Source organism: Rousettus aegyptiacus, unplaced genomic scaffold, assembly GCF_014176215.1.
Source record: "Rousettus aegyptiacus isolate mRouAeg1 unplaced genomic scaffold, mRouAeg1.p scaffold_m13_p_19, whole genome shotgun sequence".
Classification (NCBI taxonomy): domain Eukaryota; kingdom Metazoa; phylum Chordata; class Mammalia; order Chiroptera; family Pteropodidae; genus Rousettus; species Rousettus aegyptiacus.
In genome coordinates, this window is record NW_023416294.1 from 4461079 (window position 1) to 4530970 (window position 69892).

Genomic DNA, 69892 nt, shown 5'->3' on the forward strand with positions numbered 1-69892 from the left:
GTCCCCGCTCGTGCCCTGCGGCTCGGCCCCAGCTCAACGGCGAAGGGACGGAGCCCGCAGAAGCGTCTGTCGCGCGTGCATCTGACTGCGCATCTCACGGCCTTTCTGCTCAGGCCAGACACACGGACTGGGCAGCGTGAGGTCTACGTTAAAATAAACTCTGCGTCCCAGCCGCCTCCAAACACATTAAAAACAAACAAACAAAAAAAGTGCGCCCGGCGGAACTTCTGAGACATAAATGTGAACTTGCGTAAACGCCCGGACACCTTATCTCAAAATGTGCGGAACAAACCCACCCACGGTGGCGTAGTTCATTTCTAAACATTACGTCACAACCGTAGGCGGAGACATTCCCTCTGTAGCGTTAAAATTCTGCCGAATGTCGTCATGATCATCCCAGTTAATCTGGAGTAAAGATGTGCGCCGTCTGATAAACAGTCACACACACGCACACACACACACGGTCCTGAGGCCCCGTGCGTCAGCTCCATACCTCACAACCGTGATACAGAGGTACGGCCTGCCGGGGAGGGGCGGGGAGGGCGGGAGGCTCGGGCGTGAGTCACGGGGCCTTGCCGGGCCGGGCCGGTCGTCTGGGACCCGGCCGTGCTGGGCAGACAGCTGCGGCCCAGGCCTTCCAGGGCGGTGAGGTCACGGGTCTGGACGCCCACGCCTCCGCGTGGGATGCAAACCTGCCCCGTCTGCAGACTGCTGGGCGGCGAGCCCAGACCCAGACCGTCCCCCCGGCGTTATCTACCTCCGTCCTTCCCCAGAGCCGCTCCGGGGGCGGCCGCGTCGAACCTCCACACGCCGCCGCCCAGAGGGAGGGGAAAACGCAGCCTCGTGAAAAATGTCTTTGCTTTTTCTGAGCCGACCTCCCGCGGCCACGGACTTTCATCGGGACTCCAGATTGATGCTTCTCTAGAAAGAAAAAAAAAACACCGTGGAAAAGATAAGAAGGAGCTTGGCTCACGTGCCCCGCGTGACCCTGGGAGAGTCCGGCGCGGGGGGCCGAGGGCGGGGCCAGCAGGGTGGCCGTGAGGACATCTGCGTCCCAGCGACTTCCTGCAAGGGGAGGGCGTGTCACCGACTCCCGGCGGGGACGGTCCCCTGGAGAAGCCGTCCAGCCGAATTCATCGCATTCGCCCGAACTGGGGCGTCTCGCACCCTCCTGGGCAACGCCGCGTTCTTGGCAGGGACAAGCAACGCAGGTAAAGGCGACTTGGAAGTGGCCTCGGACTGAGCTGTCGGGGTGCTGGGGCCCCCCGAGGAATTCCTGGGGTGACCCAAGTGCAATCACATGTTGCGTTTTCCACTCCGGAGCACATCAACTTGCCTAGAAAAACGCTTTGCAACGTTACAGGAATTTTGTGGCTCTGGCCCCTAAAAGCGCAGATTGGACGGCATCCCACCCAAAAACTTCCGTGCAGCCAAAGACACTCTCGAGAGAGGGAAAAGACGCCCCACGGGGGGGGAGCCACGGTTTGCCGGGGTACGTCTCGTCGGAGATCGATAGCCGGACTATATAACGACCCCCTACGACTCAACCGCGAAGACAACAAAAGCCATTTAAGAAATGGGCAAAGGACCTGGATGGACGTTTCTCCAAAGACGACGTACACACGGCCGATACGCACGTGATAAAATGCTCAACATCCGTACTCGTTAGGCAAATGAGAATCAAAACTTTACCAAAAAAAAAAAAAAAAAAAATCCGGAGGAGAACAATGCGGGTTGGCGAGGATGTGGAGAGCTTGGGCCCTCGTGCTCTGCTGGCGAGGATGTGAAATGGGGTGGTTGTCGTGGAAACAGTTCGGTGCTTCCCCCAAAAGCGAAGCTGCCCATACGACCCGGCAAGTCCACCCGCAGGTGGCTAGCCAGAAAAACGTAAAGCCGAGACCGAGAGAGATATCTGCACACCCATGTTCACAGCAGCACGATGCGAAATCTCCGACAGGTAGAAGCGACTCGCACGTCCATCCACAGGCAGGCGGATGAACAGCAGGTGGTCTGTGAACACAGCGGAATATTACGCAGCCGTGAAGAGGAACAAAGCGCCGACTCGGGCTGCGCTGTGCACGGTCCCCCAAACACGACGCTCCGTGACGTACGCCAGACACCGTAGGCCACGTACTCTGCGGTTCTTTTTACAGGAAATATTCAGGTGTGATCGATCCTGGGAGACACAAAGCGACTCCTGGGTACCGGAGGCTCATGGTGCAGCCCAGGGAACGGCGACTCCTGAGGACAGGGTCTCCTTTTGGGGCGACGAGAATGCTCCGGAAACAGACAGGATTGCTGGTCGCACCGTTGCGTGAAGGCATCCAATGTCCCAGCACCGGACCCTTCCGGATGGTTAACTCACGTGAATTCCACCTCATTAAAAAACAGACACAAACCAAAAACACAGCACTCACCTGAACGGTCCCTCGCAGAAACTCAGCCAGCTCCGGCTCCCGCCCACCCGCAGACGACAGCAGCAAAGCTCGGTGTCAGAGGAACCCCCGGACTCGACTCCTCACCTAGAAATAAATACCTACATCTCTCCTCTCGGTGTACCTGAGGAACCCAACTGGGGCGTCGCTCGAGGTTACGTAGGGAAAACGCTGTGACTCTGGTTCTCAGTCTCGTCAAAGCCTTGGTCAGCGTGGATCACGCTCTGACACTCCACGAGGCCTTTGCCCTTGACGGCAGATTAGAGGGCCCCGCTGACGGACGCCCCCATGTTTCGGGGGGTGTCGTTTTGTTGGGGTGGCGTTTCCCGCCCCGGTTCGACGGGCGCGCAGATGAGATCGGGGAGCAGACGGAGCGTCCGGGGGGAGCGGCCTCGAGCCCCTCTGTGGGGCGGGCCTCCCGTGAGGCCTCCCCGAGCACCCCGAAGCCCTCGCGAGGGGGGTGCGTGTGTGTCCGCTGGCGAAGTTCCTGCCGTCACAGACATTCAGCTGGCTTCTGGGTACCAGCCGGAGACGGGTCCCGTGGTCAAACTCCTAATAACCTAATAACCGTTCGTCCAGATGACGTCACTTGGCCCCCAGAGCTCTGTTATCGGAACCGCATGGTCCACTTCCAAGCAAGGAAGAACTAAACATGCCTGCCGTTCCCGTACCCCTGTTTCTCATTCCTCCCGGATGAAAAAAAGACTCCCGAAGATCGCGTCTCTCTCAGAGCTGGGCAGGTCGGAATGCATGTGCCTTCGCTTATGGGCCGCGCAGTCCAAAGACTACATTTTCTTCATTCCCTCCCAGTTTCTTTTTTTTCTTTTTTTTTTTCCTCCAGCTTTTGGCTTGAGTTCCCCATTTTTCCCCTTTCTCCGTTAGTTCTGAAGGTCCCTCCAAAAAGCACACGCGGAAAAGAGCTTAACGCGCTTTCTCCGGCTGGAGCGTTTTCGTAAGCCACAGTGTCGCTGACAGAGTTCAGAATTGATGTATTTTCACACACAAAAAAAACAGACCCTTCTACAGGTGCATGAAGACGTCTGCTCCCACTCGGGGGGTCGCGCAAAGCCGCTCCAGATTCCGCAGGGGGGAGGAAGATACGGATTCCGCCCTCCCCGGTGCCTCGGAAACGCGCCCGGCTGTTTTTACAGCTCCCCCGAGCCCACGGAACATGACGCCTCGCGAGTGGTATTCAGGTTGGGCCATGAGAACTCTGTTGGTTTTTTTTTATTTTTAGCTCGTAAAGCTCATGTGTCGTGCGGCCACGTTGCCCCGGACCTGGTGAGCCCCGCCTGCCGTCCCCGCCCTCTCTGTCACCTCCGCGTGGTGCAGGTCACACCGCAGGACGCCCCGTTTTCTCGAAACACGCCATCTCAGCTCCTTTGATCCATGACTGACCTTCAACGCCGTGATCCGGGGGCGGGCGGGGACCGTCCTGACCCTCATCCTAGCAGGATGCCGAGAGTCCTCACGGGGACCGAAGCCTAGATCCCCCTTTGCCACTGTCCCCTGGTCTCCGTCTGCGTGACCGCAGCCTCAGCAGCCCCCCGAGACGATGCCCCCTTCCCACGCAGACGCCGAAACCGTCAGCCCTCGTGGGACCGGAAGGCCAGACGCGCCTCGGAGCCGAGGGGCTGGGAAGACCCCCTCTCGAGGTCCGCGGGTCGCTGCTGGACACCCCTATGAGTTTGACCTTTTATTTTCCCCTTTTTTTTTAAGATTCGACATCGGAGTGTCACCGTGCGATACTCGTCTTCCTCTGCCCGCCTTATTTCGCCGAGCGTAATTCCCGCTAGGTCCGTCCATGTCGTCACAGGCGGTAAGACTTCACCCTTTTACACGCCCAAGTAATATTCCACCGCGTGCAGGTACCGCTGCATCCTCCGATCGTCTACCGACGGGCGCTCGGTTTCCCTTCGTACCCGGGCTATCGTACACAACGCCGTGGTAAACACCGGGGGCATTTATTTGTTTCGATTTAGCGTTTTGGATTTCTTCAGAGAAACACCCGGACGTGTGATTGCTGGGTCCGAAGGTGGTTCTATTTTTAATTTTTTGGGGCACCCCCAGACCGATTGCCACAGTGGCTGCACCGACTTGCAATCCCGCCCACGGCGCCCGGGGCCCTTTCCTCCCCGTCCTCCCCAACACTCGTTTTTTTAATTTATTTATCGACGACGTCATTCTGACGGCAGTGAGGAGACACATCCCTGTGGTTCTAATTTGCTTTCCTCTAATGACAAGTGACGTTGGCCACCTGCCTCTCCTCTTCGGAGAAATGTGGGTTCAGGTGGTCCGTCCAGTTTCCAATCGAATCGTTTCCTTTGGCTATCAAGTTGCGTGAGTTCGTATCCTCTTCCTTGATACCGTCAGTTTTTAAAAACAAACAAACAAACAAAAATGCAACCGTTTGCCAATGACCTTTTATTGGGCGATTGGCAGGACGGAGCGTGAATGCAGATCGGAGTCCAGGGCTGCGTGCGGCTAAGCGTCCTAACAAAACACATCCGGGAATCCCCGAAGAGAGTCAGGATAGTCCTGGAGAACGTGCCCCGGTAGAGCGACAGGTCCCACATTAAACGCTCAGTTTGGTCCTGAGCAGCTGGTTTTCATCGCCTGGCCACCGAGATGCCATATTTTTATCGCCCTACCGAAAACGGAATTGCCAAGGGGATGTGCTTAAAACATATATATATTTTATATATATATATATATATATTTTTTTTACTTGAAAATTGAATTGGTGTCAAACATGTGACTTAAATTTTTTTTTTTTTTTAAATGGACAGTCTTCTGAAATGTGAATGCAGGCAGCGCCACAAATGCCCGGCTCCGGGCGAACGCCCCCCACAGGAATCCGTTGAATAACCACAGAATTCGTTTTCCAGATTTCTCGACCCACTGCGCAGAACTCCAAGAAACAGCGAGAGTCCATGTGCGTTTCCATTCTTACGGAGGGTTATCCTTTCGGCAAGAATGATCCCAAATCGGAGGAAGCAGACTTAGTCTCTTCTGGGAAACAGGTGTATCTAATATTATACATATATATATATTTTTTTCCATTAACTATCTATTGGTTTTAGCTGTTCATATTTTTCCCAGAATTTATGGAGAGATGAAATGACTTTTACTTCGTGGTCACCAAAATATAGGGCGAAATATGTGGCCTCTACCAGGGCGCAAGCATTTGCACACGTGTGCAGTGGAGAACGGGCTCCTTGGCGGGTGTTAATTTCTCGCCGACCGTCTGAAGTGAAAATATCCTTGAGGGGCCGGGCAGCCCCCCGCGAAGAAAGCAGGTGGACTCTCGCAGCATTTGAAGAGCATCACTGAGTTGGATAGCCCCATTAGTGTGTGTGTGTGTGCACACGTGTGTGTGTGTGTGTGTGCATCTGAGTTCCAGGTCAGGGAAATGTATGGAGCAAAGACAGCAGCGTGTATGGGTAAGAAGCTCATTATGGCTGAATCGCGTCTCCTCCAAATTAACATGCTGGAGTCCTCACCCCCCAGGACCTCGTAACGGGACTGTATGTGGAGATGGGTCTTTTCAAAGGGGATTAGGGTACGACGAGGTCCCCAGAGTGGGCCTGATCCCGTAGGACTCTGTCCTTATAAGGAGAGGTGAGGATATAAACCCACGCAGAGGGACCGTGTGAGCTCATGGGAAGGGGACAGTGTCCACACTCCAAGGGGAGGCTCAGGAGGGATCACCCTGCCCACGCCTGGGTCTCAGACACCCGGCCTCCCGGACGGGGAGGCGTCCATGTCTGTCGCTTAAACCCCCAGGGTGGGGTCCTTTGTCAAGGCAGCCCCAGCAAGGCAATGATACAAAGCTCTAAACCGCTTGTTACGATACGAGATAATCTAGAGGACGAGTTCCATAAACACTGTAGAATGTTTCAGATTCTCGATATGATCGGCACGTGGACTTACGCAACACCTATTTTCCTGAGCCTGCGACTCTGCACTGTCTAGGAGGCATGATTAAATTGGTGTTTACTGCAGCATAACACAACAGCCGAGGTACAAAGGTGACCCAAGCGCCCAACGACACACTACTCGGCAAAGAAGGGGCGGTACAGACATGCCACGGAATATTACTCGGCCATGAAAAAGGGATGGACTCTTACTGCTCGTGACGACGTGGATGGACCTGGAGGGAATTATACACTCAGTGAAATAAGTCCTACAGAGAAACACAAATACCAACGATCTCGCTTATATGTGGAATCTAAAGAATAAAATAAACAAAAATAGAATCGGAAACAGACTCATAGATACAGAGAACGATGATGGTCACCTGACGGAATGGGGCGGGGCGGTGGGTGGCAAAGGAGGAGGGATTAAGAAGCACGAATCGGCAGTTACAAAATAGTGACAGAGATGTAAGGTAGAGAGTAGAGAATACAGTCAATAATATTGTAATAACTGCTCATGGTGCCAGGTGGATACACGACTCCAAGGGGCGAAGACTTTGTAACTATGTAAATGCCTAACCACTATGCCGTATGCCTGAAGCTAATACAATATAGAACATCAACTCTAACTGAAAACATAATTTTGAAACTTATATTAAAAAAAAAAAATTAGCCATTGAGGGTTTTCATTACTATATTATTTAGATGGATTGTAGAAAAACAAGAACATGTTTTTGAAGATGAAATGTCTGTCTGCGCACCACGCATTTAAAAAATGTGGGGTGTTGAGATAAAATACCAGCCTCCGTTCACGCGTCGGGACCTTTTATTTATGGAACTTAATGACATTAAGACACTTTTAAAGCCTTACACAGAAGATACCTCTGGTGGTGACGAAATTTTCCCCACAAATCCTTTCAGGTTGGCACAAATGTCTGTGTGGTCGTTGAAACCTTATGAAAGAAAATATTGGTAAACACCGATTTTGGGGGGATTAATATGCTCATCTCTTTACATTTACTGAAATGACTTATTAATTTATTTATGGGCATCAGGTGCTAATTTTCTACTTCACTTTTTGGCCTCTCAAAAAAGTTCACTACTGTCTCTGGCCCGGCCACCCTGAACACGCCTGATCCTGACGGAGCTCCGAAGCTAAGCAGGGTCAGGCCAGGTTAGTACTTGGATGGGAGACCACCTAGGAAGACCAGGTGCTATAGGTGTAAGAAATAAAAATTAAAAAAGAAAAAATAAGAGATTCTAAACTGACAAGGTCCTTGCAAGCTGTGAGGCAACCAACGTTTGCCTCGGCTGGAAAAAAAATTTAAATAGAAAGTAAAAAAACTATGTAAAAAAAGGTCACTGCTTAGTGGTTAGACAGCTTTACGATTTGTGAAGCAATCCCCCCGATTAGAAAAAAATGAACATAAAAAATAAAAAGCCAAGGAGAAATTAGTAAAAAAATAAATAAAATAACACGAAAGAAAGGTTGACCAAGTACAGCAGTGAACATTGAACTCACGAACAGACCGTGTCTCGCTCTCCGAGCCGGGCGAGCGTTCCAGGATGGCCGACGACGTTCGTGGTTTAATATCTGGGCGGGGGAAGAAAAAAAAGCCGCCTCCGACAAAGACCGAACGCCTCGGCTCCCTCCCCCGTGGCCCGCGCGGGCCGGGAGGGGTCCCCCGACGCGCGCGGGCTTGCCGCGGCCCGCGCCCCGGCTCGCAGGACTTCGGGCCAAGCAGCGATTCCGGGATGCTGCACAGGCCGCTCATTTTCTGGGTGCACAAACCCGACGTTTTCTTGTAACGTGAGAAACGGAGCGGCCGCACACACACACACGCGCACACACGCGCACACGCGCACACGCGAACACACGCACACGCAGAAAACGATGTGCGTTCTACACACACGTGTGTGCCCGCACACGCATGTCCTGCAGACCTCTCCACGGCTCCAATGTTTGTTTAGACGGTTGTCACATCGGCCTGTGCACAGCGACCAGCTTGGGTCGTGTGGGTTTTTAGGGTGAAAGACGACAAAAACTGTGGCGTTTTAGCAACTCTCTGCTCTGCTCCTTCTAAGGAAGCGACGTTTGGTTCATTTGAATCTCAAGTTAGTGACAGATCTGAGCTGACTTGGAGGCAATTAGGAGTCTAGCGCCAACCTCAGGGCACACGGCCGGCCCCATGTGTCCTCTGACCTCTGCCCTGACCTCTGCCCTAGCCTACCCAACCAGCCCGGGGGCTCCCAACTGTCCAACAGCTCACTCTTTCACCTTATTTACTCTACCTGCTTACGAGGACCCAAAGGGCTCTGCGTTTGTAACTGCCTGGGGACCTTTCTCCAATCCGACTCAACACGTGACGGTATCAGCCAGGAACCAAACTGAGAATGTAAAGCCTTGGCAGGTGTCCGCGGGGTGAGTGGGCGCTCGGCGCAGCTGACCGCGGGCCATCGGCGACCTTCCCGCGGCCCCCAGGTCCCTGAGCCCCGTGCACACAGAGCTCCCAACTAGAGGGCCCCACGCTTGTCTGCATGGCTCACATCCCTGAGACCTTCCCGAAGTCCTGACGCCCGCCCAGCCCATGACCCAGATCGGCGAGGGGTGCCGCCTCGGTCCTGGCCCCGGGCACCTCGAATTCTGTCCTGAGGACCCCCGCATTCGCTACGCCCGGGAGCCCGCACGTCGGGTCCGAAGCCGTGGATGGATCCAGCAGTCGAAGGCCTGTTGCTGCCTGCGCGGCTGTGTCGGGGTGTCTGCGGTGACTCCGGAGGCCGTCGACCCGGGGTCCTCGCGCAGCACGTGGCCGTGGCGTCGAGGCTGTGACTCGGGGCAGCGACACCTCGTACAGAGCCACCCGTGTGTCAAGGGCCCGCACTAAAGGCGGCGTTTCCGGATCAGCTCATAGACGACCTCGTTGGAAATTTTTAAAATATGCTTATGTTTTTAACGAGAAAGCGAATGCGAGTTGGACACTCGCCATTACACATTTGTCTAAACCCGTAGAATGGACGATGTCAAGAGTGAACCTTAATGTAAGTTACGAACTCTGGGAGCTGACGGCGTGTTCCACTCTGGCGGGGGGCGGGGGTCAGTAACTGGGGAGGGCGTGGGCGGGGGCCACGGGACGTCTCCGTGCCGTCCTCTCCATCCTACGGTGAGCCTAGAGCTGCTCTTCCAAGACCAACGTGAAGAAAAGCTCATTCGCTCTGTGCCAATCTCTCTTATTCTTCGTAATAGTAGCGGGAGGAAGCATCGAGTTTTGCGGTTACTCTTTCTTTAGAGCTCGGGCCTTTCAAGCTCGCTGAGTTCCGTCACGGGTGCTGGGCTGCTGACCCGCCCCGTGTCGAAACGGGTCCCCATCCCGGGCCTGCTCACCCGGAGGCGACTGGAGGCTGTGGGCAGGGCCGCCAACGCCGGCAGATGCGGCAGGAGCTCGCAGCCTGGCGGGCTTCCGTCCTCGAGCAGTTGCGTAGATATGTGTTTTGAAGCATCTTTGAAGCTCGTTGGGCTTTGGACAGGATTCAGTAAGATGCTGTAAGCCAAGGACTCGGCCCGAGGTCTGCACGCAAATCGTGGCTGCGTTTTGTAGGATTTGAGATGGTGCCTGGTGCTGGACGAAGAGGCTCTATTCTCACCTTGGGAAGTTACGTCCAAATCGAATCCAGATGCAGATTTCCCCCAATGTGGTCGGGTTTCCATCAGCGGGGAGACGCCACCTCGTTCTTCCGTCCTCTGTCCCTAAAATCGTGCCATGACCCCGCAGCAACTGGAGAAACAGAGGAGTCGGAATGCACGGCTTGGGGACATGAGGTGAAGGCCGTGGGGTTGATCGAAGCCTTCTCGAAGGCATCGGTTCAGCCGCGGGGGCAGAGCATGCCGTTTGCAGTTCATCGGCAGCGGCATGAAGCGAGCCCGGCGTTCGGTCGTCAGGACTGAGGGGGCGTGAGACCAGACGTGCAGCAGGAGGCCCCCCCGTGCTCAGAGCCCCGGCGCCGCAGAGGCCACGCGGCCGGGCATCGTTGGCTGCATTGCGTCCCCTCGAGCCGAGGAGGGAACGTTCGCAGCCTTCTGCACGGACCGCGCCGCGTGACCCCCTCCAGGGCAGACTGTGCTTTCTTCAGAAGCGGCGGCCACCGCCAGACGCAGGGCTCCCGGGGGGATGGAGTTTCCTGTTTCAGTTTCTCGTCCAAGATGGGCCTCGCCGGGGGCTCAGTGTTCACGGCGCTCGGCCGGGCCCTTCCCGGCCCTGCTCGTCGGAGGGCTGCACCCGGTGCCAAGCGCAGGCTGGGGTATGGGGATCGGGGAGCGAACCCCGCCACGGGAGCATGCCCGTGCGGCTCAGCCATAATTAAAAAAACTCTCAGACTAGGCATCGTGTCATTCCGGCTGTGGTTACAGGTGTCGCGGTGGCCGTAAGTGTCAGGCGAGGCGAATGGCCAGCAGCGGGGAGCAGCCTGTTCTTGGGGGCCGTGTGGGGAGCACCGTTCCTCGTCCGAGCGGCCGGAGGCGCTCGACGGGCGAAGGAGGCGGAGCTTCCTCCAGTAGCGGGGGAAGTCGGGGACGGTCGCGTGCATACGAGGCAGGGACTGCGGATCCGAGGGGCCTACGGCGTGGCCTCCTCGAAGCAGCGTGTCCGGGTGAGAGGCGGTGACGGTGACGGAGACGGGGAGCCACCCGAGGGGGTCGGCGAGGGACCGCGGGGCCGGGGGACGGAGGCGTCCAGGTTCCTGCCTCGTGGAGCCGGACGCGCAAAGCCGGAGCACGGGGCGGATGTTTGCCGTCGAGGAAGAGGATGAGCTTTGCGATGTCGGGGTCTGAACGTGGGAGGTAACGTGCGACAGACAAGTGTGGCACACGCCCGGGTTCGCCCCCACGGGTGCAGAGGTGAATCCCGGGGCACCCAACGGGACAACGTGGGAACGGGGCGTCGGATACGAGGAAGTCGCTTACGAGGGAGCTCGGAGTGTCCGGCGAAGTGTCCGGCGAAGGTCGAATGCCCACTCCGGGCTGACCGACATTCGCGAGGCATCGTGAGCCCGGAGCACCGGGGGACCGAGGTCTCACGGTCCATTCCACGTCCCGTCTGAGGATGACTCGGGTGGAAAACGGGACTTTGGGCGCCCACCACTCGGAGGCCGCGATTCGCCGTCCTCACTCGGCCGTGCGTCTACTTCGCGGTGAATCGTGTGCGTACGGCACGCGGTTCCCTCTCACGTCGTTAGAAAGGGACCGCATTCTTCCCGTGAGTTCTCCGAAGTCCCCGAAGTCCCGGGCCGGGCTTGGCTGCCCTCGGGATCTGTCCTGTGGGACGCGTCTGTCCCCCTGGACGGAACTGCCCACGTCAGCAAGTCCGAGCCGCGAACAGGACGTGCGTCTGGGCCGAGGGCTGGGCCGTGTGGAAGGCCTTGTCGTCCAGATGCTGCGAGCTCCCCCCGGCCCCGAGTGTCCCGTGTGGCCGGCCGCCAGCCCTCCTGGACGGGAAGCAGACGGGCGGCCTCGTCCAGGGAGGCCAGGGCGAGCGGCGGGCGTCCGCGTCCAGCCAAGAAGGAGGTGACATGTTCTTCTTCTTCCTCGAAAGAGCCCAGCGAGGACGAGACTTTCGCGGACACTCTCTCGGCCCCTCCGAGGCCGCCGGAAGCGTCGCGGCCGGGGCTCTGGCTGCCGACGACGACGGAGGGGACGCTGGCCTCCCACGCGGAGGACTCGGCGGCGGCCCAACGAGAAAGTCAGACGCCCCGGGGACGGGCCGCGGGGGCCGGGAGGCGCGCGGGGCGGGGACGGGCAGTTCCAGTCGCGGTCAGACTCCGCGCTGCCCCTCGTCCCGCTCACGCCCCGGCCGGCCGGGAGCCTCCGTCCCCGGCCTGATCCCGTCCCCCACGCGCCCCCCAACACGCCCCGCCGGCCGCCCTCCCTCACCCCGCACTCTGCACCCTCGGCGGAGGCTTCGCGGGTGCCCGACTGACCACGGGTCGCGTTGCCCCCTCTGTCTCTCTGGGACACGTTTCTCGGCCCACGCAGGACCTAACTCCGCCCGGTGCACACAGGGCTCTTCCCTGTGACCCTGCACGTCATGGCAGTTGGGTGCAGAGGGTGTGCGGAGGTGGAGGACGCTTTTATCGAGCCAGGAAGGGCGACCCCCGCGCCCCCGGACCCAGGGCTGGCTCCGTGCGACGCTAACTCACGTAGGACGCTTTTTCTGAGATGTCTGCATGTGCTTCCGCAGGCCAGGGACGGGTCCCGGGGGCTCGTCGATCCATCCTCACTCGGCCACGCGCACTGCTTGTAGCCACTCGGGTCGACGCTCTGACCCATGAGCTCGAGCTCTGGCCTGCGCAGAGGCACGAGCCTCCCCGGCCTGGGGGCTGGGTGTCCGAGGCCATGCCGTGGGCAGCGCGGCTCTGACCCCGGGCCCCTCCCCTCGGCGTGTGGAGCCCGAGGGGAAAACAGGAAGAACGGAACACGAAGAGGGGGTGCGGAGACCGCCGGCTCCAGGCCCCGGCCCTGCGCACGCTCTGGAAAATACGCTCTGCCCCCAGCACGCGGCGCGCCGGTCGTGACAGGCAGACGGCGGAACAGGCGATTGCGACCACACACACGCACACGCACGCACGCACATGCACGTGCCCACACACACAGGCCCGCACGTGCACACACACGCAAACACACGCATGCATTCACACACATACACACACGCACACACATAAACATGCCCCCACACACATGCACACACGCACACGCGCACACGCGCACACCCATACACGCACACATACAGGCCCGCGCCTGCACATGTATGAGCACACAGGCCCGCACGCACGCAAATGCACCCACTCACATGCGCACACACCCCACACGCACACATCCATGCACACACATACACGCGCACGCACACACATACATGCACACACGCACACACGCGCACACACAGGCACACACATGCACACACATGCACATGCACACACAGACACATACGCGCACACGCACACACATACACACATGCACACGAACACGCGCACATGAGCATGCATGCACACACAGATACACACGCCCACACACATGCGCACACACACGTGCACTCACACACACACACACACACACACACCCAGGGCGCACGGAGCCACGCCGTTTTACATGGCAGATGAACTTCACGGGGACGGAATAACGTCCTCTGCCTCAGAGCAAGTCCCCCGAGTGCGGGCGTGGAGCGGGCACGGGGCGGGCGCCCTCCGGCCCCTCACAGCAGCCGCCGGCCGCCCCACAGAGGCCCCACGCTGCGGCCCTATCTGCACCTTATCTGCGCGTCTAGACAGTGGCTTGCGCCTGGCCAGGGCTCAGCTCCGCTCGGGCAGACGGGCCGGCGGGGACCTGTGCCAAGCGCAGCGCCGTTCGCAGCCAGAGCCACCTCCGTGCGTCCCCGGGGGCTGTTTTCCTTTCCAGCGCGTCCGCTGCAGATCCCGAGCGGGGGCCCCCCACGCGCTTCGCACCGAAAGCGTGGCTTGCCGGGACCATGGTTGGCCAAAGCCGCGCATTACAGCGACTCAGGTTTTTTCCTGCTCTTGATATTGGTGGTAAATGTTTTTTTGGTCGGGGTCGGGAGGGCGTGTGTTCGTCTTCGACTCCCCAAGGGACATTTTTCTTTTTGTTTACGTCGCGCTGGCGCCTACCTCCTTCCGCACGCAGATCCGACATGGCCTGACGGCTGCAGCACCTCGCGGTAGGTCACACGCCGACAGCCATGAGCAGCAGCGAGTCGCCCGTGGGAGGCAGACAGAGATACGGCGGCGCGCGGACTTCCGCGTGCGAAAGGTCGGCGGGTCCGTGAGAGCCGCACGGTGCCTGCGTCCTGCGCGGTGGGCGCCCGCCTCCCCGGCAGCATCCTTCCGGAAGCCTCCGGGCAGGGCTCGGCCAACGGGCCCGCCGGGGCCTCCCGTCCGCACTCGGCTTTGTTTCCGTCTCTGACTTTGTAACCGCCAGTCTACACGACACGGCGTGTTCGGGCCGAGCCCGGTCATCATATGCGGTTTCAATTTTTTTCCTTCTTCTTTTCACATCGGGATCTTGGCGTCCTTTCGAAATATAAATAAATGAGGGATTTTCTCTGTGTGTGTGTGTGTGAAACAGAAACTTTGTGCTGGAAATTATTATTTTTTCCCCTTTTTCCTGCCTCGTGTGCATCCAGGCAGCCGAACAGGAGTGGCAGGCTGTCCCCACTCACGCGGGGACGGCTCGCACAGGTGCAGACGCGCCGAGGCCCTCGCGGCTTCGTCCCCTCGCGAGCCGCCGGCCACCATCGCCGGAGCCGGCTCCGAGGCCCCCGCTCAGCGCTGGCTCGACGGCGCCTCTCCGGGGCTATCTCGCCGGTGGCCAAAGGACGCTTCTCGGTGTGACATTTCTCAACAAGAGAAGCCGTGTCACCAGACCTTTGCCGTCTCCACGTGTCGGTCACCTTACCCCGCTGTCCACGCTCCCCGGGGCCTCCCCGTGCCGTCGAAGAGGAAGAACGACCTCCCCGCGTCGGCCGAGCCACGTCGGCACCCGCCGAGGCTCGGAGACGGCGCGCGTGACTCAGTTTCCCCCGCTCCTGTCTTCGCGGCCCTTCTGCCCTTAGTTTCCTGTTTTATTTTTTATTTTTTTTTTAAGTAAAGTTCCTGAGATCACAGCTGTCAGTCATGGCCCCGCCCTGGGAGTCGGGGCTGCAGGGTCCCCAGTCCCTGTCCAAGGGGACATGGGCAGAATGAGGGGCATCTCGGGGGGACCTCCGTTCAGGCTCCTCTTCCCTGAACCCAGGAGTTGGTACTTTTCAATTTTTTTTTTCTTTTTTGAAATCTGTGTTGTTCTTTTTCCAGCTCTGGCTGCATGTTACGTTTACCTGGGGGAGGTTCAGGGCGAATCCGGTGCCAGGTTCTGCTCCCGGGTCTTCCGGCTTAATGAGTCTGCCGCTCAGAGGGTGGTCCGCGGAGCCCCGCCGGCGGCGTCACCTGGACTGTGGACCTCCCACGAGGCCCGCGGAACCAGGTGCGGCCCACACCCTCGTTACACCTCAGAAACCCTTGTGGAGCGGGGTGCCTCATGTCCTTATTTCCATATTGTAAGCTTAACGCGTATCGCCGTAGATGCTAAAATTAGAAAGTACCAATTTTCCATCAAGAAGGCCTTACCAGGCAGTCCGCGCACAGAATGCGTCCGCCCCAGAACCCCCGTCACGGGTCTAGATGCTCTATCTACACTTCTAATTTTTTTTTTTTAGATTTCTTTAATAGATACTTGCTCTCACAACCCTTTAATTTAACGCAGGAGAAATTATGAGCCAAGAAGGAACCTTAAACGTCTTTCAAAGTAAACAGTATTGAGAAAGGCTCTTTTCACGGTTCCTCAAAAAAAAAAAAAAAAAAAAATTTTTTTTTCCTAAACCAAAGCTCAACCCCAAAAGAACGTCTGCTTCAATTTCAGGGCACCACGTGGAATCTAAGAAACAAATTATACGTTCACAATTTGCAACCACAGATTTCCCCGATGATCAGTAACCGAGAGAGTCGGCACGATGTACAAAGGGTAAAGAAAAAAAAAAAAACCGCAACCCTGAAGACATTCCTCCTGCGAAGGCTTTATTTTTTAATCTGGAAATTGGCTTCCTTTTCCCGTTTTTCTTCCAACAAGCGAAGCGACCTCATGAATGGCCACTCGCCATGTGCTTCGTCCAATTTAAAACGGCTCCGATCGCCCGACTCGTTAAACCGGACCCGTCTCCAACTTCCCTTTACTCGACCTGCTCGGCGACCATGAAAATGAGCGTTTGCTCTCCATGGCTGCAATGCCCAAGGTCTCTGCCTAAACTGTGTACGTCAACGCAGTTGCTTCTCTCCGTGAAGGGTTTTAAATCTTTTCCTTAGGCATTGATACCCTGTAGGTCATGCTGTATCCTTCTTTCTGAAATCTCTCTTCTGTTTGTAATGAGTATTCACCATTTGCATGATTCAGTAAACGTGTGTTATGGTTTGCATTCACAGTATATCCCATTATAGTAAACCTGTTGCAGATTGTGGTCTTCCCTGGGCAGCTCAAACGAAAATGTCTAAAAACACCAATTGTTTTTGCTTTTGGACGCGGCTGGGTTCTTTAATCCGCAGGGTTTCCATACCATCAAAGGTTGCTTCTGACTCCAGCGCCAAGACGAACGGGTACGAGACTTTTCAACTGACGTCACTTTGATTTTTCCGAATGCTAGTCATATAATGGTTTGCAAATGCCAAGAACATATTTCAAAAACGCCCGGAAGGCACGAGGCTGAAAATGATCAAAGAAGGATGAGATGAATATTTTAGTATCGCATATGGAGACGTATTTTAAAAATACATTTGGTCCGCATTTTTACTTTCAAAGAAAATCCTCTGTTTCCTGTGGGTTCAATGGTTCATCTTTGCCTGTGAGCATCCCGGCATGCAGGAGGGAGAGGGAAGGGTTGTGAGCAAGATAAAGTAATGAGGCTTCATCGTTGGTGGGTATTAGAGGCAAACGGAGAAAGTCTCCCCTTAAAAAAAAAACCTGATCACTATCACCATCACCATCATCACAAACATCACCATCATCACCACCATCACCATCATCACCATCACCATCATCACCACCATCACCATCATCATCATCATCATCACCGTAATCACCACCATCACCATCATCATCATCATCACCATCATCACCATCATCACCACCATCATCATCATCACCAACATCACCACCATCACCATCACCGCCGTCATCACAAGCATCATCCTTAGCATCATCTGATGCTAAAGAGTCATATGTTCGGTCTAATATCAATCACTTCTCTTTCACGTCTCAAAATACAAATTGCCAGTGGTAGAGTGGCCAGATTTAGCAAATAAGAATACGGGATATGCCGAGGAAGGAGAGAGAGTTTCCGATTAATAAAGATTATGATTATTTTTTTTTACTCTAAATAAGACCCAAGAAACATGTAGAGTACAGTGAAACTAAAGAAAGAAGAAAAAAAAAGTTTATCAGAGAATCGGATGGAACGGAAGTCTGCCTTTAATCTGGCAAGCCTACCGCGCACGGGGAATGTGGCGTCTTCGATGCCTCAGAAACCGGGGAGTACGGAACGGCACTTCCGGAGAGGAGCAGCCGGCCGGACACCGTGGCTCCACACAGCAGGGGTCGCCCGTGGGGTCGATTCCCACGCAGGAGGAGCAGGGCCCCTGGCTAACTGCCCCATCCTTCGCTTGGCCCTGAGCAAACCTTGCCATTGGAGCCATCTCGACTCACCGGATTACCTCATCCCCTCGCTAAAGAAATACCGGCCGTAGAGAAAATTAGTTAAGACGGGTTAATAACCGGTGGCTCCTAAGAAGACACGCAAACCAGCGAGCCTATTCCTGAACGTCCCGTAACCGCCTCCTTTCCTCTACGCGCCTTGCACGCGCATCGTCCCGAGAGCAGGGAGCAGGTCATATTTCCCTTCCGCCCTCTGACCTGGCCTCGCCGACTTGTGTTCTTCACGCTCTTGCCCGTTTAGTGGGAACGAACTAACGAACGCACAGCAGCAGCAGCGACAAACCGCCTTCCGCCCTTGCGAACGCTCCTTGTGAGTTTCCTCCGGCTTCTCTTTGATTCTGCCTTTGATTCTGTCCCGCACAAACGGAGCCCTACCAAGGTCAGGCCGACCCTCGCTGGCTCTGCGTGAAGATTCGGACAAATCAGTGCATGAGGATTTCGTGTCAAATCGAGTCGCCCCTTCTGCAGTGTGAGGAATCCCTAATGGAGCCCGGAAGTCTAATGGGGAGAAGCCTTTCTTTCCCTCACTGCGCGGAGTGGCGCGCTTGGCTGGTACACAGGATCGCATGGCGCTTTAATGGGCATCTATCTATCTATCATCTATCATCTATCTATCTATCTATCTATCTATCATCTATCATCTATCATCTATCTATCTATCATCTATCTATCATCTATCATCTATCTATCTATCATCTATCTATCTACCATCTATCTATCTATCATCTATCTATCTATCATCTATCATCTATCTATCTATCTATCATCTATCTATCTATCATCTATCTATCTATCTATCTATCTATCTATCTATCATCTATCTATCATCTATCTATCATCTATCTATCTATCATCTATCTATCTATCATCTATCATCTATCTATCTATCTTTTTTCTATCAGCACTTTTTCAGCTCTGTATCTATGGCAGAGGGACCTGTAAAGTGGACACGGCCTTGTCCAAGATTTCAGCAGTCGGCTCATCCCTTGGGGATCCCCGTTACTTTCTAGGGGCGTTCTGGAAACGTGAGGGCAGGAATTCCGTGGCATAGAGCTGCACAGAAAAATGTTCGCCATTGTCTTTGGGGGCTAATAGGCTAATACCGCCTCCCCGCTGACTTCTCCCGTCCTTAAATTTAATTATTTAATTTCCACTGGTGACACCCACCATGGACCATTAAAATCTGGCCACTCTCTCTTAAGTCTAAAAGCATAGCTGAAAACACTGGGTTGCCTCCAAATAAAAAAGAAATTATATATATACATATATTTTTTTTTCCTGTAGGGCACTGTGTATGTATATATTTTTTATTTTAGAAATATAAATTGATAGGATGACAACTCCTAAACCATTCAGGGGATTAATAACCAGGTTCTCAAACACACACACACACACACACACACTCCATATTAATATCACTACTTAGGTCCCCATGCATGGAAAGTATATAACTTGGAACAGGATTCCTTCAAAAAGAAAAAAATATATATATAAACTTCCAGGTGTTTAATAGGTGTTTTGGCCCCGGGGTTGAAGTTGCTGTATGAACATGTTACTTGCTTTTTACTTACTTCACAGTCCCGAAATGTTGATTCTCTCTTGGAGACTCGTTACATAACATCACCGCATGGCATGTCGCTTAAGGATACAGAGTATTTGGTTAAGTAAACACTCGGCTCCTCTTAGATATCCACGCAGGTCAGCTGGGGAGACTGTCTGCCCTGCCGGTGATTCACTTAAAGCGAGAGTCTCATATTTTAAGATTCTAATTCAAGTGCATTTACCAGTCTTATTTTCTGAAACAGGCGGAAGCCGGGGCTCGGATTATGTCGTCAAGTGATTTTTTAAAAATTCAGTCACACGATCTAATTCGCAGTCAGTCTCCTACGAAGGACCTTGAAAGAAAGGGATTTGGAACGTAAAGCCTCTAACTGCGAGAATGAGAGTTATCAGCGCCACGCCGTAACCAACCGAGCTAAGTGGCCCCTGGAGAATTAGGTTTATGCTGTCCCCTTGGCAGAGGGGCCCTTGGATTAGAAGCACAAATGCCATCACCAGGGCCGGCGGTTGGGGCAAGACTAGGTGAGGAGGGCAAAATACAGGACGAAAATTGGCAATGCGTTCTTCGATATGACCCCGGACGCAGAAGCGACGAAAGGAAAACATCGACCAAGTGGACCTCTTGAAAACTAAGAGACTCTGAGCGTCAAAAAGACACTATCTACAGCGTAAAAATGCAACCCTCGGACTGGCGGAAAATATTTGCAAATCGTCGATCTGGGAAGGGACTAATAGCCATAGTATCTAAACACGCATACAACTCAACAACAACAACAAAAACCCAATGCACAAATGGGCAAAGGGATTGAACAGACACGTCTCCGAAGACGACAAAGGAATGGTGAATGAGGGACATGCAAAGATGCTCAATGCGGATAATCAGTAGGGAAATTCTCATCAGCAGCACAGGGAGAAATGACCTCACACCCAGCAGGTGGCTGCTATACTGAGGAAGGAAGGAAGGAAGGAAGGGAGGAAGGAAGGAAGGAAGGAAGGAAGGAAGGGAGGAAGGAAGGAAGGAAGGGAGGGAGGGAGGGAGGGAAGGAGGGAGGGAGGGAGGGAGGGAGGGAGGGAAGGAGGGAGGGAGGAAGACAGAGAGAGAGAGAGAGAGAGAGAGAGAGAGAGAGAGAGAGAGAGAGCGAGCGTAATGAGTGCTGCTGAGGACGTAGAGAAACTGAAACCCTTATGTCCCACAACAGAGTGGAAGTTACTCAAAAATATTTTTTTAAAAAAGAGAAGACCATATGTTTTAGCAACTCCGCCTCTGGGTATGTATCCCGAAGGGTTAAAATCAGGGTCTCTCTCTCTCTCTTTTTTTTTTTCCAAACATAGAAATATATTTTATTTCAAGAGACATCGTCAGACTCAAACTCAAAATTTCATAGGAACCATTGGATAAGGCTGTTTTGTTTTTTTTTTAATAAACCGAATTGATAGAAATGGGTTGCATTTATTTATCTTAAGTATAGGTGGATAGATAGAAGATGGATAATAGGTAAATAGTTAGATGATAGATTAGATAGGTAGATAGAAAGATAGGTTGATAGATTATCTTACTCCATCTAGAAAAAAAAGATACTACATCGAGTGGTAATAACAGACAAAACCTCACAACAGCCATCCTTGCTGGGACAACAGTTTCTGCATGAGGCTTTCGTCGTAACTTGCATCCACGCACAGCCCAGCTCCGTCGGGCTCACGGCCAGCCTCGCGGTGATCGCAAACAAACATTTCCTGGAGTTTCCCCGAGTTTTCGAAACGTCAGCATTTTACGCCTCAAGAGAGCACAGAACACAGCGGCATTTGTCACGTGTCTCCTGAGACGGGCAGGGGTTTCTGAGCTCCAACGTCCTCCGAAGGGTCCAGAACCAAGCGTCAGGGCCGTGAGGGGCCTCGAGGTCATCCGAGGCGCACTCAGCTCAGGATTTGCGTATCAGTGGACTCAGAACTTAGACCCCGCAAGGAGACACGGGCTCGTTGGTGTGAACCTGTCCTTTAACAAATTGTGAAATCCTAGCAGGAAAAGGACGTGTTTTGAGTCTCAGCTCTCCGATTTGGAAACCGCGGGCCGTACGCCTGAAGCTAATGCACCATATACAGTGAACGTTGGCCGTGATTGGAAAATAAAGTAAATTAAAGGGGGAAAAAAAGAGAAAGCTCTCTGGAGAAAAATTCTAACAATAAATTTCAAACACTTCTTTTTTTTTTTAACTCAGTTAATACTTTATTACTGTAAGACATGTCTTTAAAATATATACGTGTGTGTGTGTGTGTGTGTGTGTGTGTGTATAATCTGCATCCATGTTAGATTTTTTGGTCTAAGAGAAAGGGGGGTCTCTAGCTGAAGGCTCCTTCAAAGAACTGATCGGTGCTGCCCTAAGTTCGGGGACCCTGGACACGTACCAGCAACACACGCCGGGTTGCGTTCGGTAACAGAATGGTGAGTGTTTGCCCTGCGGACCGTGTAAGGCTGAGTTCCTCGGGGGGCCCTGCTGTCAAGGGCACAGTGGGACAGCCAGCGGCCCCCAGCCGAGAGCGCAGATGGGGACAAGGGGGGGAGGGGCGGGTGTTGCCCGGCGACGGAAGGCGTGTGGGTGACCGGCACCCACTCAAGACACGCACCACGGCCTCCCGGGACGCGGCGGCCGCCTCACCGCGGGTCCGAGTGTGCGGGAGGGCACAGACGCGTCCCCCGCGGGCGGCGGTTCGAGCGCCGATGCCCACGGCGGACACGACGTCCCCTCGGGGCTGCGCCGAGCCCGCGCTGCTGCTGTGACCGGCAGGAAGGCTTGACGGTCGCCGGGCAGAAAGATTTACTACCTTCAATTTATCTTCGCAGGTCGCCTTTTGTCCATGCATGAGGCCACTCATTCCAAGTCACGAGACCTGTCACCGCAGAGTAAGAGACCCTACCGAGGTCGAGTGACTCGCAGGCAGAGAGCGAGGTCACTGGTCACCTCCATCACAGACGCACGGAAGGACACTATGTTCAAACGACATGCCACGGGGGTCCCGACGCCCCACAGAACCCCAACCAGTCGCCGATTACCGGCGTCGTTCTGAAAGGGAGACCTCACGCTGACGTACAGCTTGTACGTCGGGAACAGAGACGGACCTCGGTGTGTGCGATCCCTCTCGTTCTAGATGCTTCCGGCTCGCAGAAGCGGACGTGGTGGATGGGTAGCTTCCACGTGGCCCGGGAGCCCCTCTCGGTCGGTTCCCCGCGACGGGTCAGACCGCGACCCCGTGCGTAGGTCGCCGACACACAGGCCCGGCCACGTCTCCTGTAGCCGCTCTGCAGATACGATCACCCCCCCCCCCCCCCCGCACTCGGGAGAGTTACACTGTTTCCGACCTGTTTCTCTTTCTTTTTCTTTGCTTTTTTCTTCCCCCACACGGTTCCATTTTAAAACCCTGCATTATGGAAATCCGGAAGCATTTTAGGACATGCCCCTGAGCAGGAGACGGCTACGGCCCGCGGTGTGTCCAGACGAAGCAAATCGAGAATTCCCCCGCGTTTCCAGCCGCAGGGCCGGTAGCCGGTGTCAACACCGAGGGTTCACCCGAGACAGCCCGGGCTTCCGTGTCCCGGGGAACATTCCGAAACGTCTGTTTCTGCTCAAACGAGGATCCGCCCCCACCGGTAAGCCGCCCTCCCTCGGGATTTCCCAGCTATGCGAGTAGACATTTCCTGCACAGACTTTTTTATTTACGCATTTCACTCTCTCCAGTCAGGCCAGCAGCCGTGGGGGCAGCTGTCCGGCCGATGACGTGGGACGGGCAGCAGCGGGGCCGCCGTGCGGCCACGTGAGTCGGAAGCAACAGCCACAGCCCCCGCGTCCGTGAGCAAAGAGCCACGCCAGCCTCCCCCAAATGTGACGGGCCCTCGGCACACTCGGAAGGCCCGAGAATGTCGGCCGAGGGGAGAAAGAGCCGGCACGGCGCCGGAGGTCCTGCGCCGGGGTGAAACGGAGTGAGCGGATGGAGGTCGGAAGCACCCAGGAAAACGAAAGGCCCTCGCCGGGGTCCGCGGATCTGCCGGACAGTGCAGAGTGTCTTTCTCGCCGCCGGCCAGGACACGGCAGGCTTCAGGAAGGGGCCAGCTGATCCCACGTCCCTGACTCGATGGCCCACTGCTCTGCAGCTGGGTTGGGGGGGCCACACCCTCCTCCAAAGAAGAGTGCGCCGGGGGCTTTCCGGCGACGCGGACGGAAGGGGCAGGATGTGGACGGGGGCCCCACGGTGGGGGGCGGCGGGGGCATCTGAGCGTCAGGCCTGAGCCTCGCCGCCCGCGCCCGTAGGGACGGGGTCCCGGGCAGGAGCGGGACGTGGGGAGCTGACCGCGCGGGGTCTCCCTGCCCAGCGCACGCCGCACAGACGGCGGCATCTCGGAGTGGACGAGGCCCTGCCCACGCGGCCCCGGCAGGAGGCGCCCGCGCTCAGCCTGCCGCCGGGGCTCCTCGGAGCACAGGAGTCGAGCGACAGCCCCCTTCCTGCATCCAGACGGTGGCTTCCTGCTGGCCCCCCCCCGCAAGGCCGAGGGGGGCAGCTCCGGCGTGTCTTCTCCTCCTCCTTCCAGGGACGCTAATTGCACTCCCGAACGCTGCGACTCGCGACTCCTCTATCGGCGACCGCTGCCCCCAGGTCCCGCCGCTTGGCACCATCGCCGTGCGGGTCCGGGTGCTTTCGGGGGCACGTGGTGAAGTCCACAGCAGGCGTGCAAACCCCGCTCCCGGAACACGGATGCTGAAAACGGGGGGCACGGACAGGCCAGGGCCGGTGAAGTCACGGGGCGTGCCAGGGGGCGCCCTGTGGCCTGTCACGGAGCACGGCGTGTGGCTACTTCCTTCTCGCTGGAATTTGGTGCACACTCTTCCGCTGCTCCGGGCACAGGGGGCGGTCACTACGAGTCGTCCTCCCTCCCTTGCCGGCCCGTCCTTCATCCTCCCGACCTGCCTCGACTCCCGCCTCGCGGAACCGTGCGCGAACAGCTAAATGTAGCTCCCCCAACGCGCACTTACAACCTTTGGCTTTCGGGGCACCTCGTTGGCACCCGGGGCATCCGACCATCGGCGGACGACGACGGCTCCTGCCCCTGGAGCTCAGCGCCTAGGAAGTGCCCAACGCTTCTAGGATGCACGTCGAGACCCGAGGACCGACTCTACCACGGTGTTCATTTTTTTGTTAAGTTATTCCGTCGTCGAGAATCCACACTGCTACCGTCATGATGTGCCACATAAGTTCTGCACTGGGACCTTTCTCCCCTCCACGTTCCTTAGGAGACGTGAACCCCCTTCATTTATCCGTCCATTCATTCATTCATTCATTCATTCATTCGTGCGACTGAGAACGCTCTGCATGTGAAGCTCTCGGTTCGAGTTTAGCTTTCGAAAAAGTTCTCGTGGCTGGAAAAGGATAAGTAACCAGCCACAACGCACGGGGCCACGTGGGTGAGCCGGGATGTGAGGTGCGAGGTGCAGATCGAGGGGGTGATTACCAGCATCGGTGGGGGAGGGGCGAAGAACGGACCAGAGCAGGTGCCTCGAGATGCGAACGCGCCCGGACCTTAGAAGAAATGACACCGTTCCTTCACAGCTGGCTATGTCGGCAGACGCACTGCCCCTGGGACAGGCCAGGAGGGCCCCGCGATGTCACGTGCCACCCACAAGCACCTTCCGCCCCTGTTTGGAGAGTGATGGCAGCCTCCAAGCTTTGGCGGCTCGCTACGGGTTCAGTAAAGCCGTGGGGTCTCCCGACTCTTAGGAATCAGAATTCAATCAGCCGGTCGGTCACCTGTCGGCTTCAGAGTCCTGAGGGACAGGCACAAGGGGGCAACCACTTGAACCCCCAGTCGGCGATGAGCTGGCCATGAAGGAGGACCAGTTAGGTGGTTTCGGAAGTTTTTAAAACACGGAGTTGATGGTTTTGGGGTGTTCCCAGAAAGAGGATACCCCAAACTAGCTCCAGGAAATGCATCAACCCGTAACTGAGAAGTAAAGCTACCGCAGAGGTGAATGACCCACTTGTGACCCCACCGCACTGAGAACGTGCCTTGCGGACAGTACCCTAAATGAGGGTCAGTGAGGAATTCTGGGACACTTTCTAGGAGAAACTGAGGCCGCGCAGCCGCCGGGCATCAGGAGGAAGCAGCTCCAAGCTCGCTGGTTTGCGGCTCCCGCTGGCGGCCCTGGCCGAATGCTGGACATTGCGCAGGCTCCGTCAACCCGGCGCCGTGGACACTTGGACACCCCTGTTTGTACTCGGGAGAGCGGCTCCGGGCGCCCTTCATTGCCACGTGGGCTCTGCCCCTGACCCTCCCCACCTGACCCCTGCGCACCCTGCTCGGGTCTGATTCCTCCTTCTCTCCCCGCCCCCTCTGGGTGAGGGCCGCGCCGAGCTCTCCATGCAGCCCGCCTCTGGCCTCCTCCAAGCCGCCCCCACTTCCCCGGCCGGGACCTGGGGTTGCCGCCTTCCCTGCGCGGCCCCCGCGGGCCGTCCAAGCGCGAGGAGCGCGGTCCCACCTTCCTGGCACCGGGACGCGCCCGCGGGAGCGGCGGGAGGGCGTGGCCGCCCAGCTCACGTTGCAGCGGGGCCTGCAGCGCGCGGAGCCGACGCGCGGCCAGACGGCGCTGCGCCCCGCGCCTTCCCCCGTCCGGAGCACCGAAGGCGTCTGTGTGCACGGCCGCTCCGCGCGCGGACCCTGCGGCTCGCCGCGCTCCTGCGCCCCCCCTCGCGCCCCCAGCTCGGCGCCCACACTTTGGCTGGGACCAGCAGGACGCGGTGCGCGCGCGGCGCCCGCCCTGCGTGCGGAGGGGGAGGCGAGGCGAGCCCGCCCGGGCCAAGGCGCGATGCAGACGCGGGAGGAGGGCTGAGCGCGCCGCGCCGCGCCGCGGCCAGGGTCCCTTGGCGCGGGCCCGCGCGCGTCTCCCGGGGTGGGGCAGGGTGGGGGTGGGCCGAGGCGTGGACTCTGCGAGCCGCTCGGCGGCGGGAATAAAAGGGCGCCGGGAAGCCGCGTCGCCTCGCCCCCGGCTCCGGGAAGGGCATGGCCCCGGCGGACCCCCGGCGGTGACTCGCGCGCCCCGGCCCCGTGGACGCCCCGGACGCAGCGGCCCCGCGTGTCTCGGCTTCCGAAGCACAGGTGAGGTCCGAGGGCGGCATGGGCGCCCGCGGGGTCCGCACACGGGGACGAGAACGCGCGGGCAGCCGGGGGCAGAGCGTGGGGGGAGGGGCGACGGGGGCGAACGGGCACCTCGGAGCGTCCCGGCGCTCGCTTACGGGGCTGAGGGGCCAGTTAGGGTCCCCCCGTGGAACGTGGCGGGGGGACGCGTCGGGTCACTCCCACGAGCGCCGCCTCCCCCGCCCCCCGCTTGCTCCTTCCGTCCCTCTCCCCGCGACCTCTGCACACCCGGCCCTGGTGTTCAGGGAGCCGCCAGGGAAAGCGACTGGCGCCCCCGCGCTGGCGGGGGAAGCCCGGTGGCGGGGCCTCCTCCCCAGACCCGCTGGCTCCCGGCGCCGCAAGTCTCCGCCCTCCTCGGCCTCTCCGCAGGGACAGAGAAACCAAGGCCGGACGGCGGGGCGACCCGCCCGGGGAGCTGCAGAGGGCCCCGCAGAAGCGGCTTTTGGCGACCGACTCCCCGGCGGCGGGGACCGCGCTCCGGGACGCCTCTGATCTCCCCGCGCCGCCGGCGGGGCGCGTCGGGGCGCGTCGCGTCGCGTCGGAGCGAGCTCTGGAAGGCGGCCAGGGGCGCACGGCTGCGCGCCCCGCCGCCCCAGGTCGCCCGCCCCCCCCCCCGCGTGGGGCGCGCGCCCTGCCTCGCCGCCCGGGCCCGGCTCCCCCAGGTCTGCCCGCCCGCGCCCCGCGGCCTCGCAGGCTCAGGGCGGTGTCCCTAGCGAGGCTGGGGCTCGGGTTCCCTTGGGGGGGGGGCGCGTGCTCCTCGTCCCCGGGGAGGACCGCGGTGGGCGGCAGAACGGAGGGTGCAGGGTGGAAAGGTCCGGGCGCGGGGCGCCGGCCGGGATGTCCTTGGCCGGGGCCCAGAGGCCAAGTGCGGCGCGCGGGCGGGGCGGCGGGGCCCGGGCTGCGGCGCGCGCGCAAACTGCCCGCAAAGCGCAAAGCTGCCCGCGCCCTCGGCTCTTTCCAGACGGGCGCGGGGTCAGGAGAGCACGTATGTGCGTGAGGAAGGCGAGAGCGACGCGGTTTGCACGTCCCCGCGCTGCACGCGCGGCCGCAGACGTTCCCAGCCGCACGCACAGACGGACGGACAGGCGCGGTGCTCGGCCGTAGCTTTTGCTTTGAATGCGTTGACTGGTTTCTGTTTTTTTAAGTGAGTTTCATTCGAACGGTGACAAAAGCCTCAGATGCTGAATTCGTGGCCAGTGCATGAAAATACAGTCGCTACGGCTCTAAGAGGGCGGCTGATGCAATCCGCACCGGGCCGAGCTCTCTCTTTCCTTCTTTCCTTCTTTCCTTCCTTCTTTTTCTTTCCCTCTTCTTCTGTCTTTCTTTCTTGCTGTATTCTTTAGTTCTTTGGTCTTGTATTGCGGGAGGGCGGAGGAGGTGGAGGGCGTGAGGGCGGGGGGGGAGGGGAGGAGGGGGGAGGACAGGGGAAGACACGGAAGGACGGAGGAAGTTGACGGAAGGAGTCGAGGCTATATATATCCCGCCATCCAGTACGCTCTCTATCGCTAGATGCGCCCATCCCTCCTTTCTATCTATCTCTACGAGTATCGCTCTTATCTTCCTCTCTCTCTCTCCCCCTCCTTCCCTCCCTCTCTCCCTCCCTCCCTCCACCCCTCCTTCCTTCCTGGCTTTCCTTTTCTTTCTTCGGACCTCGCCCACCATTTTTCTGATTGTGCGTGTCTGAACATATCTCATCAGACAGCTCTTTTCTTCTCTATATAACGGCAGGTTTCAGAGGCTTCCCCAAAGGTCCTTTGTAAAAACAAGGACACTACACCATCACGACCCTTTGCTTCTGCCCAGAAAAAAAAAAAAGGATCAATGAATCCATAAACAATGGAATAAATGTTCCTTTAGAGACTGCCTCTTTGAGCACTTTAAGATATACTTAACCTTTAAGGCATGTCGTTCAATGAAGGAAATACTCCTGGAAACGACGACCTTCTGGGAAGTTTTCCATTTAAATATATGCAATACATAATGGCTCTGAGTGGACAGCAAAGGCAAACATGTAAGAATTCCTTTTTATTATTAGCTTTATTATTACGGAAACGTAAGGTTACCGCCTCTCTCCTTCTGTCTCTGTCGTCTGTCTGTCTGTCTGTCCATCTCTCCCCCTCACTCGCACGCAGTGAGATTTCTGAACCGTAGTGTGACAACTAGAAATCAGGGCTGCGTCCCGTCGTCGTGATGACCTGGAACGGGCTAAACAGGACCCAGAGAAGCGCCGTGTCTTTGTGACTCAAATGTGTCACGCGTCGCTACTGTGTGTCCGTTTGCGGTCGCGGGGCGCCTGCGGCCGGGGCGCCGGAGCCCGCGCCGCGTGACGCTCAGCGCGCCCCCTCCTGTGCTCTCGCCCACGCAGGTGCCCAGGGACCCCGCGCACGATGCCCGCGCGCGCGCCCGGCCGGGCGCTGTCCGTGGTGCTGCTGCTGCTGTGCGCGCCCCCGCCGGCGGCGCGCGCCTGCCCGCGGCCCTGCGCCTGCTACGTGCCCAGCGAGGTCCACTGCACGTTTCGCTCCCTGGCTTCCGTGCCCGCTGGCATTTCCAAGCACGTGGAGAGGATCAACCTGGGGTTCGTACCGCATTCTTCTCGGGCGCTCCCGACCCCTCGCCTGCGCTCGCCCCTTCGTGCCTGCACCGGCTGCCCGTGTCCGTCCGTGCATGTGTCGCCTGGTCCAGCGCCGCGTGCTTCCTCGCGGGCAGGATCGCCCCTTCGGGCGATCATCTGACCGCACCCACCCGCTGTAACCGCCTCATCAAGTTCGATGACCAGGCGTCCTAACTCCTTCAGGGGTCGAGCCGTGTCCTCCGATAGTAATTCTCTAACATGCCGTAGCTACAAATGCACAGGACACACACGTAAATAGATGCCAATACCTCATTTACGCGGACTTCAGAAGCTGCTAAAGAGTAATAAATACAATAAGTGGGGCACCTCTGACATTTTGTGGGTTATGTGGACAAAGCCACTGTGCCCTTGAGCAAATAAGAGTTCTTAAAGATGTTGCCTCTTTAAGAATATCACCGTGTTTTAATGGATATTTTAATGCAGCATTCCAGGCAGATTTTTTATATTCTAAAAATGTATTTCATACACCTAAATTTTTCATAGGCATAAATGTTAGTTGCTATGAGTTACAGGCAATCATGTACAATTTTAATCGTAAGAAATCAGTTAGGCGTCTTCAAAAAGTATATTAGCTGTTTTCTATCACCTAGAAAACGAGAAAACTAACCTGGGGTTTGATGAATATCCACTGTGGAGATTTATTAGTAAAATAAAATGGTCAAACTCAACTCAGCGACCCAAGACTTTACCCCTTAGAGTTTTAAAATATTCTTGCTGTTCTGACTATAAACTCCAGGAGTAGAATAAGAGAATAGAAAGTTAACACTATAAGACAGAAACTTTTCTAACCCAAAGCCACAGACCATTAAATCATTTTCTCGGTAAAATCTTAGGGAAAATTTATGATTCGACTGTCTGAAAATCCAGCCACAATGATGACGGTTCCTTGGGGGGTTTGGGTTCACCAGAGGGGGAATGTTAACAGATAACCAGCTTCCTCATTAGGACCCAAAACTTTGCCACTAGAACCAACAAAAGGTATTGAAAGCTTCCTTTTCCTACCGATGCTGATAATATCTCGAGACGCTTTGGGGTAATATTAAAGACAAAATTTAAAAAAAATAATAACAACTAAGGAGTAGCTTCACAGCATAGCGCCGGAATATATTGATTCCATCTGGCTTAACTTGCAGCATGAATTAAAATGCCACATGTCTAAGTCACGCTTGTAATTACATCACGTTTCTGAACACGGGTCTCCAGGCAGATAACGGGGCTGGGGAAGGAGCGGCAATGAGTGCCGTCTGGCGCGGCGAGCGCGCGGGGTCTCCGTGGTCTCTGCAGGGGCTCGGGGAGCCAGCGCGTTGGCGGGGTGCTTGTGCGCTGCATCACCCGCACGCAGATGTTTGCAGGGTTCCCGGGCGGCAGCGCCAGCGAGATCCCCCGCTTCCTGTCTGGATGGCCCCACAGCCGTTCCGAAACGTTCCTTCCCAACCCTTTCTGAGCACACAAAATAAAGCCTTCCGCTGAGTGTCTGACTTAGGGACGTTTAGATAGTTTTCCGCTTGCTGACAACACCAATTTTGATTCTGGAGTTTTCAGAATGCCCGCCCTGCTGGGGTGTGTGTGTGTGTGTGTGTGTGTGTGTGTGTGTGCGCGCGCGCGTGCGTGCGTGCGTGCAGGCGTAGTTTTGCTTTGGGATACTAACCGGCGTTTCCGAAGCAGCCCTGCACACGTTTCTGAGAGAAGAGACAATGTTTCCGTTAGCTGGTTTTGTAGTTGCCCGTCGCCCACCAGGAGGTGGGGAGGATGCTCTCAGAGGCCGTTGCTGACCTGGGCTCGCCCCGCGGCATTTCACGCACCCCCAGCTTCTCCTCTCTGAATGCCACGTTCACGTCCTCAGCTGTCTGCTGGTTTTCAGACGGATTCACACACCCCCACTGGGTGACGTTCAGGCGACTCTGTTGACTTCTGTCTGTCTGAGAAAATTCTGTGGCACCGATAACGGCCACGTCTGGAAGTCGCTGATGCCTCCTGAAGCAACTGCCGAGGTGACAGAGTGAAGCCACCATGCTGATAGACCCCCGTCCTGGCCTCCGGGGCGGCGTGTGCAGCTGCGGACGGAGCGCGAACCTGGGTGCTCCTCTGTGCCCCGTCGTGGGCCCGCGCCTTGTCCCCTTCGGCCTCCGCCGTCTCACTGGATGTGTCACCTCGGAAGTGAGACCGGTTCACGACCAGGGCAGGAGTCGCGGACGAGCACAGCACACGCCGCGGGACTGCAGAGTCCTCGTGACGCGTTTCACGCTGAGCCTCTGACCCCTGCCCGCTCCGTCTGAAGACCCGCCTGTCCCTCTGGCCTCTCGACTCCTCGCCGACTCTGGGGCTTTCCGCATGGTGCCCACACCCGGGGCCTTGGTGCGCGAGGCCAGAGGGTGCCCGTCAAGGTCCGTCTCCGTCCTCCGCGCCCCGCAAACGTCTCCCACGCGACGCAGCCGACACGCCCTCGAGCTGCCCCCCACGCCCGCGTCTCCCCGCCTCGGGCACCGTGGCAAGGGCCGCAGTCCACCTGAGGCTCACGTCCAGCCGGAGCCTCTCCCTCCGCGGCCGTCCTCGCCTGCCGCTGCCTGGCTCCGCCGACCTCCGTGCTGGACTCCGCGGCTGCCCTGGGCTCCCGCTCTCCACGCAGTGGCCGGCACCGCTGTCTTGACCCGTAGCTTCGCCCAGGCCCCTGTCCGTCTTCGAAGCCCCCGGTGTCTCCACGTGGAACGTGGCGCAGACGAAACACGCCCCCCCCCTCGGCGGCCACGTCGCCTGGCCTCCGCCCGCCGCAGCCGCCCCGCCGGATACCGTGTTCCTCCTGCTGCTTCCGGACAGAGCTTGGGCTCTAAAAATCGGAAAGAGACGCTTATGTGTACTTTTTTAACGTTCGCTTATTTATTATTTCCTCCTTGTTCAACCAGAGCTGACATTCGGCGTCGTTTTGTATTAACGTGAGCTGTACAGTGCCGTGGCCAGACAAAATCCTCTGAAAATCTTTTTCCAGCGAAAGAGCGGATAGCCGAAAGGCGCCCCCAAAGGCTCCGAGAGGGGGTGCTGCAGCCCGGCCGTGACGGAAACGGGGGTGTGGGTGTCAGCGCGGGTGAGCGCAGGGGAGCGGCGGCCCCGGGCGGCCTCTGCTGCGTCCCGCGCGGAGCGCTTCGCCGTCATTCTGCAGACCTCTGTCCCTTGACTCGGGGGATGAGGAGAAGCAGGTGCCACCGTCAGGCCAGAAGCAGCCTGGATGCAGGGGAGCCGCCGCCCGACGCGGCTCGGCAGAGGGTCCTGCGTCCCGGAGACACTCGCGTCTGCGGGCACGAACCCGGGGAGACGTGTCTGTGCCACGACAACACAGCGACGGGGACCTCCCAGCCCATGAAGCATCTCCCCCTCCCCTGCCAAATCGGAACCCCGACACCCCGGAATGTTTGCACGTAGGGTAGATGGCCCCCTGGAAGTGGCAGCCTGACCCTGTGGCGTCGGGGTGTCCCCGCGTGGCCGTGGACTTTTCCCCGGGGCCCTTCGCCTCGCAGCCTGTCCTCTCGCATTCTGTGCACAGCTGCCCCTCCCCCCCCTGCGGCCCGTCGCCTCGCATGCTCGGGGGCCCTGCAGCGTTGTCGCGGCGAGGGCGCACCGCCGCCCGCTCCCCTGAGGAGCCGAGTGCTGCGGGCTGTCTCGGAGAGCCGGCCCCTCTGTCTGTCTGCTGCTGCGTGGCTCCGCGGCGGCGGGGCTCCGCCGCGCAGCTTCTCAGCCCGCCGTGTGTCCTCGTCTGCGCCGCTGCAGGTTCAACAGCATCCAGGCGCTGTCGGACGCGTCCTTCGCGGGGCTGGGCCAGCTGCAGCTGCTCATGCTGCACGGCAACAACATCCCGAGCATCCCCGACGGGGCCCTGAGGGACCTCGGCGCGCTGCAGGTGAGGCCGGCGGCTCGCGGCATCCCCGCCCCTCCCCCACGGTGATCACGTCGCGCTCTGCGCCGCAGCAGGGGTCGGGGGTGGCCGCGGGACCCGGCACGCGGGAAGCGGCCTCGCGCCTCTGCTTTCCCGCCCTGCGCTCTGCCCCCCGCGCCCGGGGTGGGGGCGGGGGCGACTTCGCGAAGTGCAAGCCGGGTTCCCCACGGCCGGTCCGCGCCCCGCGCCCCGCCCTGTCCCCGCAGGTGTTCAAGTTCAGCTACAACAAGCTGCGGGTGCTGACGGCGCACACGCTGCAGGGGCTGCGCAGCCTGCTCAGGCTGCACGTGGACCACAACGAGATCGAGTTCGTGCACCCGCACGCCTTCCGCGGGCTCGCGGCGCTCAGGCTGCTGCACCTGGAGGGCAACCGGCTGCACCAGCTGCACCCCGCGACCTTCTGCACCTTCTCCCTGCTGGACCACTTCCGGCTCTCCACCGTCCGCCACCTGTACCTGGCCGACAACCGGCTGCAGAGCCTGCCCGCCGGCACGCTGGAGAGCATGCCGCTGCTGGAGAACCTGTACCTGCACGGCAACCCCTGGGCCTGCGACTGCCGCATGCGCTGGCTGCTCGAGGGGCGCGGCAGAGCGGCCGGTAAGCGGGGGCGGGGCCGCCGTGTGTCCCCGCCGCGCGCCCCGCCCCCCCGCCCACGGCTCGCCTGCCGCGGCCGCCCCGCGCGCTCTGTGCTGGGCGGGGGGCGCACGTCGCACCCCCGAGGCGGGAAGGGGGGGAGCCGCTCGCCGAGTGCTGCGACTCGGGGAGCACACACGCCCGCCCGCCACGCAATGCGGCCGCGCCCTTCGGCGGCCTGTCGGGCGGCGTCACGGCGTCACTGAGACGCAGGGGCGATGGCTGTCAGGGAACGGGTACTAGCGTGACGCTCGCCCGGGGCCGCGGCGGCGTGTGGGGCTGTCTGTGTGTCCACTTCCTATGACGAACCAGACGAGGCGGTTTCGGAAAGGGACTGTGGAGGGTGCCCACGAGAGCGTCCTTTTGTGGGCAGCGCAGAGAGATATTCTGTATTGATCCAGGGAACAAAACCAAAAAACAAAACAGGATTGACGTGTAGACGTTCCCAGGAAACAGACTCGACTCGAAAGCAGGCAGGCTTTAACCCTCTCTTCTTCCTTGCCTGCTTCCGCAAGCGCGCCCTCGGGACCCCCGCTCGGATCCCACCGCGCGCCCAGGGCCTGGGTCTCTTCGCCCAGGGGCGTCCCCGCAGCCCCCTCCCCCGTCTGAGGGGGAGCCGGAGCATGCTCCGCAGGGCCCTCTGCAGCCTTGGGCACCCTCTTCCTCGGCCACCGCTTCCGCCCACCCCGCAGGGAGCACCTGTCAGGACTAGAGTTCTGAGCAGGCGTCGGCCAGGCCCACGCCCCCGTGTCAGCTGGCGGCCTTTCCGCACCGGTTCGAGGACAGGAAGTCCACTGCTGCCCCGTCGCTCCTGCTCCGAGTGCCTCCCGCGTGCAGCACCCCAGCTCCCCGCTCCCTCAAAGGCCCCTCCCACACTGAGCTGCAGCCCGATGGCACAGGACTCACGCAGCCTCCCGCCGGGAACCCCTTCCCGCCAGGGGCCTCTTCCCAGCACGCGCACCTTGGCCTGAAGGCCGCCCGCTCTCAGGGGTCTTGCTGACCTCCGGTCCCGCGAGCCCCGCAGCCCACGCCCACGAGGGACACCCAGCGCAGCCGCCTCAGGTCACAGTGCGAAGCGACTGCTTTTGGGGGGCAGGTGGCTTCTTGCGTGGGGTGAGCGGGGAACGAGGTGTCCTCACCTGCGCCTCCTCCTGACACGTGGCATCCGACTTACGCCGCCAGGCGGGGGCAGGGGAGGGGCAGAGGCGCACCTGCCTCTTGCGAGGTTAAAGGACAAAGACGCACGTCACCTCGGTTCACACTTCGTGGCCGGGAACTAGTCCCCAAACGCGGGGTGCGGGGTGCGGGGTGGGGTGCGGAGAGCCGTCTGGCTGCTCAGTTCCCAGCAGCGACGATGCCCGGAGCAAGTGGGGGGTGAAGTCCGTGGGCACAGAGCCGCCTCGACCTTCGGGTCGTCGTGCGTGTGGGTGTGTGCGCCCGCGGGCACCTGTGTACGTGTCTCTGCGTGTGCACACGAGGGGCGTGTGCATGTGTACGGTGGGCTCGCCACGTTTCCGTTTTTGGGGTGTCGGCTCTGACACTCCCAGAGGAAACTGTCCAGGGAGGCTAAACAAATATGGCGACAGCAGCGAAGAGGCTGCCAACCGGCGAGGTCGCAGCGGACGGGGCGTGGGCGGTGCGTTCCCGGCGGGCGTGGGAAGCGGCGAGACCCGTCCTCCGGGTTCCCCCTTGGGAGAGACTGACGGGGACTCACGTAGGCGGGGGAGCAGCAGGTCGGAGCAGGGGGAAACCCGCCCTGGCGGGGCAGACGTCCGCTCCGGGAGCCCTTGTCGCTGCGAAGCTGACGCGCCAGGCAGGGAAGTCGCCGTGGGCGCGTCCGGCGCGTCTCGCGAGGGCATGCGCCCCCGTGGGAGTGAGCGCGGGCCGAGGTTCGGTCATCGCGATCCGACACGTGGGTGAGGTCACCAAGGGGACGGGGCACAAAGGAGACGCGCCCGACCCAGGGGCACGCGCCCCGGAGCGCTGAGCGGGGGAGGGGAGAGCAGGCAGGACGGCGGTGGGGACAGGCGCCCAGGCGGGGACGACGCCCGCGCCGCCTGCGCCCCGTGGCCTCGTGCGGGCACCCGTGCCCGGCCCGCTGACCCGCGGCGCGCGCCTCTGCTTCTCTGTTGCAGGGCTGCTCAAGTGCAAGAAGGACAAGGCGTTCGAAGGCGGCCAGCTGTGCGCCGCGTGCGCCAGCCCCCGGACGCTGCGCGGCCACGAGATCCACAGGCTGCAGGACGTGCCCTGCGTGCGGCCGTCCATCTCGTCCCCCCTGAGGCACAACGGCAGCAGCGGCCTGGAGGACGAGCAGGGGCCGGAGGACGGCGGCGACGGCCAGCTGTCTCCGGAGCAGCTCCGAGGCCCCGCATGGCGCGTGTCCCTGAACATGAGTGACGAGCACGGAAACACGGTCAGCTTGGCCTGCGACACGCAGAAGCCGACACACCTGTCCCAGGTCCGCGTGAACCAGACGGAGGCTCAGGACATCGACGTGGACGCCACCGTGGGCCTGGACCTCGAGTGTCCCATGACCCGGGAGAACTACGAGAAGCTGTGGAAGCTGATCGCCTACTACAGCGAGGTCCCCGTGCGGCTGCAGCGGGAAGCCGCGCCGGGCCGCGAGCCCGGAGGCAGCGTCCCGTACCGGCAGGACGCCGACGCCGACGCCCTGTACTACACGGGCGTCCGGGCCCAGGTCCTGGCCGAGCCGCAGTGGGTCGCGCAGCCGTCCATCCAGCTGCAGCTGGACCGGCGCCGCAGCACGGCCAGCAAGGTGTGGCTGACCTACTCCGCGCAGCTCGCGTGGACCTCGTCCAGCGCGGACGCGGGGCGGGCGCGCGGCCGGAGCTGGGTGATGGTGGAGCCCGGCACGGCGGGGCGGCGGGCGCTCGCCGTGCTGGACGGGGCTCCGTGTCAGCTGAGCTGCAACGTGAAGGCGTCCGAGAGCCCGGCCATCTCCTGGGTGCTGCCGGACGGCTCGGTGCTCACGGCGCCCACGGAAGACCACGACGGCAGGGTGTCCATCCTCACCAGCGGCTGGCTGAAGATCGCGTCCGCGCGGCTGTCCGACTCCGGCCTGTACCAGTGCGTGGCGCGGGTGAGGGACGAAACGGACCGAATCGTGTACAGGGTCCTCGTGCAGCCGCCCGTCGCGCGGCCCCCGGACGGACAGACGGTGACGATCCAGCAGGACGCGGGGCAGGCGCTGACGCTGCCGTGCAGCGCGCGGGCCGCCCCCGAGGCCCAGATCTCCTGGGTTCTTCCCGGCGGAAGGATGGTCAGCGACTGGGCTAACTCGTCGCATGCGTACGTGCTGGCCGACGGCACCCTCTCCATCCCCGAGGTCCAGCCCAGCGACGGCGGTTACTACAGATGCGTGGCCGTCAACGAGCTCGGCGCGGACGGCTTCACCGTGGGGGTCTCAGTGAGGAAGACAGGCCCGGGACGGTCACCAAAGAGAGGCCGACGTCCGGGTGGGAAGGCCGCGTCCAGGCCGCGCGACGTGGTGGAGGACGAAGGCGGCTCCGGAGACGACGGCCCCTCCACCTCCGCGAGGCGGCTGCACCCGAAGGACCAGGAGACGCTCGTCGCCGCGAAGGAGGAAGCCGGCGCCGGGGACAAGAAAGCCAAGAAGGGGAGAAGGAAACCGAAAGGCTGGAAGACCCCCGCGAAAGACATGGAGGCCAACGTCGCAGAGGGCCGCAGAGTGTTCGAGTCCCGGCGAAAGATTAACATGGCCAACAAGCAGATCACTCCGGAGCGCTGGGCGGACATCTTAGCCAGAGTGCGCGGGAAGACGCCCCCGAGGGGCACGGGAAGCCCCGACATCACGGCACCCGCCACGCCTCCCTCGCCGGGCCCAGGGGCGACTCCCGCCCGGCCAGCCGTCCCTCCTCCGTCGGTGGCGCCGGTGCAGACCGCAGCCAGTGCCGAAGAGTCGTCCGCAGACGCGTCTCTGTTTGGGGAGGAGGAGCAGCTTTTCAGCCCTGTTCCCACGACCCGGCTGGGACCGGGGCCCGGGCGACATCGAGTGATTCTCGCCGGAGCCAAGGCGACAAGCGGGAACCTCGAGAAGGTAATCGACGATGAGTTTCCTGAGAAGACCGAGGCTGCCACTCGGGCGAACGCCAACTCCGCGTGGGCTGCGGCCACCACATGGGAGTCTGTCCCTCATGCATCCTACTCCGCACTAAGCACCGTGGCCACGGCCGAGAAAGGGCCCACCGCGGGCACGAAAGGCAGGTCACCCCCGGGCGCCGGATCCTCGCCAGTGTCTGCGTCACGAGGGGACACATCTCCTTTGGACCCCGGCTCCTCGGCTGAGTCTGAGGCTGGGCGTCCCGTTCACGGAGACTCGGGGCTTAAGTCACCACCGCATGAAGACGAAACGAAAGGCCCGTCCCCCAGACACTTGACCCCGACCCCCACCTCATTGGCTGTCGACTCGGAGACACTCGAGCCATTGGAAGAGGTCACTTTGGGGGATCCACAGGTCCCACCGGAAACGCATCTACGAGAACAGACAGACAACCTGCGGCTGGAGAAAAACGGTGTACGGATTCAGGACAACGCGCCAATGACCAAGGGCACAGAGGACGACTCTCCGGATATGTGGGAAGGCGGCGAGCCGGGCACGGAGGCCGCTCGCTCCAGAAGTCCCGACACTGAGGGCCGGGGCATCACATCCACGGCCTCCACTGACTCTTCACGGCCAGCGAAGAGCTCCATGCTCGGTCCCCGGGACGCCGCCCTCGGTCCTCCAGTGGACAAGGACTCCGCCACCGTGGGCGTGAGGATGCCGGCTGCGAAGACGCTCTCGCCGCCGACCACGCAGCCGCCTCGAAGGAGATCCAACGGCAGGAGGAAGTCACGGCCACACAAGTCGCGACAGCAGGACCCGCAGACGCCACCCACAGCGTCCGCCCCAGCGGAGGCAACTCCTGCCCGGCCAACTGTAGCTCGGGGCGTGATGGTCACAGACAGAGCGGGGAGCTCGCCGCCTCCCACCTCCGGCCTCGAGAGCACAGCGGGCCCCCGCCGACGGCTGGACGCGGACAGGCACGCCGGGCCGGGCGGCAGGGCCACACCGCGCCGGAAGCCCGGGAGGAGGCCGCACCGGCTCCGGCTCGCCACGGCCGGGCCCGCCGCGGACCGCGCCACGGCGCCCGCGGCAGAAGCGACTCCGCCGTCCACGAGCCTCCCGCTGAGGACGGGGGCGCCACGCCAGGGCGGCGGAGTGGAAGGGGACACGACGACCAGCTCAGAGCGACATTCGTCTCCGGAGACGCTGCGAGGGGCCCCGGCAGCCGCAGAGGACCCCGTCTCCCGCACAAGGGGCATCGAGAATGACGGTGTCACCAACACCCGCGACGATGAAACGGGCCGTGCAGCCGCCGGTGCCGACTCGGTCACGGACGTGCCATCACCTCCGGGCTCCACCGTGGGAGCGTTTAAGGAAGAATCTGGGGTTCTGGAGAGCAACAGCTGGGTGACCCCGGGGACAGCCCAGCCCGGGACGCTGCAGACGGGCACAGTTGTCCCCGCCTCTGCGGGAGCCGGCGCGGGCCCGTCTCCTTTCACCGACCCGGACGACCCGGCCCCCGCCTCCGAGGCGCCGCCTTCCGCTGCAGCGCCCGCTCCGCTTCAGCAGGAGGGACGTGCCGCTGCCGCTGCCACCGCCGCCTCGAGCACGGACGTGGAGTCGCCTTCGAGTCAGGCGGGAACCGCCACGCGCCGCCGGGGTCACGGCGAGACCGGCGCAGCTGCGACGCACCCCGAAATCAGTCCGCAGAGTCCCGCCGCGCGTCCCGCCGTTGTGCTTCCCGCCACGCACGCCACGCTGCGTCCCGCCGTGCGTCCCACTGTGCGTCCCACTACGCACGCCACGCTGCGTCCCACCATGCATTTCACCGTGCGTCCCTCCGTGCGTCCCACCACGCACGCCACGCTGCGTCCCGCCGTGCCTCCCAACACGCACGCCACGCTCCGTCCTGACGAACCTCCCACCACGCTGCGTCCCGACGCACCTCCCACCACGCATTTCACCGTGCGTCCCTCCGTGCCTCCCACCACGCACGCCACGCTGCGTCCCGCCGCACCTCCCACCACGCACGCCACGCTGCGTCCCGCCGTGCGTCTCACCACGCGCGCCACGCTACGTCCCGACGCACCTCCCACCACGCTGCGTCCCACCATGCATTTCACCGTGCGTCCCACCGTGCGTCCCACCACGCACGCCACGCTGCGTCCCACCGCGCCTCCCACCACGTACGCCACGCTGCGTCCCACCGTGCGTCTCACCGCGCCTCCCACCACGCGCGCCACGCTGCGTCCCACCGTGCGTCTCACCGCGCCTCCCACCACGCGCGCCACACTGCGTCCCGCCGTGACAGAGCAGCCGGCGTCCCCGTTCCCGCACTCGGCTCTCGTGTCTGTGGCACGAGCCCCCACGAAGCCCACGCCGCTGACTTCAGCGACCCCAGCGGGTTCCAGGGAAGACGTTTTCTTCAATCACGTGGGGATCCCTAGAACCCAGACACCCCCAGGGAGTTACGAGAGAACCCCGCCTGCACGGAGGCCACCGGAACCGTCCAGCCCCTCGCCCCGCCTCGACACACTGAACGTGACCCCGAAGACGGAGCCGGGCAAGGAGGCGTCGGACGGGGGGACCACAAGCGCCCTCCCCCGCGGCCCGCATCCCCAGCACGAAACGGGGAGAGTCCAAACCGTCCCCCACGCGGCCGGGGTCCCGGGCCAAGCCGTGCCACCAAGGGGGACCGCACGGCCACCACACACGACCACGCGACACCCCTCCGGACACGCCGTCACCTTCCAGCCCCCTCGTCACTTGACCAACAAGCCGCAGATGACGGCGCAGCCTTCCAGGGTGTGGCCAGAGCGGAACCACTGGACGCCGCCGAAATTCCCGAGCACGGCCACCGCCCCGGGCCCGTGGCCCGGCTCCAGGGCCGGCGCGCCTACCGCCGTCCCCGACCGAGGGACCGAGCGAGCCCAAGGCCCCTCCAGAGCGTCGGGGAGCCACGGCCTCCCTGAGCTGCCGCGTGCGGGGGGTCATCGTTCTCCCGACGGGAGGACTCCGTTCTTTTTCAACAGGACCTTCTCGTTCCCGCGGTGGGCGGTGACCCCGAAGCCACCCCCGGCCACCGCTCCTGCCCCCGGCACGCGACAGAGAACAGTCCCCGCAGGCCCCTACAATCGGATCCATTCTCAGAGCGTCCTTCACGGGGACTTGGGGCCCCCCGCGCCCCCCGCAATGCAGCGCCCGCAGGTGACGACGCCACCGTCCGCGCGCGCGCACAACGGCCCCCTGCTCTACGCCACCCGCAGCCCCGCCCCCTTCGCGACTTCTTCTGGACAGTCGTCCGGAAGCTTCCATCAGAGCAGCTCCAGGTTCTTCTCTGCTGGGGGACCCCCGGCGTCCAAGTTCTGGACGCTGGGCGAAAAGCCGCAAATTGTCACCAAGTCCCCTCAGACCGTGTTGGTCGCCGCAGACACGGACGTGGTGCTCCCGTGTGAGGCCACGGGGAAGCCCAAGCCTTTCATCACCTGGACAAAGGTTTCCACAGGTAAGGTGGGCACGCACCTGCGTGTCAGCATGGGCTGGTGGCGGAGGCGATTACTCGGGCCGGCGACCTCCCCCGACAGGCAGAACCGGAGACTGGGAGAAGGACGGGCTGGGGCACAGGGCAGGGACGCCTGAGAACCCAGCTCACACATGTCCCTCCGCAGGGACGGGGAGGGAGGGAGGGACCTGGATGCGCGGTTGTAGTGGCGTCGCGGAGACAAGGTTTCTCGGGTGGGGCAGGAGGGAGCTTTGGGGACGGTTCCTGAAGGAGCCTGTGTTCTCCCAGTGAGCCAGCCCTGCTGCGAAAGGCGTCCGCCACCAGGCGGGGTGCAGCAGGGCGGGCCCGGGTGCCGATCTCTGGGCCCTCCCCCTGCCTGGCCAGGGTGGGCGCGGGTGGCTCTGAGACGGGCACGCCTCTCTTCGGCTCGAACGTACAGCCGAGGTTGTGCCACCCGGTCAGGCCGGGGCCCTGACGCCCTGCCGCTTGCCTGTCCCCAGGCGTGGAGTCCCCTCCCGTGGACGTGCCCGGTGCCTGTGTGTTTTTGAGCTTTTTTGGCTGCAGCTCCCTGGCTGCGGCCAGGAGGCGGTCTCAGGAGACCCTCCGCCCCTCCCGCCCCACACGAAAGGAGGTGACGAGCACTCTCCTACGTCTGCACCTTAAAATGCATCGGCGGGAGGTGGCACCTGCGGGTGGGGGTCGGAAGGCAGACTTCCACGACCACAGACACCTGTCGTTCGGGCGGCCTCCGACACGAAGCAGGTCGACCTGGCGGCTGCAGCTCCCGGGAGGCAGGGAGGGTTGGCCGCGTCCACCCACGGCTGTTCTGCGGGGCGTGGGTGGCGGGGCGGTTCACCTGGCCGCCAAGCTGTGCGGCCGTGCCTGGAGGCACGTCAGAGCCCTCACTGCAGACTTCCCTAGGTGCAAGTCCCTTAGTGGGCGGGGGACCTTGGCAAAGGGCACGAGTCCCCTTCGGGGGTGGGGGAGCCTCATGAGGAGCTTCCGGCACTCAGAGTCGTCACCGAGCAGACCTCCCGTGTTGGGGACGGTGATTGAGACGGAACAGCTGTGCGTCGGCGCTAAAGGAGTAGCTCACAGTCCCGGCGGGGAGCCCTGCGCGACAGGGAAGGGTGTCCCCGTTTCTTACGAATGGCGTCTCTGACTCCTCAGGTACAGCCAGGCCCACAGCTCAGGGGCAGGTGCACTGAAAAGATCGTGGTTCGCTCACGGTTCCTTCCCCGTGACACTCAGGCGCACCGGGAAGCGCCAGGGTATTTCGGGAGGGGGGGCGGGGACATGGGGTGCAGACGCAGGGTGGGGGAGGGGACATGGGGTGCAGACGCCAGGCTTCTGCAGCAAGGGGCGGGGCGGGGGAGGGGGCGCGGGGCGGGCCGGCCGCCTTCGCTTCGCCGGGGCCGGGGCGAGCACGCTGACCCTGGCCGTCTGGGACCTGCCTCGGGGCGACTGACGCAGGGGGGGTGGTGGCCCGGCGTGTGACCGCTGCAGACGGGGTGGCGGCCGTGGGCGCTGGCTGGCCCGGGGCGAATCGTGCGCCCGACGTAAGGACCGGCCTCGCGTGTCCCTGACACCAGCCTGGGGACATCGGGCAGAGAGACGGGCAGCGGCTCCAGTAACCGAAGTGAACGAGGCGGCCGCCTGCACTGGGCCTGCGGCTCACGGTGGCTTCCGGAACCTTCTAGAGAACTCCTTCCGGCCGCCCTTTAGTTTAAGGTGCCCCGCGCCCCCGGCACTAAGACTCGGGGGGCGCGGTGACAGCAGCCGTCGCCGCCTCCGGGTCCCGCAGGCGGGGGCGGGACGTCGGCGGAGCCGCGTTGCGCCGCTCGCGCCCTGACCGCGCCTGTGTTTGGTCCGCAGGCGCGGCCGGGACCCCCGACTCGCGGGCGCAGCGCTTCGAGGTCCTCGCGAACGGCAGCTTCGTCATCCGCCGCGCGCAGGCGCAGGACGGCGGCCGCTACCTGTGCACGGCCGAGAACGCGCACGGCGCCGACCGCGCGCTCGTGCAGCTGTCCGTGGCGCCGCAGCAGCCGCGCGCCGCCGCCGGCCACTACCAGGACGTCACCGTGTCCCTGGGCGACACCATCGCCATGGAGTGCCTGGCCAAGGGGACCCCGGCGCCGCACATCTCCTGGATCTTCCCCGACGGCCGGGTGTGGCAGGCCGCGTCCCCCGCGCAGGGCAGGGTCGCGCTGCACGAGAACCGCACGCTGTCCATCAGGGACGCGTCCTTCGCGGACAGCGGCGTGTACAAGTGCGTGGCCAGCAACGCGGCGGGCGCCGACAGCCTGGCCATCCGCCTGCACGTGGCGGCGCTGCCGCCGGTCATCCAGCAGGACAAGCTGGAGAACATCTCGCTGCCGCCGGGGCTGAGCGTGCACGTGCACTGCAGCGCCAAGGCCGCGCCGCGGCCCAGCGTGCGCTGGGTGCTGGCGGACGGCACGCACGTGCGGCCCTCGCAGTTCGTGCACGGCAACCTGTTCGTCTTCCCCAACGGCACGCTCTACATCCGCAGCCTGGCGCCCGAGGACAGCGGGCGCTACGAGTGCGTGGCCGCCAACCTGGTGGGCGCGGCGCGCAGGACGGTGCAGCTCAGCGTGCAGCGCGCCGCGGCCCACGCGCGCATCACCGCCAGCTCCCCGCGGCGCACCGACGTGCGCTACGGCGCCACGCTGCGCCTGGACTGCCGCGCGTCCGGCGACCCCGGGCCGCGCATCCTCTGGCGCCTGCCGTCCAAGCGCGTGATCGACACGCTCTTCAGGTACGTGCGCCCCGCGTCCCCGTCGCCGCCGCCCCCTGCGGCACGGCGGACCACCCGGCGACACCGCGACCGGGCTCAGGGCGCTCGGGGGTTGCTGCCTCTGTGCTCTGGGCGCCGGCGCATGCGCACACGGGACGCCGGACAGGGGTTGGGGGCCTGGTTCTTTTTCACAATTAAATCTCATCATTGTAACTTGAAGCCACAAGAAGTGTCTGCCTTATCCCCTGCTCCACCCAAAGAAAGGGAACTAGATAGCTTTGCTTTTAACGATTATATCTGAAGCTGCTGAAGCCGCGTTTTAAGCGGTCCCCTTAGACAAACCAGTCTACGCGGCCTGGTTTTTCTAACGTCTGATGTAGGTGAAACTCGCACGAGCTTCCGATCTCGGATCTAATCGGCGTCCGTGCTAGAATATTCGAAGGCGTGAGTCCACACCACGGCGGCCCGCGTGGCATTCACAAAGCTCCTTCCGTCAGGAGGAAGCCGCCTTCTGCTCCACGGGCCTCAGTTTCCTCACGGTGGCAGTTTGGTCCCCAGCAGATGCTTGGCAATGTCTGCGGACCCTTTTGGTTGCCGACACTCAAGGAAGGGAGGGTGCGCCTGGCACCTGCTGGGTGCAGACCCGGGGGCTGCTTCGTGCCCCGCAGGGCGCCCGCCGGCCGGCCTCGCAGAGTCACCCACTGCCCGAAAGCCCCACACCCAAAGGAGTCGTCGTCTCTGCAGTAAGCACAGGAGGTAGAGGAAGGAGACAGTGGTTGGCAAAACGGAACCAGGGGCTGTCCGTGTGCCACGGTGGACGGACCTTGGTCCACGGTGTGTCCCCGCAGCCCGGGGCCCGTCCCCTGCCTCTCGATGCCAGTGCCCCCGCCCCCGGACGTGAGCAGAGCCGCCCCACGGGTCCGGCACAGCCGTGGCCCCAGCCCCTTCCCCGCGCAGGAGAGGGTGGCGGTGCGTTCTCCGCACCCACGTTTATGGAAACGTCACACGCTTCCCGTCATTTCCTCCACGCGACCCTCTCGAAATGGAAGCCTTTTGCAGACATTCCCACAGAGGCGTGGAGGCTCGGGTCCGGCCGCACCCGGGTGTCCCCGTCGGTGGTGAGAGGCGTCTGCGTTTGGACTAGAGCTCAGGCTGCGGAAGGCGTGGCGTTTGGCGGGCCGGCTCAGGCGTCAGTCCCGGGGCCGAGAGCCGGGGCGCAGCATTCGGGACGCTGACCTCGTATTCTGTTTCTTTTCCTCCACCGACAGCTTCGACCCCAGGGTCCGGGCGTTCGCCAACGGGACCCTGGTGGTGACGTCCGTCACAGACAAAGACGCAGGCGACTACCTGTGCGTGGCCCGCAACCCGGTGGGCGACGACTTCGTCGCGATGCAGGTGCACGTGGTCATGAAGCCCGCCAAGATCGAGCACAGAGAGGAGCAGGACCACAGGGTGTCCTACGGCGCGGACCTCAGGGTGGACTGCGTGGCCAGCGGGCTGCCCGACCCCGAGATCGCGTGGGGGCTCCCGGACGGCAGCCTGGTCCACTCCTTCGTGCAGTCGGACGACGGCGGCGGCGGGCGAGGCCAGCGCTACGTCGTCTTCAACAACGGGACGCTGTACTTCAACGAGGTGGGCATGCGCGAGGCGGGCGACTACACCTGCTTCGCCAAGAACCAGGTGGGCAGGGACGAGATGACCGTGCACGTGAAGGTGGTGGCCGAGCCCGCCGCCATCCGGAACAAGACGTACGCCGTGGTCCACGTCCCCTACGGGGGCGTGGCGACGGTGACGTGCGAGGCCAAGGGGGAGCCCGCGCCCAGGGTGACGTGGCTGTCCCCGACCAACAAGCCGATCCCCGCGTCGTCGGAGAAGTACCGCGTCCACGACGACGGCACGCTGCTCATCCGGAAGGCACAGCGCGCCGACAGCGGCAACTACACCTGCGTGGTCAGGAACCGCGCGGGCGAGGACCGCAAGGTCGTGTGGGTGCACGTCACCGTGCAGTCCCCCACGATCAACGGGAGCCCCAACGCCATCACCACGGTGCGCGAGGTCGCGGCCGGCGGCAGCCGGAAGCTGATCGACTGCCTGGCGGAGGGTGTGCCCCCGCCGCGTGTGCTCTGGGCCTTCCCCGAGGGCGTGGTGCTGCCTGCCCCGTACTACGGCCACCGGGTCACCGTGCACCGCAACGGCACGCTGGACATCAGGAGCCTGCGGAAGAGTGACTCCGTCCAGCTGGCCTGCATCGGGCGCAACGAGGGCGGGGAGGCCCGGCTCATCGTGCAGCTCACGGTGCTGGAGCCGCTGGAGAAGCCCTTCTTCCACGACCCGGTGACCGAGAAGATCACCGCCACGGCCGGCCACACCATCAGCCTCAACTGCTCGGCCGCGGGCAGCCCGCCGCCCTCGCTGCGCTGGGTGCTGCCCAACGGCACGGAGCTGGCCCGCGGCCAGCAGCTGCGCCGCGTCCACCACCAGAGCGACGGCCGGCTGCACGTGAGCGGCCTGCTCCCGGCCGACGCCGGCGCCTACCGCTGCGTGGCCCGCAATGCCGCCGGCCACTCGGAGCGGCTGGTGTCCCTGAGGGTCGGGCTTCGCAAGGCGCCGGCCAGCGGCCCGCAGCACAGCGTGGTCAGCATCCTCAACGGGGAGACGCTGCGGCTGCCCTGCCCGGCCCCGCCGGGCCGCCCGGCGCGCGCGTCCTGGACGCTGCCCGGCGGCGTCGCTCTGCACGGCCCGCAGGCCCGGGGGCGCGTGTCCGTGTGGGACAACGGCACCCTGACCGTGCGCGAGGCCTCGGTGTTCGACAGGGGGACCTACGTGTGCCAGACGGATGCCGAGCCGGGCCCGTCCACCGTGAGCTACGCGGTCATCGTGATCGCCTACCCGCCCCGGATCACCAGCGAGCCCACACCGGTCATCTACGCCCGGCCCGGGCAGCCCGTCACGATGAAGTGCATGGCCGTGGGCGTCCCCAAAGCCGAGATTAGCTGGGAGCTGCCGGACCGGTCGCAGCTGACCGCCGGCCCGCAGGCCCGTCTGTACGGACACCGGCAGCTGCAGCCGCAGGGGACGCTCACCCTCCAGCCGGCCGCCCGCGGCGACGCCGGCTTCTACCGGTGCACTGCCAAGAATGTGCTGGGCAGCGACTCCAGAGCCACGTACGTCCACGTGTACTGAGGTGCGGCCAGCGCCTCGCGGTGGCACAGCCCACAGCGGGCGGGCGGCAGAGACCCCCACGAGCTGTCACACGGCCCGGCGACTCCCCACTGCGTGTCGGGTTCACGCCGCCCGTGGCCGACGCTCGCTGGCAAAGGGGAGCCACGCAGCAAGGAAGGGGCGCTCCGGAAGGGGGGTCCTGCCTGTCGGGGACTCGCGCCGCGGCTGCAGGGCGCCGTGCTCTGGCCTGCACGGCACAACGCCTGGACGCAAGGGACGATTTCCGCGTGGCCGGTGCGACTGACCAGCGTCTGCGGGAGATCGAGGAGCGTTCGCTGCAGACGAACAGTGGGGCGGGACAGCCCCGCCTCTCCCCGTGCAAGACGCCTCCGGCCGTCCGCCCTCTGCCGGGTCAAACCGATAGACCCTTCTAGAACGAGTATCCGTCCTCCAGTTACTTCCTCTGTCACGTCACAACTCCGGTTTGACCAACAAGGGCTTAGGATCAGAGTGACCGATTGTTTTTAATGTACAAGTTTCTTACAATACAGCTACCATTTCTATGAAAGGACTCTGTGTCTGAAACTCACTTTTCATGTGTTTTCTAAATATATATATATATATATATAAATTTTTTCTTTCTAATTAGACGATGAGGCTAGAAAGACAAACGCTTTCCGTCTCATTAAAAGTCATAAATTATTGGTCTTTACCAGACTCGGATGCATTAGAGCAGGCATGGGAATGCAGCCGCAGCGAATTCCTGCCGACTGCTTTCGAATCCAGGCCGCGCGGTGAGATGGCCGTTCCCGGGCCCCGCGTGGCAGGGGAGGCTGGGGCACGGGGTTTCCCGGGGTACGGAGTTGGTGTTAAGAGCTGTCGCCCGGGGCGGGGTATGGAGTTTGTGTTAAGAGGGCCTAGTGGAGAGGGAGCTGAGCCGTGACCCCGTGGGGCGAACCCACTGCACCTTGGGATGGGAAAGCCCAGCCGCGCCTCGCTGCCGTGGGTGCGTGCCCCCGGAGGGAGGAGCCCTGCTCCCCATGGCTGTTTTACTGTGTTTTTAAGGTCAACGGAATGTACATTGGATAATAAAACGGTATTTTCCACACAACTGGGCAGTGACCACGGTGATATTTTCAAGGACTAAAGAGCTTCGTGAGAGCGGGTTGAACTCAGACTGGTGGGAACCTGCTTTTATCCGTCCGGCTTGAGGCGCAGCCTCTGCTCCACAAGGGTTTGACGCGCAAGGAGACGGAGTCCAAGGCAGTGGATTTGACAGACGACAGGGCGGGCAGGTGGGTCCCCCGCGGCCCCCTGTGGCCACGGTCCCCGTGCGAGGGTGGGGAGGTGGTCCCGCAGCAACCTGTCAGGAACCGTCCCGCAGGAACGAGACCCCTGGGCCCCCGCCCCAGCCTCCCTCGGGAAGGCAGCAGTGTGGTGCACCTCCTCGCGGGGAGACAGAGCGCGCAGACCCTTCCGAGCGTCGGCCCGATCATCCTGGGGTGGGGTCTGCGCAGCCCTCGCTGTGCGTCAGGCACGGTCTGTGTGGGGACGTGAGGCCTCCACAGACAAGCCCGGGGTCCCTCGGCCTCGGCGCTGTGCCCGTCGGGGGCCAGGACCGTGACGAGGGTCGTCCCGCGCCCTGCAGCGCGGTGAGCAGCCCCCGTGGTCACCACCCGCCAGGTGTCAGGAGGTCCTGGCGCTCCAGAGGTGACAAGCAAAAGTGACTCCAGGTATCGGCACACGTCCCCTTGGTGGGGGAGCAGACTCTCTCCCAGCTGAGAACCGCTGCCTCCGACGAGGGAGGGACGGACGGACGGACAGGGAAGACAGGTGATAGATGACTGGTAGGGAGATGATAGATAAATGATAGACAGATGATCGATTAGATTAAATGGTAGAAAGACAGATGATAAATGGCATAGAGTAGATGGTAGATAAGTGATGGTTTAGATTAAGCGATAGACGATAAATTAGATGATACATGATGGATGATGGATAGAGATAGACGGATGATAGATGAATATTTTAGATAAATGACAGGTGATAGATCAGATGATGGATGATACATGATCGATGATGGGTGGATGACAGATAAATGATAGGTGATAAATGATATTTTAGGTTAATGATAGATGCTAGATTGGATGATAGATGGATGATGGATACATAGATACACAGATACACAGATACATAGTCGCTCCTGCTAAGTCAGGGTCTCTCAGACTGCACGCCCTGCACGTCGGGGTGATGCCTCTGACGTCAGGCGCCCGGGGTGCTGCAAGGTGCTGAGCAGCACCCCCCCCACCTGGTCTCCGCTCCCCAGATGCCAGGAGCACCCCCTCCGCGCTAGTCGTGACAACCAAAAATGTCACCAGGCGTTGCCAAGTAGCCCGCGGGGTAGCCAACCGTCCCTGGCGGTCACTCCGAGCCGCGTGACTGATCGCAGCTCGCAGCGTGACTCGCACCGTCCGCCTGGGCGCGGGGGCGCGGGGCGTGGCTGGGCGGGCAAGGGGCGCGGCCAGGCAGGGGGTGCAGCCGAGTGGGGGGCACGCGGGCGCGGGGTGCAGCCCAGTGTGGGGTGCGCAGGTGGGGGCTGCAGCCAGGAGGGGGCCGCAGCCGAGCGGGGGGCGCACGGGCAGGGGGTGCAGCCAGGAGACGGGCACGGCCGGGCGGGGAGCGCGCGGCCGGGCAGGGGGTGCAGCCCGGTGGGGGGTGCGCAGGTGGGGGGCGCACGGGCAGAGGGCGCAGCCCGGTGGGGGATGCAGCCGGGCAGGTGCGGACGCAACGTCCGCTGCTCGGCACTGCGCGCGCTTCTCCTGCGGACAGGGCCGGAGCGGCGCAGGGCGCAGCGCCCCGGGGCGCGCAAGGTCGCAGGCTGCACCGCGGCTCTGCGCGGTCTCGACGCTGCTCCCCACGGCTCGCCCCGCCCCCGGCGACGTGCAGGCGCGTGTGGCGCGCACCGCCTTCTCCGAGGGCGAATGACGGAGGACACGGCTAGGTCACCGCGAGGCTGAGACGCCCAGGAACGTTCCAGGCGCTTCCAGGAGCGGCGGGGCTGGGCGCGCAAAGGCCCGGCTCAGGGACCTTTTCACGAGTCCCGGGCATTCGCGCGGGTGACGACGAGTGACATCCAGGCACAACGAGCCCCATCACGGCAGGGAAGGAAGTTACAGCCTCGAGCTCGGAGACCCGGCGTCCAATGACAGAGAAGGCGCAGTGCGCTTGGACTCGCGTCTGCAACAGTGTTTCATGCCCGGCTGGATTGTAACGCTGTCGTGCGCGCGCAATAACGTGCCGTGCTCAATCCTCATCCACCTGGAGGCGCGTGGCGGGAGGTCATGTGCCCACGGGGTCCTTGCAGACGGGAGTAAGGGAGGGGTCTGAGGTGCGTCCTCAGGGAGCAGGTGGCCCTAACCCCGGTGGCAGTATCCTTACGAGGGACAGACACAGAGAAGCCACGCGGAGACGGAGGCCGAGACTGGAGGGACGCGGCCACCGGCCCAGGGATGCCCGGGGCCCCCGGATGCTGGGAGAGGCGGGGAGGACCCTCCCCTGGGGCCTCCCGAGGGACCACGATGTCACCCTGCTGGTGTCCAGGGCCGTAACAGCAGGAACTTCTGTTACTTTCGGTTGCCGCGTTTGGCAGAATTGGTTAAAGCAAACCTGAGAAACTGATGCACATATTTAAAATGTACTAGTCATGACAGGGTGTTCGTGACGTACTTTGTGACTTGGCGGCCTGAAGGTCATTTAAACGTGCCCGTCCAGATTGGGGGGCTGTGTGATTTGGGAATGCACGGACGGCAGGGCCCTGGGAGCGAGTTTCTGAATCCCCAGCGATCAGAACACCCGACCCCTGCGTGGGCTGCCTGCAATGCTTTCCTCCGTGACCTCTCCTCCTGCGGCCACTGTAGCTCTAGAGAAATAGAGAAGACTGCTCATTCTGCACGTCTGAGGTTTGCTTTACGCATAGGCCAGGGCTTGCGACTTGACCTGCAGCTTAGTCCCAGTGACGACGTGAACCTTGAAAACACGGTGATGTTCACAGCTGATGATACCTGTTAAGAGCTTCCCATGGAAATGTACACAGCTAGTTGTAATTATTATTATTATTATTATTATTATTATTATTATTATTATTACTATTATCATCATTTTATTATGATCATTATTTTATTATCTTTGTTATTATAACCATATTCATGGAATGATAATAGTACAACTCAAATTTTAAACAACATGTGATTTTCAAGGACTCTCGTATACACTACGGTGTAAAATACACAAGACTTTAAACAAGGAATTTCTGCCTTATTCTAAATCAAGGACCTAGAGACCCTGGGGTCTGTGTCCGCTCCCCAAGCCGTCGTCCCATCTGGAGAAAAACTGTCCGCATCCAGGCCTGCATTTTCATTGGCTTATTACACGTGGCGCATGTTAAAATGTTGTACGACGCTCCACTCGAGATACGCAGACTCTGAGACCCTCTTTGCATTTAAAAGATAAACTATATTTCAGCTTTCGGAAGGTCATAAAGAGGTTTGGGAATAGTGATGTGTTGTTAGCAAAAACAGAACTCAATTTTCTGTGATGAAGAAGAAAATGCAGATGTGTTGTGTTTGGAAACAAACAAACAAACAAAAAGGCTCTTTTTTATTAAAATTTGGTGACACGAGTTTAAAAATAATGGCAGATCGTTTTATAAGCTATATAAATGTCTAACCAATGTGCCGTATACTTGAAACTAATAATAAAATAAAATTTAAAAAATGATGATGGTAGAAAACCAACAAACAAACCTAAAACATTCCATGTACGACATGATGGCCCACGAGGTCCCTGTGGATCGTTGTACCAGCTTTTGTGAAATACGTTAAAATATTTCAAGGGTGCGTCCTCTGGGCCTGGATAAGGCGTTGGAATTTAGACTCTTCCTCGGGACTTGGATCCGAATGATTATGAAAAGAGATGATGTGTAAAAACCTCTTTTTCTATTTTTCTTTGTGGACGGTGGCAGAAAGTTGACTCTATTTTAAAGAGTTCAAGGAAGAGATTCAAAACACAGTTCCTTGTGGCTTCATTTTCTTATTGCTGACTCTGGAAAATGAGACTTTTGTCACGACGTGGTTTAAACTTAAAAAAAAAATAAAATAAGGAATAAAATCTGTGATTTTTCCTTACGGAAAATACTGCATTTAGTACATTCCAAAACAGGGGCAAATACCTTCTCTCGACATCTTTCTAGCAGATGCCACAAAAGCACACAGCCGGCCACCCACGGTGAGGCCAGCCACAGCAGAGGGGGTAGCAGGGAAGGGAGGTGGGTGAGGGGCCGTTTAGGAAGAAAAAAGCACGTTTCGGAGGTTTTCATGCATAAAGCTGTGCTAGACTGAATTTCGGTACAAACCTTTATTTCGTAACACGAATGCTCTATAAATAACAAAACATAGACATACACAAAAAAAGTGAATAGATGAAAATTATTTGCAATCCTATTATTCAAAGATAGTGGGAAAGTCCTGATTTTGGTAAGTGTGTGCAACTATATTTATTTATTATATAGTTATTAATTTGTTAATTAAATATAATATTTGTAATATTTATTAAACATATTTCTTTATTTATTTTCCGCTATGTAAGAGCCTAGGATTCTCATATGCCTGGGTCTAATTTGCATCTTATTGCATAACACCATGCGATTTGCATATTCCAATTAGGGGAGTTGTTTCCCCACTATATGGAGGCGCTGTGAACTGTTTAATCCTCTCTTGGAGATTTTTTTTTTTTTCACGTTTTTTTGGGCCGTTTCCACGGGGACTCTTCCACAAATCTCTGAAACGCTCCGATGCGGGGTTGCCACAGCGGAGGGCGGGAACGTATTTAAGGGTTCTGCCAAACGTTTGGGAGCCGCGCTCTTAAAAGTCTTTCCAGTTTTTTCCTCCCCACCGAACTGGCACGTGACGGTGACAGCGCCGTTGGGTCCTCGGCTTCCCGAGCGGGGTCACTGTCATCACAGCCGCTTCCAATCTGCTAACTGCACGTTGTTTCTGTCTCTCGTGGTGTTTACTTGAAAGCCTAACTTCATACTTGGCCATTTCGTGAAGGAATTATTCACTGGCTTGTCCCCACATCTCCGCTGAGCTGTTTTGACTTTGCTTTTTGCAGAACTGAGAATAATTTACATAGTGAGGCGTTAGCACATCATAAATACAGCAAAGGCACGATACAGCATTAATCCTTGTCCTAAACATGGTAAATAATTTTTTTTTACAGTCGCTGGTTTTTTTTTTTTTTCAATTTTATTTGTAGTGCTGCATTTTTTGGACGTACAAACGTGCTTTAACATTGTAACTTTATCTCTCAGTTTATAATTCTTTCACTCTTTTCTTATGTTTAAGAAGCTCTTTAGTGTGAGATGAGATAGTCCCCTGCACACATGTATAATATTTTTTTTATTTTTTTAGTATTAAAAGTTACATCATTTAGATTTGAGTTTATGCTATGAGATAAAGACCTCACTTTCTTTGATTTGAGTATTAAACCAATTATCCTAATATCAAGCCTTAAGCTATTTCCCCAATTCATACGAAAAGTTCCGCGTATATTAAATTCTCGTGTGGGTTTTTATTCTGGTCTATCGTAGGGGGTTTTATAACATTTTTTAATATGACAGTGAAAGCTTCTTAACATTTTTTATCGTACGAGATACATTCTCGCCCCTCGTTACTTCGAGATAAGTTCCATTTTCTAACACTTCAAGGTAGAACGTCGCTGAGGTTTCGGTGGCCGTGTTTTAAACGCGCGACTCGGTTGCGCGGCTCCGAGGCTGTCGTGCCGGGTCTCCCCGGGGCCAACGCGCAAGCTCTGCCTCCGTGCGGATCGGGCCCCGGGTCTCTGAGAATCTCTCCGACCTTCTCTTCGTAGCGTTTGCGACGCTACGTCGTTGCCGGCTGAGCCGCGTCCCCATGTCGCCCGTGAAAAAAAAATCGTAGTTGATGCTCTTCTCCGGGACGTCTACCCCGCGGGGGTTTTTCTGGTTCTGTTCCCGGGCGGTGGCCGTGGCGGCGTGTCTGCTTCTCACGGCAGGAAGATGTGCCCGTGGCTCCCTTTCCTGCGTGACGCTCAGAACGGAGATCGTGGCAGGCGTCCTGGAAGGGGCCGATCTGCCCGAGAAGGGCCGCACCCGGCCATGTAACGCGGACGATCATCGCCCTTGAAGGACCACGTTCCTGGCTCTAACTCACGAGTGTGCGGTTCTGCCGAGAGGTGCGCTGACGTGGGTCGAGGGCCCTCCCCACGCGATCGTGCATTGGAAAAGCCCATCTTGGCTCTGGGGGACCCGACTGTCCAAACACCCAGGAATTCCGCGAGCCATCTGGTCAGCGACAGGTGGCTTCAAATCAACCGTAGTGGGGAACTTACGCATGAGAATTCGCAAACACCGCAAATCAGACAGAGAAGGAGAGAGAGAGAGAGAGATACAGACACACAGAGACAGAGACAGAGACAGAGACAGGGACACAGAATTTAGTTTGGGGACGCAGCTTGCAACATATCACTTCTTCATGTAAAATACGTCATTCATTCGTTGACGCGATAAATATTTGTGAGCGGACCTTACGTGCCAAGCAATGTGCAAAGAATAAGAAACATGCAAAGAACGAAGGCGAAGTTTATACAAACAGCTACGCGGCGACCCGTTAATAGACACAGTTCTGATAAACATCAGAAGCTATCAGAGCTTGTCGGTCAGGTGTCTACCCAAACCTGAGATTTCGGGATTTCCCTGAGGAGACGATGCGTCTGCCTTGATCTTGTCACTTCCTGACTCCCCATCCACCTCATAAATACATAAACGACTGTTTCTTAACTGGAGTTACCTACAGCGAATACGGAGTCCACTCCTTTTAAAAACAAAACAAAACAAAACTAAGCACAATAAACAGAACCCGCTTCGGTAAGCACGTCCACACTGCAGAAGGGAATGGTGGAGACTCGCTCACCGGAGGGAGAGCCGAACATGACAGGGTCCTCCAGGGGGGCCGTGCTTGTCACCCTCAGGACCCGCCACCTCTGGTAAGGTGGTCCCCGTTGATGTTTCTGGGCCTCACGGTGCGCCCCGGAGAAGCCTCCGCGATCACAGTCCGGTTTCACGACGAGGCGCGCACCTGGGTCACAAGAGACGTGCACCCGGCGGGGAAACGTGGCCGGCTCGGCCCGGCCAAGGACGGAGAGGAACTCCCTGAGCGAAGCGCTACACGTCCGTCAGGATGAAAACAGACAGACAGACAAATCATCGGCGTAAGACTGGGAGGCGCTCGCAGAGAGCCATCGCCGCGGAAGGACGGTCTCCGCGAGCATCGTCGCCTCTAAGGAAAAGTCCGTCACCTCGCCGAGGGCCGCGACGTGTCGTGACCAGTCGAACGGCAGACGCAGGTCGTGGGGCGGCGGAGAGGTGAGGTGGTCGTTGCTTCGTGCGTCGTGTAAGTCATGAGGGGCAGTCCCCGCAGAAAAGGGGGGACCAAACGCACGGCGTTTGGTCAGAGGTCACTGCACAACGAGGGGCGGATGCCGGAGAGCTCCGCGGTGAAGCCGGGGCCACACTAGTGGGGGGGTGGGGGTGGCACTCCAAGTCGTTTGATTTCCCCGTGCACATGAAGCTACGGCGACCCTACGTCAGAGGCCATACAGTGTGCAGCAGCGTGACGTCCGGGGGGAAAAAGCAACGTATACACGCGGCCCACGGAAAACCACGTTATTGCCGAAACGATCGCTAGCCCTCGTCCGGGCCTCCACGTTTTGCTGGTGGCGGGTCTCGCCGTCGGTTTGTAAAAACAAAGCAAAGCAAAACGCAAAGAAGCCGCGATATCGGCAAAGCGCAACCAACGGAAATGCAACGGCATGAGTTTCCCGTACTAGGAAAATTAGCAAGAAACGCAGGGTTTTTGAGTCAGGAAAACGGGACAGTCCAGGGGTGAGCTGAGGGGCGGACGGTGGCCGCACGCCGGGCCGTTTGCACCCCGGGAAAGCCCGCTACATAGGAGCGGAGCCGTTTGCCGATTTCCAGGCGGGGGTTGGGACGTCCAGGTGGCAGGTGACATCGATGGCCATCACCATCCGGCGTCTGGGCTCAGACCGGGGTACACGTCCGCTCTGCCAGTACGCACGTTGGGACATCGTTCGTCTCGAGAAGCAGCCGAGGTCTCAGGTCCCCTCCGCGCTCGGCTGCCCCCGACGACGAGGCAGGACAATTAGGACGCGAGTCTCGCCGTTCCGCTGGCACCTGACGCCCCTCGCTCCCCGTTTTCCAGGACTTAACGCAGAGAGAAGACTCCACACGCCACGTGTCTGTCACATCAGCACGTCCTGGAATTTTCCTGAGGTTTACCACCGATGCTAACCAGTGTGTGGGGCCCGGCGCTCGGCTAAGCAATTTCCACTCGACTCTATAATCCCCTAGATAACCCGGCAGGTCCATGTTAACCAGTCAAATTATCTCTTATCCATCCATCCATCCATCCATCCTTCCTTCCATCCATCCATCCATCCATGTCTGTGTATGATGCATGCACGCATGCATGTATGTGTGTGTGTGTATCTATGAATCATCTATCTATCCACCCATCCATCTCTCTCTGTGTTCATGTATGTAAGTATATGTGTCTCTTTTTTTGTCTATTTATCTATCTACTATCTACCTACCTAGCCATCCATCCATCCATCCATCCACCTATCATCTCTCTCTCTCTTTCTCTGTCTCCTTCCCTCCCTCCTCCCTGCCTCCCCCCCCGCCCCCCCCCGCCTCTCTCTCTCTCTCTGCACACGTGTACAAGCTCATTAAGAATTCACAGCTCTGGAATGTTATTCCAGCTTCCCATAGCAAGTCTGCTTTCCGCCCCCACATGGCGTCATTAACTGTGGAATCTGCGTGAGCGCAGAGTTCGCCGGTGGTCCCGGCCGGCCCCGCGGGCATCTCCTGGAACCGTGGAGCGGCAGCTCCCCGTTTCCCGGCTGCCTTCGCCTACGCAGGGGGGCGAGTGTCTGTGAGTCCCCACGTGCTCGGCGGCCCTGTCGCAGTTACCTGCAACGTGCACTTAAGCACCTGCACTCAGAGTGCAAGCACCGGCTGGCTCGGAGGGCGGCGGTGGGCGTGGCGGCCCTCGGGTCACTTCAGGGCAGACTGTGAGGTCACAGCAGTTCAGGGCAGCTGCAGAGGTAGGGACGGGCGGAAGGAGGCGCCTGGGGGCGGGCGTGCCTTCGGAGCCCTGGGGGAGAGTCTTGGCACACAGAGCGCATCGGCTTCACTCAGACACCTGCCTAGTGTGGCTTTCGCTCAGCGGCAGAGCTCGGTGCTCCCCCAGCCAAGCCAACAGGGCCACGATGAAGAGATACGGCCGTGAATGTCCCCAGGGACCAAAGGGGGGTGCGCAGAGGCCAGACTACGGCCCCGCCCGCCCCCCGCGTCCGCTGCCCCGACCGGCGCTCCCCAGGGGCCTGTGACTCACCCCGCGGTCGTACTGCGTAGCTCAAGCGCTCTCTCTCGGTGACAAGGACGATTTCCTTTTCTACGCAGCTACCGTAGTTACGCACGGAATCGCTCTGGGCTCCTCCGCTCCAAGGCCCGCATGAAATCAAGGGCGGTGGCGAGTGTCATGCCCCGAAGTCCTTGTCATGGAAAAGAGCTCACGTGCCGCCGAGCGGCGCTGGCATCGCGGGCCCTGGGGCTGGCTTTGGCAGGCGGCCGGCCGCTCTGCGTCCACCGAGCACTGAGCAGACGGCGTGACAGTCGCCTCTCTGCATCGGCGTCTCCCACGCTCCGCCGTCCTCGCATTGGGTCAGGCCGGAAGCGACGGCCCTTCCGTGACCGTCCGAGGGATCCGCCTGCCGTCGGGCGGAAGCGTGGGCCCACGGAGGGAGCAGACGAGGCGATACCGGCCAGAGACGCCGGCCTCCTCCGAGCTCACGCACGGGGGCAGACGCCGCGGTCGGCTCCCGAGACGCTTTGCCTAGTCCGGTGCAAGTCGCCATCTCCGGATGACCCTCCTCCCCGCAAACCTCGCCTGCCGATGGCCGGCGACGGCGTCTACGGCAGCCTTGGGACCGCCACCGAGCCAGGCTAGCAAACCCAGCCTCTCGTAGCCAGAGGTTGGGCTTCCTTCGCTGCTCGAGGCTCTTCCTTTAGGCTAAAGCTCCATCCTACGACTATTTTAACAGCAGCTCGGCAGAATCAAGGGCATTCTCTTCTTGGCTCCTAACCAGGAGAGTTTATTTATCACAACAGCAGAACAATTTCCTAGAGGGCTACTTCAGCCGGAGGGCGAGTTCACGGCGTGTGGCCACGTTGTTGACACCACACGCAGGCCACAGAGGGACAGCCACAGGACGCGGGTGTGGAGCCCTCGGTGGACCAGTGCGGCCTCCAGGCGCGGAGAGTCCTAGAGGCAAACCCAGGCCGCTGTCACCGTGAGAGCCCGGCCGCGTGTTGGAGCACGAACTTCATTCAGAGTTCCGGGGTCCTCGTTCCAAAACTCAAGCAAGAGGGGGTGTGGGGGGGGGCACAGGGGACCGTATCGGAGCTACGGAAACCGACTCCAGAACCAACGGTCCACTTCACACAGAGACAGCCAAGCCACGCACAGCCCCGGGGAGGGAGGGACGTTCGGACGGCGAGGTGTCCAGCTGGGGGACGCACGGGGATGGCCGTGTGCGTCGGCCCCGCCAAGCCTGGCCGCCCTCTGTCCTCGGTCGCGGCGGCACGCGGAGAGGGCGTGGCCTCCCTTCCACCCTGAGCGAGCGCGGCTCCCTCGGTACCTTGTGCTCCCACATCCTCCCCCTCCGCCCGCCCAGGCCCCGCTGCCGGCAACTCGCATGGTCCCGTGAGGCCATCGCAGCCACGTGCGCCCCCCGGTTTCTGCAGACTTCCGGAACACGCCGAGGCGGGAGCCCGAATGCCACCCTCCTCCCTTCCCACGAGTCTGAGACGGCTCACTGCCCGTGCTTCGTGACCCCGTGGCCACGGGAACATTGCTGTCACGGCCGGGCCTGTGCGGTGTGGCAAACAGAAACACGATGACCGCCCGGGGCCGGGGTGCGGCACACAGAGGAAGGGGCTCGGAGGACCCCAGCTTTGCGTCCCCAGCGTTTTGCAGAAGGAGTTTAGTCACTGCCTTTTCCAGACAATGCACAGCCAGGCGTGGCCGGGAGACTCTCCCCAGGGACGCCGACACCCAGCTTCCCAGCCCCAAAAGCGTCTCCTCCGGCCCCGACAGAGGACAGTCCGGGCGCGGCGTTTCCCGGGGGCCAGGGCGGGGGCAGGTGTGCGTGCGGAACGAGCCCGAATCGCGGTCTGTCATCACAAAGCGATTTCATGTCGTCTCCCGCCATCCTCCGAAAGCCTCCCTGGGGTGCGGACAAGAGATGTGGGTGGGGAGCTGATCGTTTGATGGAGGGTTTCTTGCTCGGGCGACGGGAATGTTCTACGACGGACGCTAAGCGATCGTTGCGTTCCTCTGCGAATCTCCCGAAAATCCCTGAGAGGCTGAATCGCATGGTTTGTGAGTTAGATGCCAAGGGACGTTGTCAGGAAACACAGATGTAATTGCCTCTTTCTTCCCGTTCGTACACAGTGGTTATTGGACCCACCTGCGTCTGGACGCCGGAGGCTGGTTTCCATCCTGTGACCTCGCACACCCCGAGGTTCCCAGCGCCAAACCGCACAGCTGCCTGGCAGCCAGACGCACGGCCATTCAGACATCATCGACACCCTGCCTACCTCCAGACGGGATCAAAGGATTCGAGGCGGCTTCTAATCAAGTCGCACGTGGTAGTTAAAGCGGATACGGGCAGAGCCACCGAGCAGGTGTGAGCAGCAGACACACGGCCTACCGGGAGCCCAGAGGGAGTCTCGTCGTGGTCCCCCTAAGCACGCGAATCTGAAAGCCTCGCGACTCCGCCTGTGAACTCGGGGTTCCGCAGATTACTTTTGCTGCCAAGTCTGGACCCTCATCTGTCTGTCACACAACTTTCAAAACACCCCGAATGCTGCATAGTGCATTTACGTACAAAAATACATTAAAAAGTGTTGACTATTTCTGTATGTAAATACACAAGTGTTTGCCCACGACGCTCCACACAGGGAAAATCCCAGAACTGTACATGCTTTACGACCGTAAACGCACGTTTCTGCAGGGAAAGGAGTCCCGCCCGAGCCTCCAGCGCGGCAGCCCACAGAGGGGGTTCGCTGGGAAACCCGCGCCTTCGTTTGCGTGGGGAGGGTGCAAGTCCCGGTCCACCTGTGAGTTCCACCGAGCCCCGCCCCCAGCCTTTAGGTAAGGGGGAGGAGTCCCAGCATTTTGGACAAGATTACTGACAAGGGGCAGCATTAGGATGGCTAATCTGTGCAGGGGACCTGGAAGACAGAGGCCCCGGAGGCAGGGCGATCTGTTCGCAAGCAGATGATCCCATCCTGACTTCCACTCCCGAGCATCGGGGTAGATGCTCCATACCGAGACAGTACACGAAAAAGGCCCGGGTTAAGGGAATGATGGAGGTGCTGGCTTGAAGACTTTGGGAAATAGCAAAAAAATATCAAGCATAGATTTTGACTTTACCCGGAAGTTCACATGGGCTTTGACCTAGGAGACGCACAAAAGCATTAAGAAATAATCGAACCAAGTAGCTATTTAATCACACGCGTTCGATGCCTTGCTTCTGCAAAATAAAAGTCAAGTTTGTTGATTCTGGAAAATGTGGTGTTGTCTTTTTACCGAAACAGGACTTGATGTGTTTCTTGGACACCGAAGAGGTCTATAAAACAATCTTTTCCTTTCTGTTTTATTAAGACACGGTTAACATACAGCACTGTATATGTTTGAGGTCCACGACACAGTGACTTACGCTTTTTGGGAACAATATTTTGAAGGGTTAATTATAAATGTAAAAACATGGGGAGAGCACTCTCACACAGCATTTTAATGGAAGTTGAAGAAAGCAGCTCTTTGCTAAAATCTGCTCTGTGCTTGGCAAAAATAAAATATTTGAAGATATTCGCTTCGCTCTGAAAGGATACACCTGATCTGTTCTGAGAGCTAGTTGATCCTGTGGACAAGAAAAACAGAAGATAGTTTCAAATAATTCAGGCCAGCGTTTTCCTAAAATAAAAAGGCACAGTGCTGTGGGTTGGATTTTTTTATTATTATTTGAAACCTCTCGTTTGCGTTTTTATTGAAGGTGTCTTCTACCCTTACTCCTTAGGTCACGGAACAGAGTTTTTTGAATGATGAAGGTGAGGATGACTATTTTAAAATTAGGCGATTGATTAAACACTCAGGGAGACGGGCCTTGGATACCGAGCTTGGCTACCTGCCCTCACCCTTTGGCGCCTTTAACGCGAATCGAAGCTTCCTCTGTTTCCAGAGCTGCCGAGGTCACCTGCCTCATTCCTGTCGTTCACCTGACACCAGCTCAGGCCATCGTCCCGAAGCGTGCATGTGGGCTCCGTTCCTCTCTGCACGATCCCCGCCTGGACAAGACCCTCGATCGCGATGTGCTCGGGCACTTTCCAGAGAGTCACAGAGACAACAGTCCATGCTCCTTCCTTCCACGACGCGCCCACGGGTCCGATGAAACGAGGCTCCACGAGAGAAACACTCGTGGTCCCCAAAGAGCGAGTCCGCCTCGGGGAAAGGTCTTTCTTTAGGAATGGGGAGGGTCGCAGAAATCCCCGCAGGGCTCCTTTCCAGTTAAAAACGCTTTGAAGGGCCGATCTGGCCGCGGAGGGAGGAGGAAGGTTGGTAAGAAGGGAGGGGACCGGGCGGGGGAGGTTGGGGAGACAGGCCGGCCCTGTCCGCGGCTAACGGCGAAGGGAGGCGTCCTCCGAAGTCCCCCCCCCCCCCCCCCCCCCCCGCTTTAGCGAGAGCACCCCCGGTCTGCGTGCGTTTCTAACAGGATGCGTTTCTGCTCCACGGAAAAAAAAAGAAAACGCACGTGCACGCGCGTGCCTGACGGGGATTGCAGTCTCCTCCTCGTCCTAAGGGTGGGAAGCGGAAGCACAGGGCACCGCGCGACCCTCAGAGGCCGCCGACGCAGGGCCCCGGGGGAGGACGCGCGGCCCCGGGAGGGGGGCCCAGGGCGCGCACTCTGTGCGCCCCGGCCCCGGCCCCCTCGGGCTGGGGGCGGCGAGTCCACAGCGCCCGCGGCCGGTCCAGGGCAGGTTTCCCGGGGCCTCCAACACGGGCTCAGACCCGCGGCAGCCGTGAGGGCCGGGGAAGGGGCCACAGTCCAGGCCGTGCGCCCTCCTGGCCGGCGCGGGGCCTCCCTGGGCCGCGCGGTCAGCGCGCCGCGGGGCGGGGGTGCCGTGGCCGGTGCCGGGTCCGCTTTGGGCGCAGGTGACCCAGCCAGGGCTGGGCGCAGGTGGCCCAGGCTGGGCTTGCCAAGCTGCCAGGCAGAGCCCAGGCGCCAGGGGGCCGCAGGGAGGGTCCCCGGTGGGTGGCGACCGGCCGGCCGCCGCGGCCGCAGTGGGGGTCAGGCAACAGAGGGACTCGGGGGGAAGGACGCCCTGAGTCTGCAGCAGAGCCCGACTCCGAAGGCCGGCGGCTGGCGGCACGCGCCGCACACGGAGCCGCACGTGGGTGCACGCTGGCCGGCCCGGGGCCCCCCCGCCGCCACCCCGCGGCCTCCCGCGGCCTCTGCTGTCCGTCCGCGCTGACCCCCGGCCCTGCCCGGGCCCCCCCCCCCGCTCCCCCCGCGCACCTTGCGCCCCGCAGGCTCCGCCCCCTCCATGACGACGGCTCCGCGAAGCTGGGGCGAGTCGTGCGGCTCCGAAGCGCAGTGAGGGCGACGCCTTTAGTCAGCTCCGTCTCCACCCGGTGTCAGGCCTGGGCACGTCTGGCCGGCCTGCCGCCCGCACCGTCCTGCGTCCCGTTTCTCCCTGGGAATCCCCGTTTCTCCCTGGGCCCCCCCCCCGTTCTCCCTGGGGACCCCCCGTTTCTCCCTGGGAATCCCCGTTTCTCCCTGGGACTCCCCATCTTCTCCAGGTCTCGCTCCCCCCTGGCCTGAAACCTCAGCTGTGAGCGAGCCAGGCGACGCTTCTCGGCAGGGAGACCTCAGGGCACCGGAGAGGTTTGGGGCTCCGTGACTGCGGCAAGCGCGGCCCCCGCACCGGTGACATTTGGGGCTCCGTGACTACGGCACGCGCGGCCCCCGCACGTGCGCGGCGGGGCTGACCCGCCGAGCAGACTCACTGTCCCACAGCGGGGACCCGGGCGGGGCCGAGGCCTCAGCCGTGCGCCCTGGGCGCGTGTGCGTTCGGCCCCGGCGCCGCCGGGCTCACCTGGGGACGCAGGTCCGGCGCCCAGGAGTTGCCGTCTCCCGTGAACGCACGCTGCAGCCCACCGCGGCTCCGCCTCCCGTACCCTCCGTGCAGTGATCTGTGTCCTCGGCGGAGAGATGTCCATACAGAAGCCAAGACGAGGTCATCGGCGTGAGCCTTAACGCAACGGGCCTGGTGACCTCGGAAGAACGGAACAGCGCCACGGGCAGACCCAGGCACGGGGCACAGGCCACGTGAGGCTGGACGCAGGGGTCGGAGGGACATTGCTGGGAACCACGGAGCACCGAGGGCCTGCTGGCCACCACCGGGGGCCCGGAGAGGCGACGAAGCACCCCCCCCCCTACGGGTTTCAGGGTGACCGTGGGTCTGCGGAAACCGAGATGTTGGGCTTCCGGCCACAACACAGTAAGCCGTTTAGTCTCTGGTCCTTTAGTATAGTGGCCCGAGGAGCCTCATGGGGCATCTCACGGTTACCCCGCTCAGCCGTCATGGAATAACTGAGAACGTCTCACATGCCCTCAATACCTTCCAAGTGCGGCTGGCGAATATCACATTCTCCCTCGGACTGCGGTGCGCCGAGAGTGATATTTCATTGATCCTGGACAAAATAAGAACAGTAAATGGATCTAACCAACGAGCAATCGATCAATTGATCCATCTACTCGTACTTCTAATGGGAATGTAGCCCATTGCTCTTTGGAGAAGCATCGTTATTTCATCTGAAGAGAGTTTCTTGCCCCCTCTTCTGACTGCGAACCTGGTCTTACTCGGCACGGGCTGTCACACGCAGCAGAGCAGAGATTGCGGCTCAGGCAGTGAATTTCTTTAAAAAAAGAGCATTCGATAAAGAGGGCGGAGAGCATTGGCTTTCCATGTGACAAAAATAAAAACCATATGCACGCAGACATACAGAAATTCCAGATGGATTAGACTTAAACCTCTGGAGGGAAATACAGAAAAATAGCTTTCGCTCCTTGAAATTCGGGGGAATTCTTTGGAGAAGCGTGTGCGCGCGCGCACACACACACACACACACAAAACCGTGTTAACTGTGGAAAACAATACGATGTGAACTAACTTAAAATTAAGAACTTCTGTTCATCAGAGAACAGTATCGTCACACGATTACACATTCTAAACAAGTCGAACGCCAGGGAGAATGTGGATCTAGAAGGACATGTGGGCAGTGACCTTGGGTCTACAAAGGAATACGGCCTCTTCGGATGACCCCTTTGCACGATCTATCGGTTCCGATCGAGAGTTCCGACTCCGGAACTCCCTTCCATGGGTGAATTCTCTAGGGAATGCTGCGTGCCAGGCCCCGGAACCTATGCTTGAGCGTTTGCACTATTTCTGTGGCAACGGCCAACCCTGGACCGAATCCAAGTACCTGTCAGCAGAGAAACGTAGCTATGGATTGTTGTCAACTCAGTCAATCGGGTATTTCGCAGCAGGGGAGAGAGAGAGAGAGAGAGAGAGAGAGAAGAGAAAGAAAGAAAAGAAAGAAAGAAAGAAAGAAAAAGAAAGAAAGAAAGAAAGAAAGAAAGAAAGAAAGAAAGAAAGAAAGAAAGAAAGAGAAAGAAAGGCAATTATACGAAAAATCTAAGTAACAGGATATTGAGTGAAGAAGCAAGTTCAAAATGCCATTTCAAAGTACGATGCCATTTTTCCTAAACTAAATCAAAGCATATATTTTATACAAATGAGGCGTTTATAAGATCAGTGCAATTTAATTCCACATATGGTGTACACAAATACACGTACACACATAATGGTTTAGGTTCACATGCATATATGTTAATACAGTTTGAAAAACAAGGCGAAACACTCTAAATTCAGGTTAGCACTTGATTCCAAGGTGAAGTAAGGGATGAGGCGGAGAAAAAGAAGATACAGACGAAATGTTATTAATAATACGATTCTCAGATGGAACAGTGGCTATTTTGCTATGTGTTATATCTCTATGGCTCACATATTCGATATTTTATAAATTCCAAATATTGCATTAAACTATGACAAATTATTATAAGAATGGAGTGTCTTCCTATCCCCGCAAGATTTCCTTGTCTTACATGTACGCATCTGGTGAAATCCTCTGAACGTAAAGTAAATATTTCTGTAAAAGAACGGATTTTCTTCTGAAGAAGTCTTTGATTGTTATTATTATTATTTTTTTTTGGCATAAATGTGTTAAAATAGAAGCTACTCGGAGTTTGTTAGTCTATGTAAACAGCTAAGCCCGGAGAATGATGAGCCCAGCATGTAACACGCCTTGGCTCATTAAAAAATTCTGGGAAGCCTGCTCGGCCGTCGACAGACACGTCTCCTCCAAATCCCTTTTAGAGTCTCCTGCCACGGCGCCCTCGGTCCGCCAGCACCGCGCATCAGGAGGAGGCTCTCGCAGGTGTTTGCAGGTCAGTCTGCCGTTGACCGCGACCCCCGCAGCGGCCTGTTTCCATTCTTAGACAGGCTGGGACGGGGTGCACAGAGCAGCCTCGTCCTTCCGGACCAGAAGACGCTCCCATGGCATCCGCCTCGTTCTGTTAACTCTCAAAGCCACGTTCCTTTTGTGCAGTTTTCTGCACGCATTTCATTTAGCAATTCTATTTAAAAATAGCCGTTTCCATTTTACTTACTGATAAAGTGATTTTTAGTATCCGACATTAAGAGTTAACGTTTTGAAACATGGTTTCGGTCTTGTGTAGCAAGGAAAAACAATGATTCACTGCTGAATACTTTTTAAAACTTAACAGTTTATAAGAGTTACTTAGAACCCTTCGAACATATAGATCTTTTAAGAGAGCTAGGAACCAAGATCCGAGTCTCGATTCACGCCCGGCACATGTCCCACGGCTTCGGGGTGCAGGGGCGTGCGGGTAGAATGGAGGACCAGAGTTCGCGTCAGAGAGAGTGGAATGTAAACTTGGTTTGAGGGTTTGGAAGGATGAAGGGACAGGGGAGGAAGACCATGTAGGGGGCCGTGAGGGGAGATACGAGAGACCCGTCCAGGGGTATGCGGCCGTGGCCTCCGAGCCGGCCGTTGACGAGCTGCCACGGGTGGGCATTGAGAGACGAGGCCCGGTTCCGGCAGGGGACGGACGGAACAGATGGATAGCAGGCTGTAGGAACTCGAATCCCAAATCCTGAGGTTCACGAATGGCGCATCTGGCCGGGTCGGACGTGAGGGCTCCGGCCACGTGTGTGTGGGACAGAGACCAACAGGTCTCAAGGCGGATTGTGGGAGAGGGCGGGGCCGGGGGCGGGGGGCCGGGGGCGGAGGTCCGGCAGCGGGCGGCGGGCCTTGGACGCCGCCTTCGAGGGGGCGCTTAGCCCGCCGCATGGATGCCTGCTGGTGCGGCGGGCGGCTCGCTGGAAGGCAGCGTTCAGTCCACATGACGCTGCGAATCCAGAGAGAGTGTTGTTCGCTCTTGAGCGATGACGGCCCACACACGATGTCGGGGCCGAAATCATGTTTCCCCCTTTCTTTATTGTTCCCCCAACGACTGGGACTTCCGGAGTGAGTCGTTGTTACAAACACAGCAAACATCCCATTCTCGCTTGTCTGGTTAGTGCGGAGAGACGGCTTTCAGTCCTGCAAACGACTCCTTCGAAACGTTCTGAAAATGACAGACTGTTTGTGGATAGGTGCGTGGATAGAGAGATGTTGGATAAATAGCCGATGATTGATAGATAGATGATAGACACATAGGTATGGATTATAGATAGTAGCTTAGATAGATAGACAGATAGATAGACAGACAGATAGATAGATAGAGAGACAAAGACAGGTATATACAGATAGTTTGATAGATGATAGATGATAGAAGACAGATAGATGATAGATAGATAGATAGATAGATAGATAGATAGATAGATAGATAGATAGTAGATGATAGATAATAGATAGGTGGGTGGATGGATGGATGGATGGATCGTTAGATAGATAGATAAATAGATGATAGATAGATAGATAGATAGATAGATAGATAGATAGATAGACAGACAGACAAAGACAGGTATAGATAGACAGATAGTTTGACAGATGATAGATACATGATAGATAGATAGATAGAAAGATAGATAGATGACAGATAGATAGATAGATAGATGATAGATAGATAGACAGACAGACAGACAGACAAAGACAAGTATAGATAGACAGATAGTTTGACAGATGATACATGATAGATAGATAGGTAGATAGATAGATAGATACATAGATAGATAGATAGTAGATGATAGATAATAGAATAGATAGGTGGATGGATGGATGGATGGATCGTTAGATAGATAAATAGATAGATGATAGATAGACAGACAAAGACAGGTATAGATAGATAGTTTGACAGATGATAGATACATGATAGATAGATAGATAGATGATGGATAGATAGATAATAGATAGATAGATACATAGATAGTTAGAAAGATAGATAGATAGATGGTAGGTAGGTAGGTAGATAGATAGATAGACAGACAGACAAAGACAGGTATAGATAGTTTGACAGATGATAGATACATGATAGATAGATGGGTAGATGATGGATAGATAGATAGACAGACAGAGAGACATGAGAGGTAGGTAGATACATACAGACATACATACATAGATGATAGACAGATGATAGACAGGCAGGATGGATGGATAGGTGACAGACAGACAGACATGATAGGGAGGTAGATACGTACAGACATACACAGACGATAGGCATACAGGTAGATAACAGACAGACAGAGGAAGGCGCGGGCTCACACGCGTGACAGATGTTCGCTAGAAAGTCCCGGGCGGTTGCTGACCGCCAGCGTCGCTAGGCACACGAGCCTCTCCTCTTCCTTGGCGCGTGGTCGTGGGGTACGGCCCCAGGAGGAGGAAGAAACACGGGGTGACCTCAGCGGGTGATACAGAGCGAGGCGCAGCCGCGGCGCGAGGAGCCCCCCCATCCCCGCCTTCGCCCCCTGCCGGCTCCCACCGCCCCCACCTTCTTGTCACGCGCGCCCGAAACGGCGGCTCTGCGTGCGACCCCCTCACCCCTCCGTCAAGCTTCAGGCAGAGCTCGTCATCGGAATCGTGCCTGGGGCTGGGAGTGGGGTTCGGGCGGAGAAGAAAGCCGGGTGGGTTTCGGGGGGTGTCGGGAGTAAACAGTGGGGAGCCAGCGAGGTCCAGGTTCGCGGCTGTCCACTGTGCCAAGTCCGCCTCCTCTTCTGCGGGGAAGGGCAGCGGGGGCCTTGTGGGGGCTGGGCGCACGGCAGGGGCCCCACAGGCACTGGGGGGCCAGGTGACGAGGACAGAGCAAGGGAACAGGGACGGAAGGGCCCTTCGGCTCAGGACCCCGGATGGGCAGAGGCTCCTTGGCCGGAGAGTCGCGGGCCGCCCGCTGCGAGGGGCACGAGCAGGACGAGGCCGGGAGTGGGCCGGGCTCCGGGCAGCGTCTGCTCCGGCCTCTCGTTCTGTCCCCGGAGACGGTTTACGGGGGGGAACAAAACAAAACAAAACAAAACAAAAAGCAAGGACAAAAGCGAGCAGAGTCGTACCGACCGGCTTTCCAAATGCATGTGGCATGAAGCGGACGCGTTATTTTAATGGCACCTCACGTGCGAAGACGTGAACTCAACAGTGGTGGCTTCGGAAGGAGGCCATAACACTGCGATGCTCTGGCCCCGATCGAAGCGATAGAATCGACCCTTTAAAACTAAAACGCCGGAGGCAGCCAGCACTAAGTCGCGTCGACCTTTCCGTGTGCGAGCGTGTGCGTGAGCGTGTGCATGTGTGTGCACGTCCGTCTGCGTGCGCACGCGAGAGATCAACAGACCTCGAGCAGCAGACGTGCTTTAGCATAATCCGCAAACACCGGATGGTGCTCGAAGGTGAGCTTTGCCTTCGTGATGAAGCCATCCACGCAGACCTCGGAATCCGCCCTGCTCGAAACACCCTCCCTCTCGTTCTGCCCCTGCGAGGACAGTCAAGCATGGATGTCGGTTTTAGGGGATAAAGGGAAAAGGGTTGGAAGAGAAAGGGTGGAGGCTCGTGTCCCTCGAACCCAAACTCACGCCGGACCTTGAAGTGGCCACGGCCACGGGGTAACGGGGTGAGTCAAGGGCGTGAAAAGGAGCAATCGCTCCAGGAAAGGGGCCGAAGTGTGAGATTCCTGAGCTGCCACGCCCGCCTCTCCCCGCCTCCCGGCCCCCGCCCGGGGCTCCGACATCTGGGCCGAGTTTGGTTGGAAAAATACGGCCGCCAGTCGCCGGGAAAGGCACCAAGCACCGGGGCAGCAGCCCCGAAGCTGGCTGAGTCACCCACAGCGGGGTTTTAATTCCCCGCCCCGCTCTTGAGCTGAAATGCCCAGTACTGTCTTTGCAGATCAAAAATTATTATTTTTCTATTCTGTGAGAAGAGAAACCTAAGGTTTAGCTGTCCTGAGCCTCGAAACCCAACATCGTCGCAATCCGGAAAGAAGCAGCCTTGGGTGGACGTTCGGAGGAG

The 69892-nt window shown here is 59.3% G+C and overlaps 2 protein-coding genes and 1 pseudogene across 5 annotated transcripts in view; 2 read left to right on the plus strand and 1 right to left on the minus strand.

The window, feature by feature from the left end:
• The first annotated feature begins 7456 nt into the window (after nt 1-7456).
• On the plus strand, nt 7457-7575 carry LOC118613564 (annotated as a pseudogene).
• An 18189-nt stretch (nt 7576-25764) lies between these two features.
• Nucleotides 25765-52244, plus strand: MXRA5 (matrix remodeling associated 5). Of its 4 annotated transcripts, none has more exons than XR_004955523.1 (8): nt 25765-26346; nt 28751-28960; nt 32777-32906; nt 33149-33539; nt 35711-41164; nt 43037-43937; nt 45185-47872; nt 48220-52244. XR_004955523.1 is itself a non-coding variant. In XM_036235711.1 (8 exons), the coding sequence occupies exons 2-8, from the start codon at nt 28773-28775 to the stop codon at nt 47097-47099; spliced, it is 8697 nt and encodes a 2898-aa protein (XP_036091604.1). In that variant the 5' UTR covers nt 25766-26346; nt 28751-28772; the 3' UTR covers nt 47100-48189. The 4 variants fall into 4 exon arrangements, 3 of the variants coding, with proteins under 3 accessions (XP_036091602.1, XP_036091604.1, XP_036091603.1); XM_036235711.1 differs by lacking the exon at nt 48220-52244 and having other exon boundaries at nt 25766-26346; nt 35711-39497; nt 39780-41164; nt 45185-48189; XM_036235709.1 differs by lacking the exon at nt 48220-52244 and having other exon boundaries at nt 45185-48189.
• Nucleotides 52245-69635: 17391 nt separating this feature from the next.
• LOC118613541 (translation initiation factor IF-2-like) overlaps nt 69636-69892 on the minus strand; it is a 6473-nt gene continuing 6216 nt past the window's right edge. The window contains exon 2 of the mRNA XM_036235712.1: nt 69636-69892. This exon is cut by the window's right edge and continues 5384 nt beyond it. The gene's annotated coding sequence lies outside the window, so the exon portion shown is untranslated.

Excerpts from the sequence above, each read along its gene's own strand:
- MXRA5 (XM_036235709.1), top strand. The coding sequence starts at position 28,773 with ATGCCCGCGCGCGCGCCCGGCCGGGCGCTGTCCGTGGTGCTGCTGCTG. Across the intron at positions 33,540-35,710 it reads GGGGCGCGGCAGAGCGGCCG|GGCTGCTCAAGTGCAAGAAG; the intron begins GTAAGCGGGGGC and ends TCTCTGTTGCAG. Across the intron at positions 43,938-45,184 it reads GTGATCGACACGCTCTTCAG|CTTCGACCCCAGGGTCCGGG; the intron begins GTACGTGCGCCC and ends CTCCACCGACAG.